Raw genomic sequence first — 72,089 nt, 5'->3', positions numbered from 1 at the left:
ACAAAGCCAATAGCTTGCACTTTCCTATTGCGAGTCCTATTGGCTATGGCAATGCTTGTTGGTAGCAAGCAAGGACAGTGCTGTTGTGGTGCTGAGTGATGCTGTTGTGGTGCTGAGTGATGATGTGGTTGGGCTGAGTGGTGTGGTGGTGTTCCTGAGTGATGTGGTGGTGTCCGTGAGTGATGTGGTGGTGTCCCTGAGTGATGTGGTGGTGCCCATGAGTGATGCCCCTGAGTGATGTGGTGGTGCCCCTGAGTGATGTGGTGGTGTCCCTGAGTGATGTGGTGGTGTTTCTGAGTGATGTGGTGGTGTCCCAGAGTGATGTGGTGGTGTCACTGAGTGATGTGGTGGTGTCCCTGAGTGATGTGGTGATGTCCCAGAGTGATGTGGTGGTGTCCCAGAGTGATGTGGTGGGGCCTCTGAGTGATGCCCCTGAGTGATGCCCCTGAGTGATGTGGTGGTGTCCCAGAGTGATGTGGTGGTGTTGTGAGGCGTGCAGCAGTGTGAGGCGTGCAGCAGTGTGAGGCGTGCAGCAGTGTGAGTAATGCAGCAGTGTGCAGCGTGCAGCAGTGTGATGCGTGCAGCAGTGTGAGGTGTGCAGCAGTGTGAGGCGTGCAGCAGTGTGAGGCGTGCAGCCGTGTGAGTAATGCATCAGTGTGCAGCGTGCAGCAGTGTGAGGCGTGCAGCAGTGTGAGGCGTGCAGCAATGTGAGGCGTGCAGCAGTGTGCGGCGTGCAGCAGTGTGTGGCGTGCAGCAGTGTGCGGCGTGCAGCAGTGTGAGTAATGCAGCAGTGTGCAGCGTGCAGTAGTGTGAGGCGTGCAGCAGTGTGCGCCGTGCAGCAGTGTGTGGCATGCAGCAGTGTGTGGCCTGCAGCAGTGTGAGTAATGCAGCAGTGTGAGGCGTGCAGCAGTGTGCCGTGCAGCAGTGTGCCGCATGCAGCAGTGCAACAGTGTGCAGCATGCAGCAGTGTGAGTAATGCAGCAGTGTGAGGCATGCAGCTGTGTGAGGCGTGCAGCAGTGTGAGTAATGCAGCAGTATGAGGCGTGCAGCAGTGTGGGGTGTAGCAGTGTGCGGCGTGCGGCGTGCAGCAGTGTGTGGCGTGCAAAAGTGTGAGGCATACAGCAGTGTGAGGCGTGCAGCAATGTGAGGTGTGCAGTAGTGTGTGGCGTGCAGCAGTGTGTGGTGTGCAGCAGTGTGTGGCATGCAGCAATGTGTGGCATGCAGCAGTGTGAGGCGTGCAGCAGTGTGTGGCGTGCAGCAGTGTGTGGCGTGCAGCAGTGTGAGGCGTGCAGCAGTGTGAGGCATGCAGCAATGTGAGGCTTGCAGCAGTGTGTGGCGTGCAGCAGTTATGGCGTGCAGCAGTGTGTGGCGTGCAGCAATGTGTGGCGTGCAGCAGTCTGAGGCGTGCAGCAGTGTGTGGCGTGCAGCGTGCATCAGTGTGAGGCGTGCAGCAGTGTGAGGCGTGCAGCAGTGTGTGGCATGCAGCAGTGTGTGGCGTGCAGCAATGTGTGGCGTGCAGCAGTGTGAGGCGTGCAGCAGTGTGTGGCGTGCAGCAGTGTGTGGCGTGCAGCAGTGTGAGGCGTGCAGCAGTGTGAGGCATGCAGCAATGTGAGGCGTACAGCAGTGTGTGGCGTGCAGGAGTGTGTGGCGTGCAGCAGTGTGTGGCGTGCAGCAATGTGTGGCGTGCAGCAGTCTGAGGCGTGCAGCAGTGTGTGGCGTGCAGCGTGCAGCAGTGTGAGGCGTGCAGCAGTGTGAGGCGTGCAGCAGTGTGTGGCGTGCAGCTGTGTGAGGCGTGCAGCAGTGTGTGGCGTGCAGCTGTGTGTGGTGTGGTCTGTGTGCGAAGGAGCCAGTGTGTGTGGTCTGTGTGAAAGGGGGCCAGTGTGAGTGGTCTGTTGGAGAGGGGTGTAAGCATGTAAAGACAGCCAGAGGCGAGACTGGATAAAAGTGCTGTTTGTGGAGAAAGTGTTTATGTTTTGCATACTAAATATAAGAAGGAAAGGATCGGTGGAGGTAGATACGGTGGAGGTAGTTACGAGTGAGAGGCGAAAACAGGGCTTTGGAAAAGGGAAAGTGCAGCTTATGACAGACAGAAAGAAAGAGGATAAAAGGACGGCGCGAATCAAGAGGAAGAGAGATAGGAAGAGACAGGGTGAGAGGATGAGGAATTTTAGAAACAGGAGAAGAAATGGGTACATAAAATGAAGAAAATGTAAGGTGATAATTGAAACAAGCTGCCAGCCAATGGTACAAAATGCAACCTTTTAGCCGAATCAAGCAATCATTTGCAATGATGAAAGTGTAGCGCATGCCTGGGGGTGGGACAGAAATGGGGAGCAAGCTGCAACGCTGGCTACAAAAAAACCAGAAGGGGTGGGGCCGCTAAAGTTATAGTGTGCTGTGCTTGTAAAACATAAATACATACAGTAAAAGGAGAAAGTTGCAAGGAAAATAAAGGCGTGTGAAGGCAACGAGGAGCAAGCTGCCACACTGCCTAAGAAAAAAAAAATACAGAAGGGACGCGGGCGCTAAAGTTAAAGCGTGCTGTGCTTCAAAAAAATAAATAAATAACACATTATAAAGAGCAAGGTGCAAGGAAAATAAAGGTGCCAGTCTCTAATACATCATGCCTCGCAGTGCTGCGCATGGGCTGCCCAGACTCGACCTAAACAGAACTCTGGTGGACACTCCTGAAGTAAATGGGTTTTTGAAGATCTACTGAACCAATATTAAGTACATTCCACTTCATTTCCGTCGCACTGACAATCCTCTAAATGTAGTTGGTATTTTTGTTTTCTGTAGATGTTCCTTTGTTTCCCTTAGATCAAACTAAAATCCATCAGAAAAGCCCCAAAATTGGAATTATGCTTACTGACTTGATTTGGTTTTATCTTGTTTGCTCCTTTTATGTTGTCTCCATGTCCTGAGCCTAAAAGCTGCACTTTGTGGTATTTGTTTTGCACATTATAAGTAAGTAAGCTAAATTAAACTGCTTGGAAAACGACTATCATACCCTGTGGGGTTTTAACCTCATAGCACTTGCCTTAAGCAAATCACGTGATAAAAAGTGCGTACTCCAAGTTTGTACACCTGCAGTTGTGTTCTGTCCACCATCTCGAGGCTCAAACCTTGGAATGTGTTGCATACCCGATAATACCATGACCGGTGGTACAGCTATTTACTGGGTGCGTAATTGCCACCTGGCTTTGGTCAAAAATTAAAATGAGGCCCAAAGGATACATAGCATACACTGATGCAATAACCACATCTGGGCAACCACCTCCTCGCATCTGTTACCACATTAGTCCCTTTGTTCTCAGAACCTTTTAAGTAAGAGTAATGCGTGTACTTGCTTTATTTTGTCTTTTTTTTTATAAAAGCCCTGCATGGAAGGTGCATATGATAGATAATGTACTCCCATCCTGCAAGATTTTACGTCATGTACATTTCCCGGGTTGTTATACAACTGGCATAAATAAAGCCCAACATCCAAATGCTACACCGAAAACCATATCCTACTGGCCAAAATAAACTTTACGTAATTAACTCTAATTCTGGCAAGAGGTTAGTTGACTATTATTTCCAGGAAAGACAGGATAATAGGACTCATTTGTGCGCGAGGCCTCTACAAACGTTTGGAAAACTTAAACGAAGGAAACGTGTGACCGACTCTCTGTGTGAGGTGCACGAGAACTCTGTACTCGTGCGCAGTCTGTGAGTCACACGTTTGGCGTGGGTGTTACGCCAGCAGTTGGTGAAGAGAAGCCGCTCTGGTTTATGAGCCATCAGGAGAGATTTCTTACTGCCCCTGTAGGTCCCAGTTTAATAGGGCTCCCTGGGTTGCGAGGCGAAAGCTGTTGGTCACGCATAACTGAGAAAAGACGGGTTTCCCTTGGGACTGCTATAACCCTTGTCCTTTTGGTTTTCCTCTTGTGTTCAGAAGCTTGTGGGGAATGCTGTGTTTGTTTGTTTTACAGCTTGTTTCTATTCATGGAAACCAAAACGTGTTAGGAAGTAGCTACCACACTTAGCCTTGGCACTTGAGTTTACAAAGACACCACAAGTCTTCGCGGCTCGATGCTGTTTGGGAGGTGGGAGGGGAAGTAGGAGAGAGGGGAGTGATAGGGATGAAAGCGCTAGCCGCCGCATGCTCGCAAATGGTGACCTGCAGAGCGCGTGAATGGGAAGAGCGGCCATGGGAGGTGGGAGGGGAAGTAGGAGAGTGGTGGTGTGCGATGTGCATGCGGGGGGCGGGGGAGCGGCAGCCTTTGAAGTGTGATTGGGGGGAACGGCAGCCTTTGAAGTCTGATGCGAAGCACATGGTGTGTGACGTGGCTGGCCTCGTGCACGCGCCTGTCTCACATGAACTGTGTATAATCCGCCGTTTTGGTACACTATTCTTTTGCCCTTACTATAATCTCGCCAGCAATGCGCAAGCGCATTGACAGGCGAGGCCTAATAAAGTCACTCCCCGCTGCAAAGCGGCTCTGGCGGGTGGTCTGTATGCACCAGTAACTTATTCCAGCAGAGGAACTCCTGGGCTGCTCGTTGCCTGACGGATGCAGCGGAGCTCCACGAGAAGGCTCCTACATGCGCGTCATGTTGGACACGCCCTTCCCCTACTGAAATTTAAACAAAAAAGCATTTTTACAAACAATAGAAGAGTATTTTTTTAATATTGCTTTATTGTTTGCCATATATTTTTTAAAAAGGTAGCACAGTACTTCCCTTATCTTTTTTAATAACATATAGAACATTATAAATAAGTTTCCCTAACTATTAGTAATTTTATAAAGTGCCTTATGTCATCCTATGTCTGCAAAACATAGTAATAACCTATATCACAGTTTCAAACTCAGAAAACAGCCAAAGTGTGCTCTAAACAATATGTCCAACTTTTACATTTTTAAGGGCAGTCATTAGCCAATCATATTGTGTTTCATCAGTTGCATGTACCGTGGTACACTGCAAAATTACAATAGTATACTGCGGCCCAATACATCAATAAGCTATTGTTCCTTATCACTACAAAACTACAGAACAAATTTTCATGAAATAGCAAAAATGTTTTTTTTTCAAGACGCTAATCTATATTCCTGACACAACTCATGAAAATCCATTAATCTGTTTTGCCACTTTGGGCCATATGTATAAAACCTTGGTTTTGCGATTCTCAAATAGCGATTTTTCGTGAATCGCTATTTGAGAATCGCAAAACGCTATCTATGTAGGATTTGCAAATAATTTTGCGAGTCCTGCATATTTCTTAATTACGAATTGCAAATTGCGATTCGCAATTAAGGAATACCTCCCCATTCATTCCTATGGGCCTAGAGGCCTAGAGGCCCATAGGAATGAATGGGAAGACATTCTCAATTTGCGATTCTCAATTAGAGAAACGCAAATTGAGAATGCAATTTCAAGGGTGCCAGGGTGTCAAAAGAACACCCTGTTGCATCCCTGAAATGTGCATGTGTACACATGTGGTACACATGCAAGCCCTAAGGGCATGTATGTGCACCACATGGCACTTTGAAAAATGCAAAAGAGTGCATTTTTCAAAGAAATCGCAAATTATCACCAACTTGAAGTTGGTGGTAATTTGCGATTTCTTGAATGCAATCACAAATTTAGGAATCGCAAATTTGGGATTCTTTATTTCGCGAGGCTGTTTTCCATTCATACATCCCACTTAGCTAAATTGCGATCGCAAATGCTAAAATTCAGCAAATTTCGAAGTTTGCGATCTCAATTTTGCATAATACATATGGCCCTATGTCTGTCTAAAAAGTCTATGGAAAATGCATTGGTGATAAAACATGTTTTGGAACCCCTCTTTTTTCTTTGCATCTCCTTAACTATTCATCACAAAACTTTGTATCATCGGCCTATGAAGAAAATGCAATAGATTTCTATCTCGAAATTCTAACTTTAAGTAAAGAGTGGCTAGCACCACTCTGCAATATATATAAAATATGTAAGGTCAAAGTAATGTTATAGTTAGGTTTGAATTACACTGACATCATTCTCATACTACCCACAGTGAAAATATCCAGTACTGTATTGTAACTCATGCCTCTATTGTAACTCATGCCTCTATAACTGCGATGTTAGACCTGACATCATTGGCGTGAGTCTCCCTTCCATTTTTGACGGATTGCCCCCTCTGTTTTGATATGTTTTTGCTGGATTTATGCTTTCAAACAACAAAATCTGTGCCTACACCCAACCACTTGTCTGAGAAAATTATTCTTAGAAAAAGGGGCAAACAGATTTTTCTGATTTGACCCGGTATTTTTATTTATACCTGTCTAATTATAAATGTTTATACACTATTTTTTTCAATTTTCACAAAAAAGGATAAACTATATATTCGCTATATTACAATTACATTACATGTATTTTACAAACATATATTTACAATTATCATACATTCCATAATGAAAACAATATACAAACAACAAAAAAATGCAATTTTTTCAATGAAATTAATCAAAATCTATAAAGAAAGAAAAGACAAAGTCAAAAAGGAGCACAATCTTAAGGTGAAGATAGCTTTGTGACCAGCTCGTGCCAGTTACAACACTTAATGGTATTGTTCACTCCCTCAGTTGTGCCGACGAGTTTCTAGTCCAGGTAAACCAGTTCCCGTACTGTCATCAGGGCTTTGCAAATTTTCTGTATAGAATGCAGAGAAAACATTAAGAATATATTAGCTGACTGCAACTTGCTCTTATACCTCCTATTCTTTCATAAAGAATTAATTAAGTACCTCACAGTATTTGATGTACCGGCCTTAAATGATGTTAAAGACCGGCTCAAGATGAGCTTATTTCAATGTTTATTGAAAAGATGGTGGCTGCTAGTATAACTCAGGGCATATCGATAGCCTGGAAAGGAAAAAAACATATACATATAGACACTAATTATTGTGCACAGTGAAGGAGAGAGAGGAGTTTGTAAAAGGCCTCTTTAAAAACGATTCAATCGTACCTCTCTTCGAATCAGATCGTTGTCTGGGGCCACTCGTTCGTGTGTTTTTCAAGCTTACTGGCTGATTCTAGTGAAGATAGATAGCAAAGTCTGTTCAAACCGTGTGCTAACATAAAATGCATTATTAATGAGTGGGAACGGGACTCAAAGTGCCACATACCTTTCGTGGCACGTTACTTGTCAAATGCTTTGTCAGGACCCTAACAGCTGCGCATGCTCATTGTAGCGTCAAATCAAGCAAAACATGTCAAGGAGACTTTAACACCTATTCTTGGTCCGACCTGGTGAGGCACAGGAGAACTAAGATGGCCGCCCACGTGCCCACGGCACGGTATGGGTTAGCAGTCAAGTCTCCTAAACACAGCTGTGGGAAGACTAGGTGATGCGCGAGCGCTCAATCAACTGCGCACTTCACCTTAGCCAGGAACCTGTAAGGACACTCGTAGTGCATTGCAGAGTGAAGTAAATTCCTAGTCATGTTTAATTAGAAAATACCCGTGTATAGTTCAGTGGAGGAGTACTTGTAAGCTGACTCGGCGCATACATCCAAGCGCGAGTCGGCCATTCGGCAGTGAAGTCAAATTTAAGTAGACTCGGCGCGTACATCCAAGCGCGAGTCGGCAATTCGGCAGTGAAGTCAAATTTAAGTAGACTCGGCGCGTACATCCAAGCGCGAGTCGGCAATTCGGCAGAGTAGTCTAATTCAAGTAGACTCGGCGCATTTAATCCTAGCGCGAGTCGGTAATTGTTCAGAGATTTATTTGATTCTGTGTAGAAGGCAGAAGAGGAAAAGCCCCGTTCGTTTTAAGAGAAGAGTATCAGCATTCCGGAAGGCGTCGTGAGAGGCTTTCATCGAAGTCTGAGCATCTTCAGAGGAGCAGCACCACAAACCAGAGCTAAGTGAAAACTCTAGTAATTAGCAGAGAAAGAATTTCGAACTTACCTGAGTAGAGTTTATAGTGGATGTAAAAAGCCTGAAAGTAAAAGTAAACACAGGAGAATTTAACATCCAGTGGGAATTTACTACAGAATGTTTCAGCCAATTTAAACTATATAAATATTAGAATATTCTTACCCAAGAGTGTTGAATTCAGCGGCTACGTTCGCTACCTGAAAAGATAAAGAACAGAGACTTAACAAGTGGTCGCTGATAGAGACAGCCCAAGAATGTACAGAAAGAGATAAACAGAACCCACATTAAAGGACCTCTCTTCCTGTTAGTGAAGTAAGTGCACTTACTTAAAATTAATCATTAGAGGTAGTGTAGATAAATGAGAATTAGGTACTAATATGTCATTTATTTTAAATTAGTAACAACTAATCTGAAGAGGAAGCTAGAACGCCAACTAAGAAGCAGAAGAGAAGCAAAAGTCCAGCATAGCCAGGGTGGGTGAGAATAATAAAAATATATCAGTTTGAAGAGTAGACCTAGGAGGGAGTAAGGTTAGTAGTTTCTAAATGATGTGTTAATTTACAGGTTCCATAGAACAAAACAGAACACGACTGCAAGTAGCTGACCGAAGGAACCAAGTCTGGACCAGTCTCTTCTTTGTTTGTTATTTTATCCAATTCCCCCGTCCCTTAAGGTAATGATTTGGAGATTCTGTTAAAAGATCTCCTGGCATTGCCGAGAGGGATTTGGGACCTAGCATCTCTGTTCCCGTGCAAGAACCGGTAAGCCAATATAATAACTAGCTTGAAGTTCTGACATGCTTGCTCTTGCCAATGGCTCCTACAGTCTGTCTATTTCCTGCTTCGGCAGCTGACAAGTGCACGCTGGAACGAAGGAGGCACCGATCATCAGGACGTGAGATGGAAACATGCAGATTTTACGAATTGCAGGACAAAAAACGTAGCACGTGATAGTTTGTCCTTGCAAGAAAATCTACATAGGTAAAACCAACCAACAAGTTAATCTAAGAATCAGCCAACATAGATCACGTATAAAAAAGAAAGTAATGTCAGCACCTATGGTTGAAAATTTTTTGGAGAAAGGACACAGTGAGAATGACTTCAAGTGGTCAATTTTATTTACTCTCAATCAGACAAAATTCCCTGCCGATGTCGACAGAATGTTATTACAAAAAGAGGCTTACCTCATCTTGAAATTTAACAGTACGTTAACAGGACTAAATAGCCTGACTGAATTATCAAGGCTGTGGACAAACACAACAAATGTCTTGCAATTACTAATAGACCTGATCGTGCTATGATGTGATGACCGTAGTTTGGCTAACATTGTCGGTAATGTAAATTGCCCCGTTCTTAATTTGCTTCAGGTGAATCTATTGGTGTGTCTATCAGTTAGAACTACGAATCCCGTAAACACTCAGCGTGGTACCATAGATTCCAATATTCGTTGCTTATTAAATTGACTAATTTCTGTATATTAAATAACATCCCAACTAGTGAGGTGAATATTTCTGCCCAGGTTGGTTGGTAACTAAACGGAATAGTCAGTTTTTCTGCTTGTGTAAGACTACATGTCCCATAATTCTTAGCGTGGTTAGGGAACAAGCAAATACAGGCTTCCCTAAATGGTGACTGCCATTATTGAGTAGGAAGAGCTGCTGCCTCGATCGCTGGGAGCAGTGTGCAAGTCTTGAACGTATCCGTTGAATTATGCTCCTTATTGAAGTATTCGCGGTGCGAATTTCTGCGCTCGCATTCACGTGCATGCCGCGTGGTTTAATCGAGTGCTCTCATGTTTGTAGGATACGTAGGAGCCGGTGACCATCACAAACTCAAAACAGGTACATCCTCCACCGTTGTACACAGAGAGTGTCTGAAATTACTATAAACATTTAGTGTGAGCCGAGGCTTAATATATCGGTGCCTCCTTCGTTCCAGCGTGCACTTGTCAGCTGCCGAAGCAGGAAATAGACAGACTGTAGGAGCCATTGGCAAGAGCAAGCATTTGACAAGTAACGTGCCACGAAAGGTATGTGGCACTTTGAGTCCCGTTCCCGCTCATTAATAATGCATTTTATGTTAGCACACGGTTTGAACAGACTTTGCTATCTATCTTCACTAGAATCAGCCAGTAAGCTTGAAAAACACACAAACGAGTGGCCCCAGACAACAGTCCGATTCGAAGAGAGGTACGATTGAATCGTTTTTAAAGAGGCCTTTTACAAACTCCTCTCTCTCCTTCACTGTGCACAATAATTAGTGTCTATATGTATATGTTTTTTCCTTTCCAGGCCATCGATATGCCCTGAGTTATACTAGCAGCCACCATCTTTTCAATAAACATTGAAATAAGCTCATCTTGAGCCGGTCTTTAACATCATTTAAGGCCGGTACATCAAATACTGTGAGGTACTTAATTAATTATTTACGAAAGAATAGGAGGTATAAGAGCAAGTTGCAGTCAGCTAATATATTCTTAATGTTTTCTCTGCATTCTATACAGAAAAATGACAAAGCCCTGATGACAATCCGGGAACTGGTTTCCCTGGACTAGAAACGCGTCGGCACAACTGAGGGAGCGAACAATACCATTAAGTGTTGTAACTGGCACGAGTTGGTCACAAAGCTATCTTCACCTTAAGATTGTGCTCCTTTTTGACTTTGTCTTTTCTTTCTTTATAGATTTTGATTAATTTCATTGAAAAAATTGCATTTTTTTGTTGTTTGTATATTGTTTTCATTATGGAATGTATGATAATTGTAAATATATGTTTGTAAAATACATGTAATGTAATTGTAATATAGCGAATATATAGTTTATCCTTTTTTGTGAAAATTGAAAAAAATAGTGTATAAACATTGATAATTAGACAGGTATAAATAAAAATACCGGGTCAAATCAGCAAAATCTGTTTGCCCCTTTTTCTAAGAATAATTTTCTCAGACAAGTGGCTGGGTGTAGGCACAGTTTTTGTTGTTTAATATAATAGGGTCCAGCCTATATGGACCTACCTCCTTAGCTTTACAAAGGATTTATGCTTTGGGCACTGTGCCACTGCTAATCAGTGCCACAGTGCAAGTGCTCCCTATGTTAAATTGATGTACTGATTGGTTATTCCACAATTGGGTTATTTGATTTACTGTCAGCCCCTAGTACAGTGCACCATGTTTGCCCAGGGCTTGTAGATCAAATACTGCTGGTGGGCTTGCAGCACTGGTTGTGCCACCCACAGAAGCAGCCTGTAAAGTGTCTCAGGCCTGCCATTGCAAGGCCTGTGTGCAGTCTAGCACTGGCATGTCGACTTGGCCAAGTGCACCCACTTGCCAGTACCTAAACCTTCGCTTTGCTTCATATTAGACACCCTTATGGTAGGCCCAAGGGCAGGGTGCATTGTAAGTATTAGGTAGGACATGCTCTGATGTGTGTAGCATGTTCTAATAGTGAATTACAGCCATTTTCGTTTTTCACTATTGAAGGCTACCTGTTCTCATAGGCCAGAATGGGCAGTGAAGATTATGACATTCTTGTAATCCTAACTGACTCAGGGAACATGGTAGAAATTCGAATTTAGTATGCCTGAACTCAGAATAATGGCCTGCAGTGTTTGCTTCATTGCCAAGGGAAAGGAGAAGGAACTTTGTAAGGACTTTCATCTACAGAATATTCTCCAAGGGCTTGAACTGTGCTTGCCTCCTGCTGAAGTCTCAGGGCCAAAAGACTTTACCTCCAGCTCCCTCCTGAATTTCCTTTCTGGGAATTCTGACTCCAGTCACTTGCGTGCCGCTGGGAGCTGGAAGCGCGACGCATCGAGAAGAAGCGTGTCGCCGCCGCAGCTGAAATCATCGCAACGCCGGAGAAGCGAGCCTTCATCGCATCTCCCTGGAAGCGTGTGTTCATCGAAGCTGCCTGCTGTCGCATCACTGGAGAAGCGTGAGCCATCGAGAGAGTCGCCATTGCATCGCCGGAGAAGCGCGTCGCAGGGCCTGTCTCGGCTCAAAGTACAGAGTCGCCGCAAGGCTGCCAGGGCGTCATCGCATCGTCATCGCATCGCCGCATCAAGGGCGCCATCTGACGCATCGCAACTGGATCATCGCATCGTCATCACATCGCATCAAGGTGCCATCTTGCGCACCGCAACAGGCCCGCAGGCCGAGAATCTGTGCATCACTTACGCACCAGTAACGCTCACGACGAGCCCCCTACTCTGCGCAAGCATTGAGGAAGGACGCAACCGTTCCCCCGGGTCACGGAACCGACGCATCTCCCCTTCTGCGAGTCCTTTTGTTTACTTTGCGTTACGCATCCAGGTACTTTGTTGAGAACTTTGTCGCATCTACCATCGACTTGTACAAAGAGACTTTAATCATCTTTTAAGTAATCTTAAGTGTAGTATTGTGGATTTTGTCGTTTGTGGTCTTGTGTTTAAGTCTGTATAAAGAATACGTATTTTTATGAAAACCTGTATTGTGTCCATCTCTAGTGTTATCACTGTATTACTGTGTATATTCACAAATGCTTAACACACTGCCTCTGAGATAAGCCTGTCTGCTCGTGCCAAGCTACCAAGGGGGTGAGCAGGGGTTATTAAGGAGTGTAATCCCCTTATCCTGACTTAAAAGTAAAGGTCCCTATTTGGAAAAAGGTGATAACCATTGCCAACTAGAGACCCCCAGATCTAACATGCGTAGTATGTAAATACTTAACACACTTGTGCTACATACTGCACTGTATACTCCCTTGAACTCCTGTGGTGAACTGTGCTGTCTCCTTAACCTCTACGTCTTCTACGAACTAGCTGCGAATATCTTGTCCACAGTGGGGGTAGGGTGAGGTTGACGTTCTTAGCCAGGGAAGCGGGTAGAGGGTCCGCAAAGTGGATGGAGGGTTTGGAATTGGCAATCACACTGGAAATGTCTTCTTCGGAGAGAGGTTTGAAGTCTTTCTAACTCTCGGGAGAAGAGGAGGGTCTTGGGTATAGACTCATTTTGGTGGTGGACAGACGAGGGGTCTCGGCTTTGGGGAGCATGTAATGAGCTGGGGTTTGGTTAGGTTTTGTTATGGGTGAAGACCTGCTGTGTTGGGATTGAGGGTGGTGGTCTAGGGAGAGCTCAATTTTGGTGATTTTGTCATTGAAGAATTTGGCCAGGTTGTTACACTGTAGTTTGGAGGCAGGGGGGTTTACATTGGTGGGCTTAGAGGTCTGTTTCTGGATGATGTTGAAAAGTTCTTTGGGGCGGTTTTTGGCTTTGTCTAATGCACTCCAGGAGAAGTAGGCTTTCTCCTTGATTATGTGTTTTTTGTAATTCCTGCATTCTCTTCTGAGCTGGAAGAGGTTAGTTGTGGATAGGTCTACTCTCCACGGTCTCTTAGCAGCTCTTACTTTTCTTCTTTCGTAGTTGAGATCTTTGTTGAACCAGGCTCTGGAGGGGATGTCTCTGATTCTTTTGAGTATCATGGGGGCTAGATGGTCAAGTGCAGTTGTCGTTGTTTTGTTGTACAGTGTAATGAGCTTGTCCATGTTAAGGTTGCCTGTGGAGGGGGTGAGAAGTGATGTTATTGTTTCTTCGAGGTCAGAGAAGGGGATGGCATTGAGCTTTTTGCTCCTTTGATGGGTAATGTGTGCTTTGACTGATGGAGCTGCAGTCTGGTTGATGTTGAATAGAATGATGGGTGGTCTGACCAGTCGATATGGAGAATTTTATTGATGGTTATTGTTTAGTTTTTGGCTATGATGACATCTAAGGTAGAGACTTTGTTGTGGGTTTGTCCCTTGCAGTTTTGGGTGAGCTCATATGTGAGAAGGAGTTAATTTAGTGCCTGCATAACAATGCCCTTTTCGTTATTCCAGTGGAGGTTTAAGTCACCTAGGATGATATTGTCGGATTTGCATAGGGAGTAATGTGTAAGTAGGTCAGATATTTGTTCTTCGAATGCAAGAGAATTTCCTGGGGGTGATAGATGAGATGGCATTTAGTTACTTTGTTGTCTTGACGTGTTAGATTGGTGTTGAGGTATTTGAAGGTAGAGAAGGAGTGGGTTTTGATTTCAACTATATTGATGTTGTTCTTATGGATGATGGCAATGCCGCCACCGCATTGGTCTATTCTGTCCTTTTTAATGATGGAGAAACCAGAGGGGGACTAGAAGGTCAAGGAGCGGATAGGATGTTTCATTGAGCCAGGTTTCGGTGAGGAATGCGATGTCAATGTCGTAATTCAGCATGACATCAGCCAGCTCTGTTGTGTGTTTGACAGCGGATCTGCAGTTTACAAGCATGCAGTTGACCATAACGCTGTTGGAATGGTTTGGGGAGGAGGGGGAGCCTGGAGAATAATGGTGCATTGAGAGGGAAGTCTTGTAGACCTAGGTTGGTTGTTGGATCTGCCTATTCCGGTGATTACCTGTATCTTTCGGGGGGTTAGGTTGTTCTGAAGCCATAGGTTTTAGAGAAAATCATTGCCTCTCTCAGGGACATCTCAAGTTTCGCTCGTTTTGGTCGGTGATATTGGGTTTGAGAGGGGTGGAGTGCCAGCTGGTCATCTGGTTATTCGGCAGTTAAGGGGGCTTACTGGGAGGCTTTGGTGTTTAGAAGAATTTTGTTAATGCCCTGCGTGATTGTGTTGATTTGGCTATGGAGATGGGATAGGTTTTCAGTTATGGATATAATGTGCATAAGGGTCTTTGGTATGAGCGTGTTGAGTTGTTTTTCTATACGTGTGAAGCGTTCAGTTAGTTCTGCCATCGACTCTAGGTTAGGGGTTGGAGGACAGATTTGATTGAGGGTGTAGGTTGGGGCAGGGGGATCGAGGGGGGTCGAGGGATGGTAGGATTAGGGGAAGTGGAGACATAAGCGGCTTGAAATGGGCAGCGGTGGGGGGATTGGGGAGAGTGCTTCTCGAGTGTACTGGTGTTGTTTTGTCTGAGGGTTGGGTGTTGGTTAGGCAAGGGTTGGTGTTTCCGCATGTAGGGAGATTAGGGCAGATGTATTGGGTGGTGTGTGTGGTTGAGATAGGGCGTGGTGTCTTGAGGTGGGCGCTGTGGTCAAGGGGGATGGGAGTGGGGGAGAAGAGGGATATGGCGTGGGGGTGGAGTGTAGGTCTGAGGAGTTCAGTAGTTGAGAGTTAGTGTCAGGTTTCATGACCGTTCTTTCTTGGGTCAGGTTCTGGGGGGTGGGTTGGGAAGGGGTAGGATAGTTGGACTGGGTTGAAATGGAGTTTTGCAGCTTAGGGAAGGCAAGTTCAAATTGGAGAAGTCATTGGCTTGGACCACGTCTTTGCCATTTATTTATACTGTTATGGTGGCGTTGATTTGTAAGGGAGATGACTTGGAGATAAGCAGTGTTTGGCTGTGAGGGATGTTGGTGGGTTTGGGGACTCGTAGGTGGTTAGCTAGGTTATTTCTCCATTTGGCCTGGTGTGTGGTGTAGAAAATGAGATCCGTTTTTGTCTTACCTTTGGAAGAGTTATGGTAGAGGTCAGCAATGGGTGTTTCAGGGTGTTGCTTGTGTAGTCTGTGCTTAAAGATTTTGGCAGCGTTAGCTGAAAGGTTGGGTGGTGGGTGATGGAGAAGGAGTGAGGGCTGTGAGGTTTAGGGTTGGTAAGATGTAGGTGGGTGGGGGTTTCTGGGGTGTTCTGGTGGCTTTTTCTTATGTTGGTTGACATCTTCCTGATTATGGGGGTAGAGAGGAAGGAGAAAACAGGTGGAGTTTCTAGATTGATGGGTATTCACAGGGATGAGGGCCACAGAGAAGTTGGGTATGGGAAAAACCTAAAGCAGAGGGTCATTCCGGAGGGAGGAGAGGTGAGGGATTCCGGTGGCTCTTGGGTTTAAGCAGGATGAGAAATTGAAGTTTGGTCATAGGGTGGCGCTTTAGGGTAGAGGATATGGGATGTGGTAGGTTAGAGCTGATCTGATAGGGGAGAGTAGGGCAGGGATGGGCATGGTCTTTTTTTTTTAAGTTTGCCCATTTGGGATAGGTGGTGGGGGATATTGAGGTGAGAGATGGAGGGCAGTTTCAGGTCTGGGCCTAAGCTCATTGGGGGGGTTGAAAGTGTAGGGGTGTAGTTACATAGCTCATTTCCGGATGGCTGTCCCTTAAGGGAATCTAGCGAGAGGTTGAGTCCTACTATAGTTTTAGTGGGAATAGTAGCATAGTCTTTTGTCAGCTTCTCCCGGTGGGGGTGACAGCCTGTGAGTGGTTGTTGGTGGGAGGGCTTAAGGTCACCTGGGGGAGGGGCATGCAAGGTTAAAGTTGAGGATGGAATAGTATGGCAGGAGGGGGTAGAGGTGTTAGAGGTATGAGAGAGACCAGTCCAAGATGAGTGCCATAGCAGGAACCTCTCAGTCCTCTTTCTATTTTGAGTGGACTGTAGGGAGAGGGCAGTGAGAAAATAGGGTGACGGGGAGGAAAAGTGAAAGATGCTATATTGCTATGTGCTATATTGCAACACTGTTTTTTTATTAGTGCTCCCCACCATCATAGACATCAAGAACACACTGAGCAAAATTGTACTGTATCTGCCATCTTAAAACAGTCACCCTTTTAGTCATTCACTACTACATGTTCTAGTTCCATAGAATCAAATGCATGGGTGGCAGTACACATTTAATTGAATAAATACATCTGTTACGGCACTAACAAATCCAGCCCTTCCTACATCATGATATGAATACATGTTCATTCATAATGCAACATGATGTCCCAAAAATCATTTGAATTTGCATGACAATGTTAAACAATTACACCAGTTCATGCGGTACAGTGATCAATTGATTGTTAACTGATTCACAATCCTGCCCCAGTACACCTTGCCTGAGGATGAATCACAAAATAGCTTCAGTCGTTCTGTTGAAAATACAGATATGTACAATTAAAATCATAATTTTTCAACATTAGGCATTTTATGACAACTAATTTAGGTGCTTCTTTCCTCCCACTGGAACAGGCAGATTCTCTTAATAGAGGTGCACATGCATTTCTTCTTCCATATTCAAACCCTGAGGTTCTTTACTGTACATCTCCAAAATGTTACAGGACTCCAGTCTCGTAAGTTCGCTCTGTCTATATCACCCTCTGAATTTCATGGGAACAGAGTCCACTACACTGTATCTCAGAGTGGTTTCATCACCTTCATGGAATCTCTTAAAATGCCAAGCCACAATGGTAGTTCATATCATTATTTGTTATTGCTCTTAAATGCTGTAAGATCATTTTATGGGCTGGTAAGGTGGCACTGCCTATGTATACTTTCTGGCATGGCCAGGTCAAAATATATATGACATGATCACTTTTACAAGTGAGTCTCTGTCCAATTTTAATGATTTTATTGAAGGGAGTAATAATGTTGGGAATGTTAACTCTCTGACTGCATGCCTTACATTTGACAAAGCCATCTCGTGTTTAAACCATGTCCCTTCCTCTTAAACATTTCCAATATCACTTTTCACTAGCAGGATTCCTTATCGACCTTGATCTTCTAAACTTAATCTGTGGTATTCTTGTTACCAACTTTTCTATGGCCGGATTCTATCTAATGATGCACCAGGGTTTGTTCAGTGCTGTCCAAATCTGTACATGTTCACTTTTGTATGCCATGATGAATCTCCAATCGTTCTCTTTACCCTTCCTCCTTCTACGACACAACAGGCCTCTTTCTTTTCTGCTTTTTGACTCTATTCATGGTGCTTTTCAAGATCTTCTCTGAATATCCTCTCTCCTTAAATCTCCTAACCATCTCCCTTTCCATCTTCTCATACGCCTCCTTTGTGCTGCATATCATTTTTGCCCTTAGGAGCTAAGCATACCGAATACTGTTGATGAGCTATGGCTATGTAGGACGGAAGCTGCTTGTGTGTAGCGTGCTGTTACCCTCTGTAGCTTTCCTATACAGTGCACTAACTATCCTTTGGTTCTTGACCTTCAACTTCACATCCACACAAAAATTCCACTTCTGTTCAATCTAAACTGCTTGGGAATGACAGATTCAAAGTAGTTTTGTTCAATTCAGACACAAATGTCTCTGCCTCCATCTGACTCCTGTTCCAATTTATATAAAGGTTGTCTATATAGCAGACTCGTAGGGTAATGTTATCAGCCCATTTACCCATCTCTGAACCATGGGCACCTGCTCCACCTACTGACCTACATGCATATGCAGATTTACATAGCTCAGGTTGAAGCAGGTGCCCATCACAGTTCCTCTCTGCTGTTCATATAACACCATTGAACGTGAAGATGTTCCTTGTGAGGCATCATTCAATCATCTTTAATCATACATGGTTATGTTCGCAATACCGTACGGGCCAATCTCTTAAGAAGCATTCCACTGCTTTCAAGCCATCTACATGCCTTATGCTTGTATATAAATATGACACATTCAATGACATCGTTTTCATGTCTTTTCCCAACTCACATCAAATGACCTTCTGAGAAAATCAAAAGCCCTGATCTTTCCATTGGTTCAGATCATGCAAGAAATCTCTCTTAACCTGTATGTAGACTTCCTTAGTAATTTTCTTAGAACATTCTAGATCACTAAGCTATTGAGGTATACTCCTTGACTTAAGTTTAACGGTGGAAATGATGACCCCCATACTCTGCTGTAGGCGAGTTTTTTCAAATTTGCTCAAATCATTGGAATCAATAACAATATTTTTCAGAAGGCTTATGATTTTAGTGAACAGATGCCAGTTTAAATTAGTTTTGTGATGCTTCAATGACTTGAGCATCAAGTGCTAAAGGGGTGTACTTGGTGCTCAGTTTTTGGTGCAAAACTAAGGTGGCTCCTAGACACCATAGGTGAAAGACTCCAATCTACAAAATTGGAGCCCAGTTACCTGTAATTGCTCTGGGACCCACCTGTCCAAATTCAACACCTTCTTTATATGGACTCCCCATTTGTTTCCAGGCAGCGGTGGGGGCCCATCGCCAGACACAGCCTACCCACACTTCTACCCAATTTCATGTTATGTTATGTTATGCATTATGGTATTTATAGTGTGCACGGCTACTCCCAGGAGTGTCCCGACGCTGAAGCGCAAAGACCACACAACAGCTAACAGACAGAAACACCCCAATGCAGAAGGCTGGCCGGACCCTACGGTTGGAATAACCAGGTCTTTAATTTCCTCCTAAAGGTGAGGAGATCCTGTACCTGTCTAAGAGAAAGGGGTAGAGTGTTCCATAAGTGAGAGGCTACCACTTGAAAGGATCTTCCCCCAATCTGAGACAGCAGGACCTTAGGCGTGGAGGTCAGAAGCTGAGCAGATGATCTCAAGGTGCATTGGAGTGTATAATGTTGGAATCTTTCCCTGAGGTAGGGGGGCCCTATCTTGTGAAAGGCTTTGAAAACCAAAACCAATGCCTTGAAATGGAGTTGTTTCTGAACCGGAAGCCAGTGTAAGGAAGATAGTAGATGGGTCGTGTGTGTCCTAGGGCCTGCCAAAAAAATGGCTCTGGCCGCCGTATTCTGAATCATCTGCAGACGGCTAAGCAGGTACGCCGGGAGGCCCAGGTACAGAGAGTTTACGTAGTCCAGTCTTGAGACCACAAACGCCTGAACAGCAATCTTTCTGTGAGAGACTGGGAGCAGGGGGAGAAAGTTTCACAGCATTCTCAAAACCCCAAAACCTCAATCAATAAGGAACATGTGAACTTGTATAAAGTACTATCAAAAGTGATCATGCTTTAGAAAAATAAATGTCAAATTCGTTCCTGAATAGGGTTGTTTTTAATTAATTCCTAAAGGCCAATAGAGTAAGTTTTTACCTTAGACTTACAGGCAGTGAGACAAAATCTAAAGGTCTACAACGTCAAATATTTGGTCTCCCTCTGATCAAAGTTTGAACCTGGCGGTGGGTAGGAGGCCTAAGCTGCTTGATTGGAGATGTAAATAAGAAAACAACTGGCAATTTTACTCTACAAATAGACTGGGGAAAGTGCTTTGATAAATGTGAATATCAGTCAGGCTATCATAAAGGATATGCACTTGTTTAGCGGTAGCCAGGGTAGTAAATAAGGTCCTGCTGAGATATGACTGTACTCTACTATCTTGTGGACCAATCTTACTGTCATATTTTGTGCATGCAGAAATTGCTGAATCTGGTGCTTTGAAGGCATCAAGGTAATCCAGTTTTGTACTAATGAACCAGTAATGTTTTTTATGGCATTTCCATTCAATGAATAGTAGTGTTTGTTTTAGCTGTTGAAGGTTTAAAATTCTGATTGATCTTTAGAGTTAAACAGAAAATTCTGTTGTGATGCACACTGACAATGTCTTAATTCACAAAGTACATCGTTTTTAGCGAGCTGTTATGAGAGGATTCATTATCAACCCAACTACTTAGGGTTCACAAATTATAGCTAACTATAATGGATGCATTTCTCTGGTTTTGTACGAGTGAAATGTCAGCCTAACTATAACATCCCTGTAACCTTTGGTTTTTTCCATGAATTTCTAAGGGTTTTTAAATGCTAATTTCTAAATATATCGTCCCTGAAACCTGTAGATTTTTCAGTGAATTTCAAAAGTTTTTTTCAATACTCATTTCTAACTATAACGTCTCCGAAACCTGAGGTTTTATCAGTAAATTTCTAAGGTTTTTTAACTAGCAGTCACGTTTGCAAAGTGGTGGAGAAAGGGGTCCGGGCCTCCAACCAGCTCTCAGGAATTCTGTTGCGTAGGACTTACAGGAGGTACCAGGAGGGTGTCGTGGCACCCAAGGTTCCTCTGGAGTAAAGTGGACTTCATCCCCCAACCAGCAGTGCACCAGGAGGCATGTTTGCAGAGTGGTGGAGAAAGGGGGCAGGGCCTCCAAATACCTCCTAGCAATCCCACAGTGTGGGAGTTACTGGAGATAACAGATGGGGTAGTTGACCCCCAAGGATGTCTTTGAGGGCCTACTACCCCTCCTATTACGTAAGTCCCACACAGCAGAATTGCTGAGCTCTGATAGCAGGCCACGCCCCCTTTGTCCACCACTCTGCAAATGTGCCTTGTGGCATGCTCTTGGTAGGGGGATGAAGTCCCCTTCACTGCTGGGGGTCCTTAGGGGCCAACTAGCCTACCTGTTACCTCCAGTAATCCCCACACAGTGAGATTGCTGAGTGGTGGTTGCAGGCAATGCCCCCTTTCTCCACCACTCTTCAACAATGGCTCCTGGCATGCTCTTGGTTGGGGATGAGTTCCCCTTGCCTCTTGAGGGTCCCTATGGGCCACCTGCCCCCCTGTTAGTTCCAGAAGCCCCACACAGCTGGATTGATGAGAGGTGGTCAGAGTCCACGCCCCCTTTCTCCACCACTCTGCAAATGCGCCTCCTGGTGCACTGCTGCTTGGGGGATGAAGTCTACTTTGTCCTGAGGTCCTCGGGACACAATAAGACCTCATCAGCCCACCAGCAGTGTGCCAAGATGTGAGTTTACAGAGTGGTGTAAAAAGGGGCGTGGCCTTCAACCACCTCTCAGCACTCCCATTGTGTGGGGCTTACTGGAGGTAACAGGTGGCCTAGTTGGCCCCTAAAGACCCCAAGCATCGAAGGAGACTTCATCCCCAACCAAGACTGTGCCAGGAGGCGCGTTTGCAGGGTAGTGGAGAAAAGGAGCGGGACCTCCGGCGAGTTGTGGGTTTCGATTTTCTAGTATTTTAGGAAGGGGGATGTGTGGCCCCCCTTCCATTTCACCATTGTCGGCCCCGAGGACCCCGTACCCTGGGCCTGACCCATTTAAAAAATGTTTTTTAATTAAATAGGGAGGGGGCCGTGCAGCCCCCCTCCTGAAACTCATTTTGTCCCCGGGGACCCCATCCCCAGGGCCCGGCCAATTTTTTAAAAGATTCTATTTTAAGGGGGAGGTGCCGAGTGGCCCTCCCAGGCCATTTTCCGCCCGGGGACCCTTTCTCCCGGGCTTGACCATTTCATTTTTCAATATTCTACATTACTTTAAGAGAGGGGGCCATGTGGCCCCCCTTCCCAGGCTGATTTCGGCCCCGGGGACCCCATCCCCCGGGGCTTGGCTATTTCTTTTTTCAATATTGTACATTATGTTAACGAAGGGGGCCACGCAGCCCCCTTCCCCAGGCCATTTTTTGCCCCAGGACCCCATTCCCCGGGGCTTGGCCATTTCTTTTTTCAATATTGTACATTATTTTAAGGGAGGAGGCCACACGACACCCCTCCCCAGGCCGATTCCGGCCCCACAGACCCCATCCCCCAGGGCTTGGACAGTTCTTTTTTCAATATTGTACATTGTTTTAAGGGGGGCATGCGCCCCCCTCCCCTGGCCAATTTTGGCCCCGGGGACCCCTTCCCCCAGGGCTTGGGCAACTCATTGGGGACTGCGGGGAGCCTCAAGGCCCCCGCGGTCCCTGCTGGATCCCCAACTCCTGTGGGCGCCGGCAGTGCGCAAACATGAAACAGAGTTTGCTATGGCATGGCAGGAGCAGTGCTCTCACCATGCCATAGCAAACTGCAATTTCCCGGGGTGGGCACTCCGGGACATCGCTGGAGCCAGCCCGGCGGGGGTTGTGGTCCCCAAGGCCATTTACGGCTTCAGGAAGGGGGCAGTTTAGACCACCTCCACTTTTTAAAGTAGCCTTAGCCTCAGGGAGGTGGTGGTCCCCAGGGCTGTGTGGGGGCGATTGAGCCCCCTCACACATTATTTTGAATTTAGCCTTGGAGAGGTGGTGGTCCCCTGGGCTGCATGGGGGCAGGAGCCCCCCATGCACAATTACCTAATAGTCCAAGGGAGGTGCCGGTCCCCGGGGCTGCAGGGGGGCCGCGTGGTGGCCCCCGCATTTAACATACATAGCCCCGAGGAGGTAGTGGTCCCCCGGGCTGCTTGGGGGAGAGGAGCCCCCTACACATTGTTTTTTCACTATAGCCCCGAGGAGGTGGCTGTCCCTGGGGCTGCAGGAGGGCCACGTGCCTATCTGCATTTCTAAAAATTAACCCTGGGGAGGTGGCGGTACCCAGGGCTGCGGGGGCCCACGCAGGCCCCCGCCTCATTATTCTTGTTTGCCCCGAGACCAGACCCACCTGCGGCCTTTAAGGAAACAAAGCGCGGAAGCCTGTGCTTTGTTTTTTTTTAACATTTTCGGCCGGATTCCCAGATCCAGCGCGAATCCCGCCGTAATTTTCTTTTTATGCCTTTTTGGCCCTGGAGGTCCCTGTGGGGCCCCTGGAGCAGGCCTAGTGGTTCAGGGTGATTCTACCCTGACCCCATTTCTTGATTTGTAACATTTTTTTACCTTTTTTCTTGTCACAAGATGGCTGTCGACACTTCCTGGTTTGAAGTGTTGGCAGCCAATTAGATCACAGGCTCGAGATCGGGAGGGTTTGCGGATCCTCCACGGCCACAGTTGTATATCTGAGAATTGTTTAAATTTCTCAGGAACTACTAAACAGACCCCCCAGATTATTGCGGCATAAATTTGGAAATTTAGCGGCACAAAAATGGAAATTTAGCGGCACAAAAATGGAAATTTAGCGGCATTATTGTGGCACTTTATTTTACTCATAATCATTCTTTTTCAGCCTCAAACCAATGGAAACTATTGTAGCAGAGTATTCCACTTTGAAGTTGGCATGTTTAAGGTGCTTGCAGGTCTACTGAAGCACAGCTCTAATCCTAACCTCGTAAGAGGGGGCCCTATTTCACCCTGGAATGTTTTAGTGCCCATGTATGCATCCCTGCAGGGACATTGCTACCTCCTGGACCCATGAGGCGTGAAACCTCTTCACCAGGCACCCTAGTGCTCAGGATGGTAGTTGGTGGAGATGCATTGCCTGCTGCAAATAATGTGTGCCATGGAGATGGCAGAACTAATAGTGAGTGAACTATGAGTAGGGATATAAAAATGAAATGTATGTCAGAGAGGGGCTATGGAGATGGGAACGGCACTGTTGGAGGGTAGTAGCATGGCTTAATTTGAGCCAGTGGTTTCCAGTGCTCTGCACCGGCACCTAATTGTCAACATCTGCACTGATGACAGTCTGCCACATACTGGTGATGTATTTCTGCTTTCAAGAGGAACAGAGCATTATTCTTTATTCATTCAATATTCTTTAAAATGGACTAATACCAGCAGCCCAAGTGAATCCTATAGATTTGGGGGTCTATAATAATCTGAACAGTGTCACTTTTAGGGTATGATGTTCGGTAGTGTGTTGGTTCTGACATTGGAGGCGCTGACAGGGGTACGGGATCTTGCAAGCTGCAGTGGACATCTGACGAGGGCCCTGGAACTTCTCTTTTTTTTTTTTTTACAAATTAAGCACTGTTTGGTAGTGAAGGAATTCGTGCAGAAGGAGGTCAATGAGGGGGCGCCCAAAAAACTGTGGCATCAGGGCGCCCACCAGCGCTAAAGCCAGACCTGGGAGTAGTTTCTGCTAGGTAAAATACTGCTGCGAGAAAACACCCAGTACCAAGATCGTTGTGCAGACCAGGTTCAGTCCTGGCAGTGCCGACACATACTTCCACATACATTTTTGAGGTGGGTAAATTGAGCACCATACGGCTGGGTAATAACATAAAGGTTCGGGTGAGATGACATTGTACATTGACCTTCACAATTTGAACGGTTTTTATTTGCCTCCTTTAAATTACCTGGTCTCGGTCATGATTAATGCATAATTTGGTAGCACAGTGAACTCCGAATTGGAATTAGTGTATTCCCTGGTCAGATTGCATCCTTCCTTTAATAGCTATTTTTTTAGCATTTGAGGGTGTTGTGTCAGTGGCTTCGATTTTTTACAGTAATTATTAAGGGGTTTATGGAGAATGTCAGATGCGGTAGGAAGAAATCAGAAAGATGGATGTGGAAGAGACGGTTGCGTTCTGTGATGCTGCATGCTGTCATAGCTAAAAAGATGTTTGATGTGTTACCCGCTTGAAATCAAACCCCCAGTTGTATCCATGTTGGATAAAGAGGGGCAAAAAAAGTGAAGTTGCATGTGAGTAAGATGAGGAAGGACCAGAAAGTTGTCAGGGTGTAAAACAAACTGAAGTACAATTTTAGAAGAACTATGAAAGTAACCTGTGTTCGGGACAGTATGATGTTGAGGTTTAAGTTCCTTTAGGGTTGTATCCAAGGAGAAGTGCCTGTGTCTTTTTGAAACCTGTTACAGTTAGGAATGGCTTGATATGCTGTCCCTGTATCTGAGTGTGGATTCCTAATTATGTTTCCAAGTATGCTATTAGCTAGGATAATATTGGAGTTAAATGAAGGGGATAATAAGAGAGCTCGAGACCGCAAATGCTTTCCCACATGTATCACATATGTAAGGCTTTTCCCCCGTGTGTCTTCGAACATGATATGTCAGGGTGCTAGCTTGAGCAAATCGCTGTCCACATCTATCACAAACGTATGGTTTCTCACCACTGTGTTTTCTGGCATGGATCTTTAGATTACTTGATGTTGCAAATTGCAAATGGCATGCATCACACTTGTATGGCTTTTCCTCACCGTGGTGCATACGACTATGGAAAACAAGCTGGCATTTTTGGGCAAAGCCTTTATCACACAAGTCGCACTGGTATGGTTTCTCGCCTGTATGAGTTCGGACATGGGTTTTCAGTTGGTTACACTGAGTGAAAGCCTTCCCACAGAGGTGGCATACATATGGTTTCACTCCCTTATGAATTCGCATGCGCCGTCGTAGGCGGCTGGCTTCAGAAAACACCTTGCCACAAGTGTTGCATATGGGCCTTGTCTTTGAGTACTTTCCTTCTATGTCCTTCTCTGAGCCCTCCAGGTTAAAGACGCTTTCTGCATAGTCTGTGTTTGAAAAGCAGTGTTCTTTCAGAGCACAGCTCTGTGGCTTTGCGTGTTCGTGTTTCATTGCGGTAGGGTGACCTGCAATGTCTGGTGTTAAAAAAGTTTCACTTTCAAACGCAGATGCGAACTGTAACTCCAAGTCGTCATTCACTTGTGTAGCTTGTTCAGTTATCTCGGAGGATAGTTTGTTGGCATCCATTAGCATTTCTATCGAAGAGTTTTTATGGGTTTCCCTCTGGTTTTGCTGTGCAATTTTGTTTTGTAGCTTTTTGTGAACACTGAAGAGTCTTTTTCGTTTCCGGGCTAGGGACGATTTTTTCTTCCAAATTAGCCTCTTTGTTTGTAAGCGAAGGACATCTGTGCAAGCACCGTCCAACTTCTTGTTATTTTGATCTCCAAAATGGAGAAAGCAGGGCTGCTGCGGCAAGTCGGCGCTAGCTCCAAGCTCAGGCATCTCAGGGGTGGCATGGATGGGAATCCCAGCACTGGCTTCCATCTTCATTTTACATTTAGAGATGACTTCTTCCACTTTTAGATACTCAGCGGCTTGGTGGATTTCTTTGACATTACGAACGGACCTCCTGTGATTTCAGCCTAATGTTCGTCATCCGTATGATTTTCAAAACTCTATTTGTACAAGTAAAGAGCACTTTCTGAAGGTGAAAGGCAAGCACTGCTCGACATTTTCGGAGACTCGCATCTTCTTCTAAAGCACACTGACACAGCTCCCTTAATGCCGCAGGAATAAGCAGACGGCTATTGCAGCTGAACGGCTCCACGTAGTGAAGTAGACGCGTACAGCCAGTAAGATGTCACCATCTTTTTTTGATGCCTGCAAGAGACCTTTTTCGCGGCCAAAAAGGCAAATATCGCGGTCATCGCGGTCATTAGCCGATTTCGCGATTATTTTGCAAATCGCGAAATCGCGATAAGCTGGAGGGTCTGACTAAACAGATTTACACCATTTAGCGAACAGAGTGCACTCTAGACTAAGAGCTACCTTTCTGCCAAATTTGGTGTAACTCCTTTCAGCAGTTCGGGCTGTAGCTGCGTCAACAGTTTGCTATGGCAATTAACATGGAGAAAAGGCATTTTGGGACACCCCCCCCCTTTCTCTCAGCCCTTGCTTGACGGATCACCCCAAAATTTTCAAGGCAGCAGCTAAAGTGAGTGGGCCATTAGTTTTGAAACTTTTGCGAAGATTCGTCAAACTGTGCCAAAGATATTGGCAATAGAAAAAACACTCTTTGAATAGAAACAAGGTCCTAACTATAACTACTTACTGCCAACCTTCAGTAGGTAATGTATATATTATAACCCTATAGAACAAAGCTCACTCTATACAACTATCTTTCCTGTGAAGTACACCTTTATTCCATCTAAAGGGCAATCTCAAAGCAAAAGATAAAACATTTAAACATTCACTTTGCATCCGTTTTCTTAACATATAACTTCTATTTTCAATTAACTATCATTTACTCTATTTATTATGGTTTATAACTGGAAACATATATTCCTGTATTCATGTGAGATTTCTTATTAAGCCCATTCAAACATGGACTTGTAGCCCATGAATGCATTTCACAGTTTAGGTCCTTCTAGGTGAATATACCTGCATGGACAACACTTTGGAGTCAACATGAACTCCTAAATTGAGTTCAGTGTCCTTGCATTGTTGGCAAAGATGTTGAGATCCAAACAACTTTGGGGACTGAGGGAGTTTGTCTTTGTCAGCTTTTTGCTTGATTCTATTAGTAACACCTTGGTTTTAACTCCTCAAAACTTTATATTACTATGTTTCTTTTTAAAAAAAGGCAGCGTAGCACCAGGAAGTCATATTTTAAACTATTTCGATGCAGATAAGTATGTGTACAGTCTTGGTATGAATGTTATCTCAGGCCTCTGACCCAATTGATTTAAAACAAACTCTTGATATATGCATTGAATAGCAGTGTTGACAGCATAACCTCTGAGGAACCCCACATTCAACTTTTGCCTCAGCTAATTGGTAGGGACTGAGCCTGACGACCCACTGCATCTCCCTAATGAAAGTGTACTATCAAAACTGGAGTAGTGGAGGTTAGGCAACCTGGCACCAGAGAAGACCATCACTTATCATAGAAGTAATTCATTAAACATATGATGTACCCTAGTGGTGTGACTATTCCAGATGTATCACACATTTACATAGCTAAACAATCTTACTTATGATCCTTGCCAGCAGGAATCAGCAGTGATAATTGTTGATGAATGTATTGAATTTTTGTTCACTACACTGAGAAAGGGTATGTGACAAAATTGTTCCTTTTAGTGACGTAATGTAGGAGGCTGTCTCCCCATGGTGTAGTGTAGTTCCTATTATCCCAATAGGCTCTGCGCATTGGAATAATACCTTCAATAGTATAGGCCTAGACCAGACGTTAACTAGGTCTACTACTGTCGATATTAGACTTAAAGTTTTGGGTTTGCCAGCTAGCTCAGAGTTCACTAGAAACTTTCTCGAATAGGCAAGGAGGAGTTGAACCTCCCTGGATAGACAAGAAGGGATTTAGTTTCTGACAACCATAGAACATGACAACTTTGCTCTCCCCTAATCAAGAGTGTATCTCTAGAGTCGTGTGAAAACAAAAGGCAATTTATTTTACTCAGTCAGTACGTGCATTCTTAGTCTCACCAGTTTGTAGAGAAAAGGAAGAGACGGGCGTGTTCAATAAAAGATGTTATTTATTGATCAGTCTCTTTTCTCATACAAGAGAAATGGATCGATATTATTGCAATACTTATGGTTAAGTAAAGTGCATACATTAAAAGCAGAAGTATAAAATAATACTGTAAACACATTTATATGGTTTCTAAGCCATATGAAGGTTTAAAATGAATAAAATAGATACATACACATATACATTTGACTAATCGTACTCAACTGGTGTTTCTAACTACGCCTACCCCGTGTACCTGACCTAAGCCTAATACGTGGGCGGGAATAGAAAGTTACAGTTTAAGTTAAGTTTGTTTTGCCAAGTGACTGACTAAAGAATTCTCTGCGAGGGGTTATTCAGTTCTGTACCTGGAATCTAGGATGAATGAGGGATGGTATCTCTCGTCTCTGGTCTCGATATTCCAGGCTGCCTGCGAGGGCTACCCGGAAGCGCCGGTGCTGGATTTCTCGGCAGGAGAAAAGGCAGCGTGTCGTTCTCAGCGCATCAGGAAGGCGGGGCTGCGCCAGCGGGGTCTGCTCTGCTCTGGGCTTCGGCAAGTCTGGCTGCTCCGATCTCGTCACCACCGCGTGTGTTTGCATAGGGCAATATCGGTAATATTTATACCTTTAAGGTGCCGAGATTGACGTGAGGATGGACATAGATACGTCAATAAGGATGTCATACGACTTGGTCGTTAGCACATTCTTTTGCTGAAGTTCTCGATGAAATCAAAACAATGGCCGCAGGGTTTTTCCCAGGTTGTCATAGGTTTGATTTGTTTTGAGAACTCCGTATGCCTTATCAGGGGCTGGAGGAATATAGCTTGTCTAATTAGATGGCAAGCGTTATGACCTAATCAGATAACACGTTCCTGTGCCGTAGTGTGGCTTTATCAGATAACGGTTCCTGCATCATGGGGGTTTTCTGCATCATGGGATGGCTGCTAGTTAACTTGTTAACCAGAATAGGGTCAGGAATAGGGGGATCGATACAGAACCTATAGGAATACATCACACCCACTCCACGCTAACTATGGCCATATTTACTAATCTAGGCATAGTAAAACATACTGTAGAGTATAGTGTATACCTTACCACCCCAAAATACATAAATGCATTTTGAAATTATCAAATATACGGAAAAAGGCAGTCACATGTATTATATGCACTCAAGCTGTAGAATAATGCTAAAGTAATCACGCATATGTATACATTATTGCTAAATGGTATATGAGAATTTACACATGAAATGGCTCTTAATACAGAAAAAAGGTTCGAGACCATTTCATCACAGAATAAAATATTTATGAACATACCAGCGGGCAGCTAATGTCTATAAAGTATCTAAAATTAGAAATTTTAGTTCTCTAAGAATAGTTCTTACTTTAAGCAGAAGATAAGTGTCCCGAAAAATTGTAAAAATATTTTGGGGCTGCTGAAAAAAATTGCTGTCCGTGAACTGGAGGGAAAATTGTTCATGTGACTTTATTATTAAAGTTGAAGGCCAAATTCAGGGAACGCCGTGTGCGAGCTCGCTCAAAAGTCTCTATTTCTGCTCTGGTGAGAACATCATATCATTTAGACTGTCGAAAAAGCTGTCAACAGCTTCCTGGGAGAGTTCCACTAACTCGGAAAAAGGTGTAACCATGCATTCGTGCGCATGATTGTCTCCATTGACGTTCTGATTTGGATTGCTGACAGAAGGTCGTACCTGATCGATGCTGCTTTCATCTTGAACTTCACTACCCCTTAATCGTAGTGGTGAAGCTTCCACGAATGCCGTCATCAGGATTGGTAGCCATTTGAGGGCAGCACAAAGCATGAGCCTTTAATGGACTCAACAATGTTTCTGCATCCATTGGCGCATCCGATTGTAGCGTCAGACAGGTGTCTAACACGCATTCTTCTCCGCATAGCAGGCACCTTAATACAGGTAAAACACATCGATGCCACATTGGTCGAAATGATAGAAACCAAGTCATGTTCAGGTCTCTAAGCCGGGATAGTCCCAGGATTTTTGATATCCGGTCCCGGTATCCAATGGCTCGGATTGTTTCTTCCCTTGTCGCAGGTGTTTTGTCTGTGACACGGTTTGCCATAACGAAATATTAGGACCAAGAATAGGATTCCTGCAATTAGTCCCAAAATGAGGGGAAGTCCGCCAAAAATCGAATGGACGAAATCTGGAAAAATACCCAGTATGGCTTTGAATGGTGTTAATGCCATCGAAAATACTGTCTTAAATACCTTTGAGACTCCACTGGTATCAGAAATATTTAAGATTTCATTCAGGATTTCTGCGAAATGTATGGGGGAATTAGTTGATAGCAAAGAGTGAATCTCTGCAGTCGTCCTTGCGACTAGGAGATCATACGTTTCTTTTGATGACGTGAGTCTGGTTGGCGTCTGAAGAAGCACTGTTTTCATTCTGCTTAAAGTATCTATTCGAATAGAAGTAATTTTCAAGTTGGGCCATGCCCTTGCTTCCCTGTCTGGAAAGGAGCTGGGGAACAATGAGTGTTCACAGCACTTGACCTTCGCAGTCGTAGTTACGAGATAAGGAGTCCCGGGCATAAGACTACAACATCTGCGATCTACAATTAGAATGTAACTCCCATTATAGAGTCTTTGAAAGAATGGTTCTATCTCTGTTGCAGGTGCGCCTTGCTGGTGACATGAAAGGTTATTTGAATTCCCTTCACAGGCTCCATGCAAACTAATTCCATTACACAGAAGTGTACCGCTTAGTGACATTGCACAATTATTGCCACTAAGAAACACTTTCTGTCCTTTATTACTGACACATGCATGTGAATAGGGCAAGTTCCATGTTGTTTTAATGTACCCCTTTCCCAGCTTTTCGTACATGCCAGCCTGTATATATTTTTGGCAGTATTGAAACCTGAAGGTTGATATTGGAATATTAATTATCCCATGTATTATCCATTCACTGACAGGTCGTTCTGACATTGTCACTGGTAATCTCTCGAGTTTCTCAATGCTCAGGATTGTATAATCAGCACCCTTCTGTGCCAAACTGATTTGTTTATCAGTAAGGTTAAAGATATTGAATAGTGACGTTGTGTTGATTAAACGCCAAGGCACATAGCCTGAACGCAGATTTTGTAACGTCCAGCCAAGCTGTACAATAGAACGCAATTGAGACTGACCGTGTTGTAACAACAGTAAGTCTTGCGATATTATGTCGATTGCTGAAGACACAATGCTGTCCAGAGAAAAAATTCTGGAGGACAGAGTCATTAACCCATTGTCCACTACAGAAAGTGAATTTTCCAAATTAATACGGTCAATTTCCCGTATTCTTTCTGCTGTTTCAATTTGAGTCACCTTCCAGGCCTCGTTGTATGCTGCATATACAGAGGCTGCTATGAAACGCTTTTGACGCTGTTTGCGTGGTCCCATAATGAAATCACGCAAGTCAGCACCATCAGTAAGTAAAGTTAGGTGTTGCTTAATTTCTGCCAGTGTGGAAGTTTGTAGCCATTGAAGGCATAATTTGCCCACACTGTAGGTGGTTATTATCCCTGGGTGTTGTCTTTGGTAATATCTAGGGTCTGGCCTGGTCAGTTTGAACCCCTGTGTTTTGTTCAGGAATCTGTCTTGACAGTTATTAGTATCTGTGGGCCAGATCAACCACTGTTTCCAATCAGGATGTGTTCTGTTTTGGTTTAATACATAATTTACGTCTATCTCTTCATCTGTCGAGCTATTGCTGTACATTGTTGGCTTTGGAATAGACGGTTTATTTAAGTCTTTGATTTTGGCTAGGCCAAGACAGGTAGTTTGTTGGACAGTGTCATTTAAAAATATAATTTGTTCTGGGATCATGCAGGCTCTAAACAAAGATTCTATACCCTGTACTTGCCATTCTTTTGTACCCCAAACACTCTTCAATTCACAATTTTTGTCCCAATAATCAAAACCAAAAGTATTCATTTGTTCAAAGAATGAGTCTGAATATATCAATTTCGTGTTTGTTATCATGGTCTTTGTCCCTGTCTTATTTGACAATTTGAAATAAAATGTTTCAGCATTACTTGTGTTAAAACCTGAAAAGTATGAATATTTGTCATAAAAGGTTCTTGAGCTTCATTTTGGAGGGGTTGCACAATGTTCCCATTGATTATAATTTAAAACATTTCTAGGTTGTGCAGATTTATGTAGAAAATGGTTACCATAGTGGTTATAACAGTACATACTATCATAATTTGTTGAACCTTGCAAATAATCATGTTTGGTAAATTTAGCAGACATCACTAAGTCAGACATCATATTATTTATACTTTCAAAGTCCCAATCATCAGCAAATGAGCTTGGTTTTACGAAGTCACTCAATGAGATCTTAATTTGGTGTGGATATTTCAGGATTTCAACCGGACCATAGATTTCGTAGTCAGTGTTGTCCCATGCTACCCCACCCGGTATAGGATTGGCTGTGAAGTTGACTGAAGAAAGTTCTCTTTTCTCGACGTGTGAAGATGTGTGTGGTTTGAGGATCAAGTTGATTTTCTGACTTGCTGTGTCCATTTTAGCATATTTTCCCTCAATGAAGCGTCCCAAAGTTAGTACCATGATGAGCCAAAGTATGAGGATAAATGCACCAAAACCCACCCAAAATTCGATCCATGGAGAAATCAGATATGTTTCTTTCAGTTGTTTCAAAAGTTCTTTAGCTTTATCTTTAAAGGTTTTTGTTGATGGCTGTGCTTTTGATTCACTGAAGCCTTCAGAGGAATCATCGAAGTTTATGAAGTAGCCGGATGCAGTTCTGTCAATTGTTCCAATTGCTTCAGGATTACTGTTTCTTGCATTTTCGTTTGTTACTTCATTGTAGATTGGTGTGTCTCTGTTAAATGTTTTTATTTGGGTTTTCAGAGGTTTAAGTTCCATTGCATTGTTGCATAGTCCTTGTTGTTGTTCTGTAGGCGTTTCGAATGTGATTAGCCTCTTAGTTAGGACCTCTGTGTTGGTAGCAAACCTTGGTGTTCTGCTACTTATGGGGAGTCCACTTGGCCTACTATTTGTTATCGGCCACATGATTGTGGTTTTACCAGGTCGATTGATACAACTCGGTTCTCCTTTTTACCAGCAAGCGGCGGTAGTACAACTGATCTTGTCCCGTTGATAGACAAGACAGGAACTGCTTTTCTGTAAGAAGGCCCAAATTCCTTCTTTACCGCGATCTTTTCTCTGACTAGATCCCCGACTTTCGGAATCCAGACAGGTCTTGCTGGGACAGGTGGTGGTTCTTCAGTGGTTGTTGGCTGTTGTTTCAACTTTATGTTGCTCAGGTCTTTTCTTGTTTCGTTTAAGTCCTGCAAAATAGCCAAACGGTCTTTGATATCAAAGCTTTTTTCCTTCACCACTGAAGTCTGACTGTCGAGGTCAAAGATTAACATCCTAGTTCCAAATAATAATTCGTACAGACTGAATCCCTTCAGAGAATTTCTTGGCAGGTTATTTAGACTACGTTGGACACTTATTAGATGTTTGACCCACCCAGCTCCCGAACCTAATATCCTTTCCGTTATAGATTGCTTTCTGCCTTGGTTTTTTCTTTACACCATCCCGTATCCCTCAGGAAGGAAGTGAGAAGAATCCCGCTGTGCTATGCTCATTTGGCCATGTTTCCCCACAGGCTCGAGGGCTAATGTGGAAACATTGGTCAAACGTAGCATGTTCCTAGCGTATATGCCATTTAGACTCGCTAATCTTGTATAACAGTCCAGACGTCAGCCGAGTGCTGAGGATCTACATTATAAGTGGAAACTAGCCTGTATATGTTAATCGGACGCTTTGCTTTTTACTGTTGATCTTTTCTGGAGTGAAACGCAATGGTAGTATACCGTTTCTCTCGCCACTGCGATCTCTGTTGCAGTTTGGGCATTTATTTACAAAAAGCTGATGCTGCAGGCTCATGCCTGGCCACCAGTACCTTGATTGTAATTCTTCCAGAGAATCTTTTAGTTTGAGGTGTCCGAGACCCTCGCCCATATGTGCGTCTGCAATTAACAAAGTTCTCCTGTCCATGTTTGGAATTACTCTATCCCCCACTCCAGGGATTCGAGCAAAAGGGACGGCGTTTGCATCGATTATGTATGTATAATTGAGTGGATAGTTGATCGGTAGCGCTGAGCAGTCGCCTTTTGATGACGTTTTCACTGCCAGCACTGTTTCACCGTCAATGTATTTTAATGTACGCTTTTTTCTGACTACGGAAGCCGATTTAGTTGCTGCCGCTGTGGCTGTCTCAGCCAATGAATTCCCTGCAACGTGAACGCCATCACGCTGATGACTCAGTGAGTGTGTCACGTGAGTCTTTGGTAGTTCTTTTTGTAACAGAACTATTTGTTCCCAAAGCAGTTTTTGCTTTATTGTTGCACCTGTGTCATCTTTGTAACCGTTTTGAATCCATGTCTGCAAATCCTTGTTATATGATTTGACGCAGTAATATGAATCGGACACTATAAGTGTCGGGAATTCGCGATCCGCATTATCTAGCGCCATTTTCAATGCTAATATTTCAGTCTGTTGTTCTGAATTAGTTTCTACTGAGTGTGTTTTTGTTAATAGAGGTCTTAGTTTACCTCCGCGCCACACTTCTTTTGTAATCTCACATGTGGGGTTGTATGCTTGTTCTCCCCAAACGGAGGGTTGAGCATGTCCGTCTGTATAGATTACACAAGCGTATTGTCGTAAGGGCAGAATGTCGATTGGCAGAGGGAATGTTCTTTCATATTCTAGATTTTTTAATTCTTCTAGTTCTGGATCAAAGTAGTAGTATACTTTGTCCGTTGTAATTGAATTCACCCATTGTATCCATTCCGGATTCAATGTTGTTGTTGGTAAATTACACGGTGTTGTTAGTGTCTCAAAGGCTGATTCTGCTGTTCTGACTGTGATATGTCTACCGTCAGCTTTATCTTTTTCTCTAGCTATTGCGGTTTGAACTGCATGAACAATGTTTTCTTTAATACTGAACTTCTTTTCTGCCTCTGTGTACAAGTGTGATTTGAATGCAATTGGTACCTTTTCTCCCTCATTAGAGGTCAGGTATGTGAATCCGCATCTTCCTGGGATGACTCGAATCACAAGATTGCGTGTGTTATCACGTGTTTCTAATTTTGTTTTAATTAACATGTCTGTTTGTAAGGATCTCAGAATTTCTGTGTGTATTTGAGTCCAATTGGTTCTTTTAAAATCTGGTTTTATTAGATCATAAAGGGGTTTGACCCTTTCTGCGTAATTTGCAATGTGTGTTCTTCCGAAATTTAGGAAGCCTAGAATTGACTGTAGGTTTTTTAGTGTTCTAGGTGCTTGGAGTACGGCACATTTCTCTAGGAAATTGTCAGCCAGGCTTTTGCCTTCACTTGATAATTCATATCCTAAGAACAGGACTGTCAGATGGGCAATTCTGGATTTTTTAAAGTTGAATTTGTAACCCTCTGCTGCGAACCCAAGTATTATGGTGTTCACTCTCTTCAAGTGAGTATCCAAGTCATCATCTGTTAAGTAAATGTCGTCGACATAAGATAATGCTTCGTCATCATATGTTTGTAGTAATTCTGTTACTCTCGCTGAGAATACCCCTGGGCTGTTCTTGTACCCCTGGGCTAACCGACAGAATTGTTTTTGAGTGCCATTTATTGAGAACGCAGACAAATATCTGCTCTCTGGTGCTATGTTTTGACAAAAGAATCCATTAGAGATGTCTAATGTTGTTTTGTATTTTTTGCGCACTATGTTATTCATTAGTGCAGCACTATGCGAGTTTTGCACTGCAAAAGTTTTGCAACATGAGTTAAGGTGTCGGTAATCCAAAACTAGACGATATGAATTGTCTGGTTTGGAGACCGGAAACAAAGGGTTGTTCATTTGTGAGGTGCAAGTTTCAATCACCCCCTGGTATTCTAGTTGATCTAGGATTTCTTTTACCTGTTTTTTAGCTTCTTGCTTAATTGGGTACTGCCTTTGTGCAGTCGGTTGTGATTTTAACTGGATTTTGTGAGGAGGAGAGTCCTCATCCCATCCTACGTGATTTTTATATAAAGCAGGAGCTTGAGCTACTGCCCACTTTCTAGCAAGTGTGTATTTTTTATGAATTGGGATATGATTTGAGAAGGCAGGCATAATTATTTCTTCGCCATGAGGGCAATCCCTGACAAACTCTGGTGGCCAGTCTTTTTCAGCTAGAAGGATGTCATAGCCCTTGGAGAGATTATGCCAAAATAGTCCCCTTATTTTTCTAGTCTTATCCCCTTCTATACGTAAAGTTATTTCATATATTTTGTGGGGTTTGCTAACTCTGGTGTCTGCAGTTACCACTTGAAGATATTCATTCGTGTCCACTGTCTCCAGATGATTCATAAGGACTTTGCGAGCTATGCTCACTTCTGCTGCGCTGTCTAGCATTGTCTGAGCCCATTCTCCGTTTTTCAGTTGTGTCCTCAGTATTCTCGGCATTGTTAACTATTTTAATGCTGGCTACCTTCTTTTTTGGAAATTGTAATTTCTTTTTTAGATGAGCAGGTTCCTTGTCTTTGGACTTGGCGTGCTCTTCTCTTTGTTCTGATCGTCCTCTTCTTTCCGATTTCTGCGAGGAAGTCTGAAAAGATTGAGAGGGACGTGTATCAATGTCTTGATATCTATCAGGCTTCTTTATATTATCCCTATTTCTAAGGTTATATCTTTTCCCAGAGGGGTCACTTTGGGGTGACCTGTGTCTTTGGTTCGGAGATTTTTCTCTCCGCCGAGGAGACCTTCCTCTGGACTGGAATTTCTTTTCTTTAGGATTGGATTGTTTGTTTCCATCCCAGCTCTTTTTTTGTGATGTTGAATTATTATTAAAAAATATTTTTTCAGGACTTTCAATCAGTTGTGGTTTTACTGGTATTCCACCTAAACTATCTCTACCTAGTTCCTCATAGGATTTTTCTATGATTCTGGCAATTTCAGCTGGTTGGTCTGCTATATCTGTCTCTTTTAACCTCTGGCGGATCGCCACGTTTGCTGCTTCTCCCTTTATTTTGGCTAATAATATAGCTGAGACCTGCTTGAAGTCTTTTAGTAATTTCATACCAAGAGTTAAAGCGGGTTCTGGACCGTATTCGTCTTGAATTTGTTTTAGCACATCTGGTATTACCGAGATGGATGGAACACCATGTGTTTTTGTATAAATGGAAGCAAAGACTGTACCCCAAGTGTCACAGTCCTCCACGTGTGGTGCGATTCCCATTGGAAGACAGATAGTCAGAATCCTGTGTTTTTCTAACGGGGTGGTGTCTGGAAACACCGCCTCTATTTGGGTGATTTTTTGTGCTAGCCAGAATGGTATTTGTTCCCGTTTAGCCGGTACTTTACCTAGGCAGGACTGTATGTTCTGTGGTGTAATTTTATTTGTGTTCCCCTGGTGAGGGGTCAGCTGTGGAATTTTAATTGCTGGTTGAATTGTTGAAGTCCGCACCACATATTGGACTAATTGTCTATGTATTTTTATTAATTGTTTTAGTTGTACTAAAAGATCTGCTGCAGACATTCTTTCGAAGTCTGGATGTGGTGTGTATCCGGCTAGGACCGGCCACGTTGCTCCTGGTCTACCTAAAGGACCGAGCCTGGTGATGTGATTATTGTGTTTTAGGGCGCCATTAAATAAGAGCAGGTGCTCTTGAAATTTAAGTGGTACTTCCACCTCCTCGAAAGGAGTGTACTCATTAGGAGGTTCCTCTGTTTTGTAATAGTGGAAGTACTTTGTTACAGCATTTGCTGCTGGAAAATGTATCCATAAATAGTATACCTCTGTCTGCCGATATTCGTGTGCCTCAATTACGAATATGACTGTGCCACCTCTAGGTGTCAGTCCATTTTCTATAAGTTTTAAGGTTATAGATTTTCTTTTGATGACCGGGATGAGTATTATATCCGGGTCTGTGTCTTGCATAGCAGTATCAGCTGCTGCGAGTTCAGTTGCTATTCTAACTGTCTCTCTTTCATCATCACTGTCTACCATTTTACCGACAGGAAGGTTATTCTGTTTGTTTGCAGATCAGATTTCTTATGGAAACAAAGATTAGATTCACAATATTTTGGAACAGTGTATCCTTCAACGTTGACTAAACCAAGAACCATACATAGGAGTTTCCTCCTGCGAGGTCTGGCGGATATGACCTTTCACCCACTCCAGACGTCTTTGGAGTATTATGGGAAAAAAGGGGTCTGAGTGAGAAAGCACGACTGAGTTACTCTAAATGTCTTACGTTAGTTTTATCGCCTATCCAAACGAGTTGGGCGCCATGTAGTGTAGTTCCTATTATCCCAATAGGCTCTGCGCATTGGAATAATACCTTCAATAGTATAGGCCTAGACCAGACGTTAACTAGGTCTACTACTGTCGATATTAGACTTAAAGTTTTGGGTTTGCCAGCTAGCTCAGAGTTCACTAGAAACTTTCTCGAATAGGCAAGGAGGAGTTGAACCTCCCTGGATAGACAAGAAGGGATTTAGTTTCTGACAACCATAGAACATGACAACTTTGCTCTCCCCTAATCAAGAGTGTATCTCTAGAGTCGTGTGAAAACAAAAGGCAATTTATTTTACTCAGTCAGTACGTGCATTCTTAGTCTCACCAGTTTGTAGAGAAAAGGCAGAGACGGGCGTGTTCAATAAAAGATGTTATTTATTGATCAGTCTCTTTTCTCATACAAGAGAAATGGATCGATATTATTGCAAAACTTATGGTTAAGTAAAGTGCATACATTAAAAGCAGAAGTATAAAATAATACTGTAAAAACATTTATATGGTTTCTAAGCCATATGAAGGTTTAAAATGAATAAAATAGATACATACACATATACATTTGACTAATCGTACTCAACTGGTGTTTCTAACTACGCCTACCCAGTGTACCTGACCTAAGCCTAATACGTGGGCGGGAATAGAAAGTTACAGTTTAAGTTAAGTTTGTTTTGCCAAGTGACTGACTAAAGAATTCTCTGCGAGGGGTTATTCAGTTCTGTACCTGGAATCTAGGATGAATGAGGGATGGTATCTCTCGTCTCTGGTCTCGATATTCCAGGCTGCCTGCGAGGGCTACCCGGAAGCGCCGGTGCTGGATTTCTCGGCAGGAGAAAAGGCAGCGTGTCGTTCTCAGCGCGTCAGGAAGGCGGGGCTGCGCCAGCGGGGTCTGCTCTGCTCTGGGCTTCGGCAAGTCTGGCTGCTCCGATCTCGTCACCACCGCGTGTGTTTGCATAGGGCAATATCGGTAATATTTATACCTTTAAGGTGCCGAGATTGACGTAAGGATGGACATAGATACGTCAATAAGGATGTCATACGACTTGGTCGTTAGCACATTCTTTTGCTGAAGTTCTCGATGAAATCAAAACAATGGCCGCAGGGTTTTTCCCAGGTTGTCATAGGTTTGATTTGTTTTGAGAACTCCGTATGCCTTATCAGGGGCTGGAGGAATATCGCTTGTCTAATTAGATGGCAAGCGTTATGACCTAATCAGATAACACGTTCCTGTGCCGTAGTGTGGCTTTATCAGATAACGGTTCCTGCATCATGGGGGTTTTCTGCATCATGGGATGTCTGCTAGTTAACTTGTTAACCAGAATAGGGTCAGGAATAGGGGGATCGATACAGAACCTATAGGAATACATCACAATGGTGTATCATTGGTCCACAGCTTCTTTAGTAATGGTGTAATGTGCAGGCCACCACAATTACTGGATCTTGTTTGGCAACAGTAATGCCTGTTTAAGGGCTGTTATGTGGGTGGGGGAGTACAATTAGTCAGTGGGGCCCTTCCCCTAATGCCGAGTTCTTTTTATAATCATTGTTAACCGCATCGCTGCGGCGGCATTTCCCGCTGTGCACGGCGGTTTTAAAAAACCCGCGGTTCATGACGAGCTGAGCTCGTCATGAGCGCACAGCAGGTAACGCTCATGACGAGCTGAGCTCGTCATCAGCCTGGAAGGGGTTAAATAGACACAATCTGGTGTGAAAGGCCGCTGTTTGTGTCTGTCCCAAAAGCACTCCCCCCACCTGCTTCACCCTTCCCATGCAGACAAAGGGGCTGCATAGTTTTAGTGTTCCCAAACAATATGCTTCAGGGATGAAAAATGAGCCACCGCCTTGGCACTGCGAAACTGGACATGTCCAACAAATATCTGACTTGTTCTGGTGGCCTACTCTCCATTGTTGCTTCTCTACTGCTTCATAAAACTTTAGTGGCACTCTGCTCACTGGTAGATAAGCTAAATGTCCAGGTAGGAGTCATTCACAAAAACCACTTTATATTTATCAATGTCACATGAGTGATCCCACAAATCAATAGAGTGACCAGAGGGTTTATATCAAAAATATATTCACTTTATTTTTGATTATGCAATTTAGATTTTTTCTATGCACGGAAAAAGTATCAAAAACTGGCAACAGACAGACTAACATAACATGTAAACTAAATGCTAGTCTACATACACCTACAGCAAAATGTGTGGCTACGTACTCTAAACCACAACAAAGTAAATAATTACACATAGAAATTCACAAATCAATTTGCACAGTGAATTATACAGTGTATTGCATGTCAGGTGTTAAGCGTCGACGTTTCGGTCCATGCTGGTCAAGTAGATCCGTCGGACCATCTTCAGGACAAAGACGTTGCACAGCAATGTCTAGTATAAACACAACAATAACAATAATAAACCCTGAGGCACATGGAGACCAATATCCAGCTTAGCACAGACCAACACAAAAAACCAACAAAGTGAAGCCCAATAGCATGTTAACTACTAAAAAACTACTAAAAACCACACCAACTAGAACATTCAACCCATGCAGCCAGTGAGCATGCGGGTTCAGTACTACAAGAGGTGGTATAATTGTGTGACTAATATTCCACATCTCGCCAAATGCGTGTAATCTTCAGTGAAAAACACACCAGGTGAAAGAATAAAAGGGGAAGAAACCTAAGGGATCACTTGGTTAGAGCCTACACTGAGGCTAAACCAAATACCCTCCCAAACATTTGGGGATTGGCCCCCATTGTGGGACACTTCCCTTGTGGTAGCTGCACTGCTTGTGCCACCACTCAGGCCAAAAAAAAAAAGTTGCTGTATTAACGAAAAAACATTTGTATTCAAACATCATTCTAACTGCCTGACCAAAAATGTGGTTTACTGCATTCAATGTCCGTGTGACCTCTATTACATAGGCAAAACATCGCAGGAAATAAGAAAACGGATTACCCAGCATCAATCTCGTATCAGATGTAAAGTTATGACAGCACCACTAGTTGAGCACTTTACTAAACTGTCGCATGCTCCTACTGATATGAAATGGTATGTAATAGAATGTGTAAGAGGCACAAGGAGAAGACCCAATGTCGAAAAACTACTGACACAAAGGGAAAACAAACTGATTTGGTTGTGTGACACAGTCGAAAATGGGCTTAACAGTTTTATTGAATGGCACAATTTGGCCACTTTGACCTGACTGCTTGTGCGCCTGTTTATATTGTTTATATGGATGTAAATGCTATCTGATTATTTATACCTTACTGCTCACTCATGGATATTTCTGCCCTCCTCTCCATCCATCTGTGTAGGAATTACTAGCCCGTGTTGGCTGATCTTTCTAAATTTTCCGATATGTACACGTTTTTTATGTAATTTTTTTATGTAATGTTACACGATGATGGCTATAGCCGGTTGTTCTGCACTTTACTGTTGTTATATGTTTAAGAACTACACTTTATCCCATGGCCTGTGATTAGGCTAAGATGGCCGCCGCCTTAACGGGCCGCGTTGGCGTCACCAGTTTATTTAACCACGTGATGGTTCTGATGTCTGGGCGTCCCGAGTAGTTACCGGTGAACGAGCACGGACTTCGAAGAGCCGGCGCATAGCTGCTGATTAAGTAAGTTTTACACGTCTGCTCCGTTTTGGAGCCCGTTCCGTGTTTCGTATCTTGATATGCCTGATTATGCAGGCGCACACGCTAACGCTTCCCCATGTCATTTGTTTATAGATTACGTGGCGACATTTTGACATGTAAGTTGACTTCTGTTACTTGGCGTACTGGTACATGATTACAGTGGCAGTTGATTACGCTATTACAGGCACTATTTGGGATTAATGTTTTATGTTATATTTTGTTTTTAATTCATATATAGAACGACCTGAGTGGCGTTTTATTTCTCGTGAGTATTACTCAGACCTCGGGATACTAAGTTTACAGTTATAGATACCCCCCTTTTATTCTTTTATTCTTTCACCTGGTGTGTTTTTCACTGAAGATTACACGCATTTGGCGAGATGTGGAATATTAGTCACACAATTATACCACCTCTTGTAGTACTGAACCCGCATGCTCACTGGCTGCATGGGTTGAATGTTCTAGTTGGTGTGGTTTTTAGTAGTTTTTTAGTAGTTAACATGCTATTGGGCTTCACTTTGTTGGTTTTTTGTGTTGGTCTGTGCTAAGCTGGATATTGGTCTCCATGTGCCTCAGGGTTTATTATTGTTATTGTTGTGTTTATACTAGACATTGCTGTGCAACGTCTTTGTCCTGAAGATGGTCCGACGGATCTACTTGACCAGCATGGACCGAAACGTCGACGCTTAACACCTGACATGCAATACACTGTATAATTCACTGTGCAAATTGATTTGTGAATTTCTATGTGTAATTATTTACTTTGTTGTGGTTTAGAGTACGTAGCCACACATTTTGCTGTAGGTGTATGTAGACTAGCATTTAGTTTACATGTTATGTTAGTCTGTCTGTTGCCAGTTTTTGATACTTTTTCCGTGCATAGAAAAAATCTAAATTGCATAATCAAAAATAAAGTGAATATATTTTTGATATAAACCCTCTGGTCACTCTATTGATTTGTGGGATCACTCATGTGACATTGATAAATATAAAGTGGTTTTTGTGAATGACTCCTACCTGGACATTTAGCTTATCTATCTGATATTACCCAGTCCCGGTGGGATTATTGGGTGGCTCTATTCTATATATTGTTACTCTGCTCACTGGCCATTCTGTGAGTGGCCTTGCAGGCTATTTGTTCTGATGGAGGTTTTATGATACTCCTTTCCTTTTGAAGATATGTAGCTACAGAGTTTAGGTGTTATTGTTTAATAGACTCGTCACTGGTGAAACAATAGCGCCTACATTCTCATATAAATTTTACTGAGCTGGGTTGTTGTTGGGGTCAGAAGGACCCCCTTCATGGTAAACAGGTGTATTTATCTGCCCTGAGTGCCAGACTGTGTGTATCTGATATCCTGACTTTCTATTTTTGCCCTGGAGTCTTGCTAATATAGTATCAGTGCAGAGGTCTAGGTCTGATACTCACAGTGAGAGGCCCTAGATGTCTCCTGTGACTTGGAGAGGCACATCAAGAGTTCCCTCATTGGAGACAGAGGGCTATTTCCCCTGTCATAGGGTTTAGCATACAGAGGGGTAGGGGCAGTATAACGTGTCTTAAATATCATTAGTGTGACCAGGCCTTTCTATCTGGATCGCTGGAAGGGATGTCTACTGGGCCAGTTGTGTAAAGCTCTGCTTCTGTGTGCTTACCCAGTGTCTTGAGCTAACATCCAAAGTATGTGTTTTAGTGTTTTGGTGTGTGTGGCGTTTGTGGTACATGCATGGTATGTGAGCAAACCAGAATATTAGAGGAGAGCGGAATCCATTTTGGATGCCCCTGGCCTGGCCTGGCCTTTTCATAAGATGGAACGTGAGGACAGTGCCCCCAAACAGCAGACATGTATACTCAGAGGGCTGCTGTGCAACACGGGCTGGTGTCAGCCTGATGGCAAGTCTTCCAGAGGTGAACAGACATTACCTGAAGTTTGGACCTCTTGCTGGTGTAGTTAGGTGTAGTGCACCTCCCTAAAGCATATAGAACCCTCTCTACCTGCTTGGAGAGAGTGAAGGAGCGTAGACTGGCCAGGAAATAGTTCGGTCCAGTTCATCCCAGGTGGCTGTGGGCATAGATGAGGCAGACTGTTGGAGAATGATTTGAGAGGACTCGGGTGGTTGCAGCTCTCCCAAAGGTCCCAGGAAACAACCGTGATAGCGTCATTGCAAAAGTCAGGTAGGTCTGTGATTTCATGTTGCAAATCAGCCTTGTGGGCTTCATCTGCTATATCCATAATTGGCCATGCAAGGTTGCATCTGCTAAATTCCTGATTGACCCCTGCATGGCTGCATTTGCAGAATCTGTGACATGTCTGTGCAGGGCAAAAACTACCCTAAAGTTGAAGACCTGTTGTGGGCTACACCTGTGGTGCAACTGGCCTCGGCGTGGCGTGATAGCAACAACGAGGGCCCCAAAGAACTATACTACCAATGGGCGAAGCAAGACTGTGACATCTCAGGACTGCTGATCTTAATGCGACTGTGAAGAAGCCAAGGGGGCTCACTAGTATTTGGGACTGCATCCCGGTCGAATGAACTTCATAAAAGCCTGCCGGTTGACTGCTGCTGTCACAAGTCTATGGGTGCACCATCCCAGCAACGGGCGGCATGAGATTGACCCTGCTGAGACTGACTAATCCAAAGAAAGGAGTCGGAGACTTAAGATTGAATACATGAGTGCATTGGGGTGGCTTAACAGCAATTGTGCTATATTCATGTTACTTGTGTTTACCCCTAGAGAGAGAGAGGGGGGAACCCAAAACCAGGGAAGAGAACCTGGGGCAGTGAGTAAAGAGGGAGCAGGATAAGTGCATGCCCTGGCAAAGTAGCATCTAGAGATACTAAATTCATTTGATTATTGCAGTGTGTAGTATTGAGTGCCACTGTGTGATCAGAGTACTTTCTTTCTTGCAAAGATAAGCACTGGGCTGGAAATCTGCTTTATTGGGTCTCTTCATTGTCAAGCTTTGAACTGTTAATGTTAATGTTAAGTTGCATTTATAAAGCGCTAATCACCAAAGGTCTCTAAGCGCTGCATCATGGATCAGACAGACCCTAGTTCTTTCACGCGGCTGAACTCAACATGGAACCGTGTAAGCATGGCCAAACGCCTCCGTGTAAAGCATCGTCTTGAGTCTCCTCCGGAACAGAAGCAATCTTGGCTTCCTTACGCATACCATCCAGTAGCTTGTTCCAAATCTGGGGGATGGAGACTGAAAAGGACCGGCCTCCAAAAGTGGCCCTATTGAAGCGAGGGCAAGCAAGAAGGCTAGCCTATGATGAACGAAGGTGATGTCCAGGCTCATTGGGCTGCAAGCGATCTTTAATGTATTTGGGTGATTCACTAAACAGGGATTTATGTGCAATGCACAGACCCTTGAAGCTTACCCTTTGTTTAATAGGTAACCAGTGCAACTGATGCAACAGGGGGGTGGCATGCGCTCTTCGAGGCAATTTATAGATCAGCCTCGCTGCATCATTCATGACCACTTGGAGTTTCCCCAGAAGTTTACCTTAGTTTTTGATATGGTATTATTACCCTGGTTCTCATGGTTATTGGGTCGACCCGGTATATTGTTCCAGCTCTGAACTTGAGCCTCCCCACATTCACTTCCTGAGAAGCATGTGACTTCTCAGCCTTGCTACCTTGAGAGTCAAATGCATAAAGGGTTGTACTTGGCCCTGTTTGCAGTGCCATCGTATGGCGGACCCCACGATGCAAACAATCTCAGACCCCATGGTTTTGCCCCAATAGCCCTTGCTTGCCTCGTGGTCACCGAAATGGGTTCTGACAGTTGCCTTTTAGGGTTTGACTCGAGTTAGTTGATGGGGGTGGGGCGTGGGGTGGAGTTAACGGGTAGGCCTAGGGTGAGGCACGACGGTTTGGAGTTCTGGACTTTTTGGTTCCGTCCAGAGGTGTCAGGGACAACACCCGAAGACCCCGGAGTTCAACCTGTCTTGGTACACAAACAAACAGAAACACGGGCTTCTCGATGGTGGCGTCAAAGACCAAAGGTTTATTACTGCAGGGACACAGAAGTCACAGAAACTACACATGGGCAGTATCTAGGAGCCTGTTCGATTTGTACAAAGAGGATTGCTCCTTATATACTAAATATTGGGCTTCAGGCAAATTCTTTACATGTTACCACAGTTCTAAACATTCGTGTCTTAAACAATAAATATTTGGCGTTGCACAGGAATCGTCAACAGTATCTGATGTCAAAACATTACGAATGAGGGGTTCCCACTAGTCCATCATACTCCCATGTCAATTCTTCATTCAAGACCCGGACCGCCTCATCGTAAATTTCGTTACCTCCCCCTAATAAAGGCCCAGAAGGAAAGGAGCAGAGCCAGGTGTGGAAGATAGAAAGACAGGATAAGAAATGTTTGTGGGTCGTAAATGGGCACGGTTACCAGCTTCGGCCGCCTAATCATGATCAGGCCAACGAACACAGGAACCAGTATAGCAGGACTGGCCTCAGGCTGGGGAGGCAGTTCTTGCCGGGTCATGCTGCTACAGTGTTGCTGGCCTAAGGTGCACGTGTCACTAGCAAGGTGAATCGCCGGTTAAAGCCTACGTGTCCTTTAATAAGAAAGAGATCATTGCGTGTCCATTGACTATGTAAGGGCAAGGAAAACAAAATGGCTTCCGTGATCTAAGATGGATGCCATGGGTAAATCACAAATGTGTTGGTAACAGGAGTGCTCTTGCTCGTAGCATAGCGAAAACACCAGGATATACTAAATGGATCATTTGCGGTTCACTGCTACCAAAATTATGTATTTACGACACGGTTATGAACACGAGTAAAATCGCCACGGAACCTCAGACCCTCCTTTTGCCCTTACGTAGGCAATTACTTAGTCTATATCAGAGTCAGAGTCTAATTCTATGCTCATTAGGTCAGTGACATGTTGTTGCGTCATCATCCTGTCTCGTGCTTTTTCTCCAAATGCAGGTGGTTTTCTGAAACAGGTTGCAGCACAGAGGCTACACAGAGCGGGACCGCATTGGATAATAAGACAGCATGAGAACAGAAATACTAGGATGACACCAATGACCATCAGAACCTTCCATCCCCACGCTGATACCAGAGTCCAAAACCACTCCATGAAGGACCAGTTTCCCTTGTCTACGTGTATGGAGTCGGAAATCTTATGTAGCTTAGAGATTGCTTCATAGACTGTTGGAGCATTATTTGGAATAAAGACACAGCAGCTCGATTGGATCATTCTGCATACCCCACCTCGATCTGCAAGTATTACGTCTAGAACCATACGGTTCTGCAACGTCATGAGACGATCCGCCTGAAGCTCAGCTGTTAAGTTACTAAGGGCACCAGCAGTTTCTGTAATAGTAGATTCAACTACTCGTGTTAGTTGACGTAGATTTCTACTATTGGCCATAGGCCCCCAAAACGGAAGAAAACCTTTGAAGAAGTCTCCAGCTTCTTGACCAGCGGTATCTTCCTTGCTGAAGACACCTCTTGCTACTCTGGTTTTGTGATAATCTGAAGAAGCAGTGTATGTCGGAGGTAACAATCGAGCAATATAACATGAACCTGAAAAGTCAGCAGGCAGCCATGTATATGCTCTGTCCTGACAAATGAAGTAGGTACCCCTAGCAGTCAGAAAGGCAGGGGAGGAGTCAGACGGAAATACGTAAGTCTCAACGCACTCACTGCTCCCTAGCTGAGCTCTCGGATTTCTCCCATTTCCTTGCAAACAGACCTGACCTCGGTGAGGCACGACCCAAACTGAAGTGGAGCTTTTACGCTTGCTTTCTCCCAAACCAAGGCGGTACTCTGTAGAGTTCCAAGTCAAATACACCAGCAATTCATCTCTAGGATAAGACGGAGTATTATTGACGTCTTTAATCATATCAATAATTCCCTGGACTAAAGCTTTGTTGGCTGAGTTGTATTTAGTGGACCGTGGTGGACGCGGAGGATAGGTCTCAAGGGCATATGAAAAAATGGTCTGAAAGGCCTGAAATGATCCATTATAGCTAAAAGGCAAGACTAGATAGGGAATGCCTTTATCCATAGTGTGAGGTATCAAACCACACACCCAGCAGTCTGTAGTATTAACTATCAGTTGGTGTTGATGCAAGAGCTGTACAAATGTATTGTTCATAAATTCTGAGCGTCGAGCTTGTTCGTGTTCAGGAAATGAGTGAAAAGAATGCATAGAAGAAACCGTAGAAGTAGCAGGATCAAGGGAAGGTACTGTAGTTACTGGCATAGAAATCAAATGTACACCAAAGACGATTCCACCCACCAGCGTTATTAAAACAATTAAAAATGTAACTGCACATTGCATTAGAAAGCATTTGCTGTGTAGTATTCTGTTCAGTCTATTTCTGCGAGCATAAATTACATTTTCTCGTTGTAGCTCAGGAAGCTCCATCTTCTACGACCGTTCGCGACCACTGATGATGTGTACGTAGATGAAAATGCCTCTATCAGCCCTGGGAGTTCCCAGAACTAACAGAAAGATCGACCTTGTGTCAGACCCCTGCAGATTCAACTAGGCACACAGCCACGACCCTACGGCTACCCAGACGGCAAGGCAATTTTTAAAACAAAAAGAAACAATACATGGTATTAGCAAACTTCCTGGCTGGAGGCAATGTATAGCAAATTCAAATCTGAAAATAGGCAGTTTCCTGCTTTATTTGTCCATATTGCGGGAACGTAAGTTGTATCTCAGTTTTGCAGGAGCTGTCTGATCTGGGAACAATGTATTTTCAGCTGACGTTGCAATGTTGACGTTCGCAGATGACAAATGTTCTTTTGGTGCAGAAAGCAAATGTTCAGGGTTCAAAAGAGCAGTTTCAGGAGGAGAGTCAGAATTTGGTGAATCCGTGATCAGTTCTGCATCGCTGAAAGGTATGAACCTGGGGACTTGTTCCGTTTCAGAGGCACCGATTCCTTTCTTTACCCAGTTGTCGTAAGGAAGTGGCAGAGGCACACGTTTAGCGTGTGTTGTATGGATCCAATTTCTTCTTCCGGCCACACGAATAGCAGTTCTCGTTGCTAGCAGGACTTGGAACGGGCCAATAAATCTGGGCTGAAGATTTTTCGTTCTTGCAAAATTTCGGATGACCACCTGATCACCCGGTTTCAGTTGATGGCCTGGACTCTCCGGTGGCTTTGGCAATGCATCGAAAACCTGTTGGTGAATAAGACTCAATTTAGCAGTCAAGTCGAAAAGGTAATCAATTAACATTGGGTATTCCAGCTGTTTAAATTCTTTCGGTCTAGGTACCCCGCAAACATTTGCAGGACGACCGAAAACTATTTCGTAGGGACTAAGCCCTACTCTAGAATGTACAGTTGCTCTTGTTGATAGCAAAGCCAAAGGCAATGCGTCTGGCCAGGACAAACCCGTGGATGCTTGTATCTTAGCGAGTTTCAGTTTAAGGGTGCCATTGTAACCCTCGACTAAACCCGCGGACTGGGGATGATTCGCACTATGAAATTTCTGTCTAATCCCTAGGCCGGCACACACACTCTGCATAACTTTCCCTACGAACTCACTTCCGTTGTCTGACCATACAATCCGTGGCATTCCGTATCTGGGGAAGTATTCTTTAAGAAGAATTTTGGCAGTGGATAAGGCAGTATTGTCCTTCAGTGGGTATGCTTCGATCCATCTGGAGAAAGCACAAACTACCACTAGGACGTATTTCAGGTTATTACAACGATCCATGTGAATGAAGTCTAGCTGGATCACTTCAAAGGGGCAGGAAGGAGGAGCGAAATGACCTGCAGGTGTGGGGATTCCCTTGCCAGGATTATGCATCAAGCATACCATACAATTTCTCACCACTCTCTCTGCACACTTACTAATCCCGTCATTCTTCCAGACCGGAGCCAACATCTTACAAATCCCTTTTGAACTGATGTGCGCTGTTCCATGTGCCATCGTCACTACTGCAAGCACATACGCATCAGGCAACATCCAACGCTGTTGTTCCGACAAGTCAATCCAACACCCACTCGAGTCCAATTTACCCGTGCTCTCTTTCCATGCAAGTTTTTCCTCCTCAGTCGCCTCTTTCTGAATTTCCTTCACGCTTTCCACTGTGTCTTCACACATTCCAGACTCAGAAATCCATCTTGCAGACGTTGCAACATACATTCTACTCATCATATTTCTAGCTGTCTGTTTTGCGATCTCATCAGCAAAAGCATTTCCACGACCAACATTATCCGTGATTGCTTTATGAGCACTGCATTTCACAATCGCAACTTCAGTCGGTAAGGTTAGAGATTCCAACAAGTCATTAACTAGCTGACCATGTTGAATCTTAGTCCCATGGGACGTAATGAAACCTCTTTCTTTCCACAAACGACCAAAACTATGGGCCACGCCGAACGCGTACTGACTATCTGTGAACACATTCACTCTCTTTCCCTTAGCTAAAACGCACGCTCTTGTTAGCGCGATCAATTCTGCAGCCTGGGCAGAATTCTGACTCACTCTTGCAGTCTCCACAATCGTACTCAAAGTTGTTACTGCATAAGCAGCAGTCACATCACCATTCTCCAATTTGAAGCAAGACCCGTCAACATACAACGTGCCATCTGGTTCTGTTAATGGAGTGTCCTTCAGATCGATTCGTCCTTTTGTTTCTTCCTCAGTTTTGAAACAACAGTCGTGTGGTTCGGAATCACTCGACTCTTGACTAGTCGGCAACAATGTTGCTGGATTCAATACATTGCATCTTTTGATCTGAATATGACTAGCTAACAGTGTCAGTTCATAACCTGATAATCTAGCACTGGTAAGGTGTTGCGTCTTGGTTCGGTTCATGAGTGTATCCACAGCATGCGGAACCATAACTACTAACATGTTGTTCATTACTAAACCAGCAGATTGTCGAATGGAGGCTGCAGCTGCGACTGTAGCTCTCAAGCAGCTAGGCAATGCTCTGGCTACCGGATCTAACGTTGATGAAAAATACGCACAAGGGCGTTGTTTATCACCGAATTTCTGCGTCAAAACACTCAATGCACAACCTTCTCTCTCGTGGACATAGAGCGTAAATGGCTTACTGTAGTCGGGTGTACCCAATACAGGTGCTGAACACAGTGCATTCCGTAACTCAGAAAAACTCTGCTGACATTCAGCAGACCATGGTACCGGACTCGGGACACCTTTCCCAGTCAAGGCTACCAATGGTTTTGCTAGAAGAGAAAAATTTGGGATCCATTGCCTACAATATGAGGTAATACCTAAAAAGGCACGTACTTCTCTCTGCGTGCTAGGAACATTCATCTGTGTAATTGCTTTTATTCTCTCTGGGGTCAACTTCCTTCCCTCCTTTGACAAGAGATGACCTAGGTAGGTCACTTCTTGGCAGCAGTATTGCATTTTTGAAGGTGACACCTTGTGATTCAAATCTGACAAGTGATGCAATAAAGAAATCGTAGCTGTTTTGCAAGTTTCCTTGTCATCGGCAGCCACTAGAAGATCATCGACATACTGTACTAAAGCAGAACCACGAGGAAGTACGAAGGAATCTAACTGGCTTTTTAATGCTTGACTGTAAATGGATGGGCTTTCACAATAACCTTGTGGAGCGCGTTTAAATCTAAAACTTCGTCCTCCTAGAGAGAAACCGAAGATATCTCTGCTTTCCTCGGCTATCGGAATGCTGAAAAAGGCATTTTTCAAGTCGACAACCGAAAACCATGCTGCTGTAGCAGGAATCAACGTTAACAATGCAGTAATGTCTGGAACCACAGGAAACTGTGGGATCACAATTTTATTAACCTCTCTAAGATCAATTACGAACCTATATACTGGAGGCTTTGTAGGGTCAGTTCGTTTCAAAATAGGCAGTACAGGACTATTACAGACATTACCTCTAGTCTCTTCTACAACATCTTTCTTGATCAGGTCTTGTACTATCAGTAGGAGCGCACGCTCACCTTCACTAGAGATTCTGTATTGTGGAATTCGTGGAAGTTTGACATTTGCTTTCAAAGTTACTACATAGGGTGGAATTTCCAATAGGCCTACATCATTAGGACCAGTCGCCCAAAGAGTATCAGGGAGTGAACGCAGCTCTGGTGGGAGCGCATCCATCGACAAGTACATCGGAGAGATTATTCTTTTACCCAACGTAAGCTGTACTCCTGTTGGAGAACAGTACAATGTCGCGTACAGGCGTTTTAACAAGTCTAAACCAAGCAGATTTTCATTACAACCTGTTGTCAAAATCAGGGGTGCTTTCAATTGACGGGGTCCAACTGAAATAGACAAAGGACCAGAAACAGGGTTGTGAACAGGGGCGCCCGAAAAACCTACTGAAACGTTTGTTGAGCCAGACAAAGGTGCGCCAGGGAGTTTCGCATGTATGATAGAACTTTTTGCTGCACCAGTATCCAACAGAAACGGTTCGACTATACCTGATGTTGCTACTGCGACATAAGGCCCACTCTGATCTACTGGAACTGATACTACTCCCTCTCTTTGTCCATGGCTGTCCTAGTATTCACTTTGCTGAACTTCCTCACTAGTTTCATAATAGTCTTCAACATGATACTGTGGAGACCTATTCTGTTGGGCAGATTGTCCATTACGCTGGTCGAAATAATTAGAGGGGCGATCACTTGTCTGTGGAGGCATAGCACCTCGTCCTCGACCTCTAGAGTTTTGCATAGAACTACCACGACCTCTCTGAGCGGCCGCATCATTATTTTGCGCCCGAACTGGACAATCACTTTTGTAATGACCTTCCTTTTTGCAATAAGCACATTGATTCCATTGGTATTGTGGCCTTTGAAAATTATAATCCGTTCTTTGATATGACCCTTGCTGCATATTAGTTTGATTCATGCGAGGCGGATAAGCTTGCTGTAAAAGTACTTTAGTTTTTAAATCTTTCGTCTTTTTATCTGATTTTTCCTTCTCTTCTTTATCCCTATTTTCGTAGTACTGAGCAGTCGCAAGTATTTGCGCAGTCGTAGAGACAGCCCACGCACTTTCAGAATTCTTTAATTTACCACTAAGTTCTGGCAACAGATTGTGCACAAATTTATCAACAAATAATCTCTGGCCCCCTTCTGTGCTCATATCCTGACCACTATGATCTACGAAAGTCTCTTCGAATCTTGTGAAAAAGTCGGAGACGCTTTCGTCTTTCTTTTGTTTGCATGCGGACAATTTATCCCAGTTAACGCGTAATGCAGGCATTAAGGTTTTCATTAAATCGATTATTCTACCAGGCAGGTTAGCAATTAAAGGTTCAGGTTTGGAACCACCTATTTGTTGACCATCCTCTGCAGTTATAGCTGCCCAGTCACCACCTAGGGCAACTGGATGATTCTCTTTACGAATTTTAGCCCAAATTGGTTGCGGTACTACGTTACCAAATAGCAGATCTATGTCAGCAAGATTCAATACACAAGCGTCAACTGTTTGAGCCAACTCTTTGTAGTACCCTGCAGGATTTTTACGCGGATCTGGCAAGGCCTGTTTTACTGCTAACACTTCAGCTCGTTTCCATGGAATATGTATCCATACTCTCTGGAATTGGGCCGGAGCGGCTGCAATACCAAGGTTTGCATTAGCTTGCACAGCTTCACGCCAAATTGGTGGAACCTCTCTCATTGGATATTGACGATTTCGTTTCGTACTACGTTTCTCTAATTCTCTTGGTGAACGAAGGGATGAGTCGGATCTATAACTTAAAATTAGTTCCATCGCTTCTTTTATATTTTGACCAACTATCATACCTGTAGCAAACTCTTTCTGAACATTAATTAATTCTCCTAAATTTGGTTCAGGGTCATCCTCTTCCAATTCCTCACGTAGAAGGAAACACATTTCATCGAACACATATCGTTGTGTCGGTTCGTTCCATTGCATAAATGTATCTAATACATTTTGTACATTATATCTTCCAACTTTCGAAACCCATCTAAGGGCAGTGGAATCTAGTATTCCTCTTTCTTCAGTACTGGGAAGCTGACTACGTCTCTGCACAGAGTCAGAGGTAGGAGTCTTAATCAGAGTTTTATAGAAGGGAGATAGAATATTAGAGACAGAATCAGTGATTCTTCGACGAACAGAAAGCGGAGTCATAATATTAACAGAGGCAGTGAATAGAGTAGCAGTTGGAACAGATAGATCAGGAACAGTAGGAGTAGCAGGCAAAATAGCTTGTGAAGTGGCAGGTGTGAGTGACACAGGCATAGGAAAAGAAGCCGGCAACCCTAGAAGAGGGGTTGTCGAAGGAACATTAATATTGACCACAGGAGGTACAGGAACTAGATTCAGGGGAGCGGGAACAGGGACACCAGGTTGTCCAGCAACCGGTAATTGAACATTCGGTATAGGTGGAGCCGTAGCACCCTGTGCATACGGTGGGGGTGATCGTAACAAGTAAGACAACAGGGGATCCTTTTCAGGGTCCTCTACTGTCTTAGCCGTACTCGATGGCAAAGCAGGATAGCACTTGTCTATCGCTAAATTACGCTCTCTATCGGCCACCTCCATCGCTTTCTCAGACTCGTTGAGTTGCAGCTGCCTAGCAGACTGTTCTAAAGTCAACTCTTGCTCTTTCTGTTCTTTCTTCAACTTTTTAATTTCTCTCTGTTTAGATTCTTTTCGCCAATAACGGAAAGAATCAAACATTGCCGGCCGGGCTTTCTTCTTAAACAACCTTCTTTCTAGATTATCGAGAACTTCAGGTTCAAAACTACCATGTAGTGGCCAACTAAGGACACCGTCTTTCTCTGTGTAGCGGATCCATACCTCATTATAAGAGATAGGGCCCACACCAAATTTGCAATATAGATCATAAAGGGGAGTTCCAATCGGAGGAACCAAACACGAGTCCTCCAACCGGGAATCACTGTTGCAACTAAAACAAGACAACATACAATTTTTCCGACTTACCATTTTATAATCCGGAACACAAGACAAACAAGACACAAACAGAAAAGATGCGCACTCGAACCACGAACTTAGGCCTACCAGAACTGACAAATGTATCGATACCTGAACTGAACAGAATGATTATCGTAACCAGAATAACCAGTGATAATCTTACAGAACTGAACTGAACTGAGAACTAAAAGGATTATCCAAACAGGAGCAATCCTCACAAAATATTTAACTAGCAACCACTGAATACTTAACTGAGGCACTGAAGACGTCACCAAGGAGAAACCCGTCACGTTTCGCCGTACTGAGGACTGCACCTCGGGTCCAAGACAGGGCGACGGTCAAGGCAACGGAGCACTGCAGCCGTCTGAACGGGAACCCTCGTGGAAGAGGACGTCGGGGCCACTTTTGCGATATGCCGGGATCGATGAAGTGGGGCGCCTCCCTCTGAAATCTTCACACGAAGCTCCTCGAACTCTTCAGGCTTTTGGACCGGTACCGAATGACGTCGCCCCACGTTGGGCGCCAATTGGAGTTCTGGACTTTTTGGTTCCGTCCAGAGGTGTCAGGGACAACACCCGAAGACCCCGGAGTTCAACCTGTCTTGGTACACAAACAAACAGAAACACGGGCTTCTCGATGGTGGCGTCAAAGACCAAAGGTTTATTACTGCAGGGACACAGAAGTCACAGAAACTACACATGGGCAGTATCTAGGAGCCTGTTCGATTTGTACAAAGAGGATTGCTCCTTATATACTAAATATTGGGCTTCAGGCAAATTCTTTACATGTTACCACAGTTCTAAACATTCGTGTCTTAAACAATAAATATTTGGCGTTGCACAGGAATCGTCAACAGTATCTGATGTCAAAACATTACGAATGAGGGGTTCCCACTAGTCCATCATACTCCCATGTCAATTCTTCATTCAAGACCCGGACCGCCTCATCGTAAATTTCGTTACCTCCCCCTAATAAAGGCCCAGAAGGAAAGGAGCAGAGCCAGGTGTGGAAGATAGAAAGACAGGATAAGAAATGTTTGTGGGTCGTAAATGGGCACGGTTACCAGCTTCGGCCGCCTAATCATGATCAGGCCAACGAACACAGGAACCAGTATAGCAGGACTGGCCTCAGGCTGGGGAGGCAGTTCTTGCCGGGTCATGCTGCTACAGTGTTGCTGGCCTAAGGTGCACGTGTCACTAGCAAGGTGAATCGCCGGTTAAAGCCTACGTGTCCTTTAATAAGAAAGAGATCATTGCGTGTCCATTGACTATGTAAGGGCAAGGAAAACAAAATGGCTTCCGTGATCTAAGATGGATGCCATGGGTAAATCACAAATGTGTTGGTAACAGGAGTGCTCTTGCTCGTAGCATAGCGAAAACACCAGGATATACTAAATGGATCATTTGCGGTTCACTGCTACCAAAATTATGTATTTACGACACGGTTATGAACACGAGTAAAATCGCCACGGAACCTCAGGTTTTCAATTCCAAGGATCGCACTCCAACAGGTGTGAATTGCTGCATATCTTTACGGATTACGCATGCGTATTTTATCTATATTTAGAGATTATACCCAATTACTCTAATATGGTCCAAAAATAATCAATTGTTGAGTACAGTAATTCCATACTTTTGTTTTCGAATATTGTGATATTATCTGCCGATAATGCAGATAATAAGGAAATCCTGAAAATAATTACCTTTATCGCACGCAGTAATCAAATGCCAAAGAATGCATACATGTTACCCACTCTTAAATGCACACATCATCAACAGTCATGTCGGTGCCTCAGACAAAACAATGCACACCTCCCGTCATTTCGCACCCCTCATACTTGCGCTGCGAGGCACGCGCACTGTCACACAGTGGTGCACAACCAAAAACACAAAAACCCAGCTTAAACTAGTAATATATATTCAACGTTCACAATAACGTCCACACTGTGCACAGCGATAAATCATCTCCCACAATACTGTATGCACTCTTTAGGATAAACCCAACTCACACAACTTTATTCGAAAAGCAGGTATGACTTACTCCTAAAAATTCAGGAGTAAATCAGAGGTAGGCTGCAACTTCTCACAGAAAAAAAAGCGCAGTGAATCAGGCCGCTGTGTACAATAATAATGCATACTGACTTTGCACCATCATGCCATGGTGCATGCAATCAACACACCGTGCCCAATTATATACAGTCTTTTCATACCACCAACACCGTATAAACAGACCATAAATAATAAAGCACAACCCAATAGAAATGCACAAAGCGTGTACAATAATGCACACATTTTCCTTCGGTCATAGATCATATTATATAGAATAAACACGCCGTGTACAATAATGCCTCTCCATTTTCAATCGACCGTGTTATAATGGAAACAATCTGCACACCATGTACAACAATGTACACATGTTTCACACAATCCCTTAATACCCTATGCAAGTGACACAGCATATACAATAACGCCCACCTGTTACCTTTATGGCAACACGTCGCTATGCCCGCAATTACTAAAATAAATACACTCACACAAGAACGCACATATCTTTCACACTAATAGAGCATCTTCTATAACGGCGCACATATTACATATCTGGAGCCTTAAACAGTCATTATTGCACCCACTTTAGGGAGACCCCACACCTGTAATTCTCTGCTAATTGGAAAGTGAAGCTGTCAACAAGGCTTAATCCTCCTGATACAATATCCTTAAATATTAAGGTGTTTTATTGCACCCATTTCCTAACAGTAATTTATTGCAATAAAACAGACACCCAAGGTCCCCTTAAATTGTCTTTTTATAATGAATACATTTAAACTGACTAATTAATATATAAACTAGCCCAATTTGTCAAGGTGATTTGTATTTTAGTTAATTGTGAAAGTAATTACCACGCGGGCAAATTAACAGCTTTCTGGAAATGAGAGCGGCCCAGGGTTTTATTTCCTTCCTGGGTGAGGAAAATTCATTTTTCCCCAGCTCTTGATGTGATGAAGAAAAGTCATAAATCTCGGTGATTGGTGCAGCCAGAGCCTAAATGGCTTCATATTTCATTTTAGGTTGAATAGAAATATTCATGGGCCGTTTTAATGAAATTAAACGGGGAGGGGGCTGGGCTGCAAGGTGAAGCCGTGCGCTTAAAGGGCCAGCGCTCTTTGTTTCTGGCGCTCTGGGAACGGGGAGGGGCAGCGGAAGCGGGTTGTTGTTAGTCGAGCGGGGCGGAGGGATTTCGGCCAGCCGGTGTTTGCATTTCTTCGGGGATAGGTAAAGGTGGGAGAGGAGTAACCACCTCCTCGAATTCAGCCGCCTCTACGTGTTATCTCGGGCTTAATTTGTACACGGCGTTTAAAGGTTCACACATCCTTGGAATGTGTTTGTGCTCATTTATATTTGAAAGCGAATTATCCTTGAACCGGTCTCTGAATTGAGTTTATCAAAGGTCTTACTTTTTTCGCTAGGAGGTTCAATTAAAACGCAGGCATTGTTGCCTTATTTTATTGTATTCTTGACACCTCTGAAGGAAATGGTCCCTTCTTTTTTGGTTATTTAAACACAGCCCTCATGTTTTTCGTTTAATAATTGTTATTGACGTTTAAGAGACCCCAAATCTAAAATCGCGCTAGTTTCGTTTACACTAAATATGAAGCTCCGATGGTAAGCCTTTCCTGTTTTAAAATAATAAACTCTTATTGAACTACTGAAAAAATCGGCAATGCAGGCCACTTGGTCACTTTTGAGGGGTGGGCTACGGATCTTTGCCGAGGACGGGTATTAACGCGGGATATTTGCGTGTTCTGTGGCATTCTTCTTAAAAATGTTGGTTTGGACGTTTATTTGTTCCACAAGGTACAGGAGTCGCCTCTGTCGTGGCCTATCACCCGAAGCATGTGTTAGAGAAAGTACTTCACAGGTATCGATGTTTGAGAACGACGGGGCTTATTTACAAGCTCCTTGCGCCACCCCTACGTCACTTTACCCATGTTAAAAATGACGGGAAAGTGGCGCAAGGAGCTTGTAAATAAGCCCCTACGTGGTTTGAGACCACCGCTGTGGTGCGAATGCAGTAGCCAAACTTGAAAAAAAGGCACCGAATATAAATCTGCGGCCCACTGTTTGCTGAAAAACTCGCGTCTACTGGCAGCCGTGCGTTCTCAAACTCAATGCTTTCAATAGGCAGGTACTGTTTGGTACTGTGTACCTGTACTGCTTACATTTTAAAGGGAGAGTACCTGCACTTCTCAGCACTGCTTCAATACATTTAATGACAGAATACTGGCATTTCTTATGAGCAAACAGGTACTTTGGATAGTGAGTGCCAGCACTTTTATATTTCCATTACCTCCTCAACCAATTTCCTTGTACCATTACTTACTCTGTGGCGTCTAACCTCTGCCAAGGAACCACGTGGCCTAGCAATATATATAAAACAAAACTTCCCCTCTGTCCCTCTCTCAAGCCCCCTCCTACCATACTGGTAATAAAGAAGGCCAGAGCCCATAACACTTCCAGTACATCCCAAAGTTGAAGGGGATTTAGGTTGGAAGGGAGAAGGATTTGGCACTACCTTTACATGATACTGAATAGTACAGAGCCATGGAGTCCTCCCCAGATTGTACCACAAAATGCGTGTTTTAAAAAGATTCAATATATGGTGTTGCACAGGGCATATCTCATGCCCTCCTGACTAAACTGTATGTTCCCCAGGGCCGGTCTCACCTGCCCTATATGCCGGGCTCTCATAGCTGACCTTCAGCATATGCTCTGGTCCTGTCCCAGTATAGCTAGCTACTGACACGCAATCAGGGCACAAGTTCTAAAAAAATAAGTGGGGGGCTAACCTAATCAATCAGTATGCAAGTGGCATCAAGGCGTGTGACATCACAGCGCGTGACATCACAGGAAGTGGCATCACAAGAAGTGACATCAGATCTTAAGCCCTCACATATATGTTTAGCAGGTCTATCATGAGTACATTTGAGCACATTTCGAGTATACTTGCAAACCCTCCTGATTTAGGCAGATGATTCCCACTTTTGTAAGCTTCACATAAACCAATGTTGTCCCTCGTAAGTTTCCACTACCCATAGTGCTTTAAAAGAAAAAATGGTGATATTTACATTATTACAAAGTTTCCTCAGGGGTAGTATGCGCTATGTAAATGCTATTTATTTTGTGCAAATACTGGGAAAGATCAACACATCTGATGTTCTTACAGTGCATGCATATCTCCTAAACATAGCCTAAACAAAGTGAAAAGCTTCCTCTCTTAAGTATGTGTGAAGTGCCAACAAGGTGTGAGCCTTTGTTTCCCCTCTGCTGCATTTGCTTCCAGGTGTGAGGCTCCTGACTGCTGCCAGCCAGGAGACTCTAACAAAAGGAGGCCTGATGACCCCTCAAATTCAGCCTTTGTTATGGGCCCAGCAGGTGTCTTAAATAAGTGAGCCCGTCCCCGCCTGAATGTTGTTGCAGATCGAAAGCAGATAACAACGTGCAGGCGCTGCTGGAAGTGTCCCGGTGTTTGGAAATTACACCGGGACGACTTCAGCATTGTTTTCAGTGGGGCCCAACTTCTTGGCAGGGTGGACGGCGTCCACCCTGTGAAAAAAGTGGGTGGACGCCGTCCACTCGCGTGTACCCCCTACTCGTGCCCTGCATGCGATACATGCCACACTGATCACAAATTGGCGAGAACTGCCATCCAATTGAGCAGCACAAAAGATCACACATGCTCCTTGTTTCCAGTTGTCGATTGTACCATCCATGGGGAACCAGTGTGAACTTAGATGAAACTGAGATCTAGGAGATGCTGTGCATTTGCACAGGGACTACCTCCGGCCAGTGGCCCCAACGCTGGGTTGTATACAAGCCACATACCCAAGAAGCAGTTCTGGTTATGGGCCACTAAGGGACCCATTAACAGTTCAAAATCCAGGGCAGCCTGAGATGGGGTGGCCTGGCAGACATCCAGGGCCCACTGAAAGGGGCAACGGATACAACGAACCACCTGTTGCACACAGGTTAAGAAACATATTGGAAGGCTTAACAAAATTTGGCATTCAGAGCATCTAGAGGCACCATTCCAAAAAATTGTAGCATTCATTAACGGTACAGCTGCAGGGATGCCTGTCCGGGTAGGATCACAGACGAAGCAGCCATTGCGTAACAAAAGGAACAGCACAACAATGCCGCAGATCAAGAAGAGCAGCAGCGGGAAACCCACCAAATACGCTGGAAAAAATGGAGTGTATAAAAGCTGGAATTACTCCGAAAATAGTTTGAAAAGAAGTCACAAGACCAGAGCCCACAAGTTTAAAAAAGTGTGCTAGGCCCGTGGTATCAGACATATTAAATATTTGATAAATCAATTCCCTAAAATGAAGGAGGAGATTTGTGTTTAGTAATGATTGAATTGCACTGTACGTTCCAGCCTCCTGCAATTCAAAGTTCTCACGAGCGGAATTGAGAGCCACTTCTTGTTGAAACAATAGCGCTTTGAGTTTGCTTAGCTTACTGAAATCTGTTTTCAGGGTTGGAATGGAAGGCCACAACAAACTATCTACACTCCCATGTGGAGGGGGAAACAGGACGTTGTTGCAATAAGTAACTAAGTGGGAAACAGACACCAAATACAGTATTCCTGAACATAAGACGTTACAACGCAAACAATTACGACGCATGCATTTACAACATGGTTTTTAAATAATAACTACCATTACAACGCATGATTTTACAAGTCATGCCATTACAACACATTTTTAGAAACTACCACTACAACGTATACCATTACAACGCATACTATTATAACGCATACAATTACAATGCATAATACTTTTGGGGCAACAGTGGGGTAAGTGTTGTATAGTGTAGGGGTAAAAATTACTATTCCCACTCCAGTGAGTGCAACCGTAGGGTAAGTGTTGGATAGTGTAGGGGTAAACATTACTATTCCCACTCCAGTGAGTGCAACAGTAGGGTAAGTGTTGGATAGTGTAGGGGTAAAAATACTATCCCCATGTACCCCAAAACCCATACCCACCCTTATACTAAAAAATCCCCATTACTTACCTTATAATGCATTGTAATGGAATGCGTTGTAATGGCATACGATGTAATGGCATACGATGTAAAAGCAGTGCCATTGTAAAAGCTGCTTTGTAAAGGTAGTGCGTTGTAATGACTGCGTTGTAATGGTTGTTTCCCATATTCCTGCCCACAGACCGCAGCAGGCATGATTATTAAGAACAAGATAACTGCTATTTGAAAGCAAGGTGAAGGTGGGAATAATATCGGGAAGCGGAGTTCCTTTCAAATAACAAGTCAAATTAGGGGCAGACACTTTAAAGGTGCAGTGGATTTTTATTTGCTGGCCAACAAGAGAATGACCAGCAGTAGAATCGCTCACTTCCCCTGTTAGAAAAACGTCTCTCTCAGCCCGTTGACACCGATATGTAAAAAGCAGGGACCTTAATTCATGAATGTAACTGCTTCCAAGGGGTTCATATCTACCTATAGGGTAGTGTTTCATACAGGCAGTAAATTGAAAAATTGAGTAGGCAACAAAATAATCCTGTGTAACAACAAAACCGCTGAGTTAGTTTCCGCTATAGTGAAGGGAAGATGTTCAAGTTTTTGTATATGTAGCTTGGTATAACTCGCATCTTTCATAGCCATCAACTGTTATTTATGGGTTAAATTGAAGGGTAGGAACAACGCACTACAATTCAGGTAATGCCAAAGTATACACTCATTTTTAACTGTCTGTAGTGTCCAACCAAATTGCATAATTGATCTAAGTTGATGTTGACCACGATACAAGGTAGACACTGTACAATATTGATTACAGACAATACAATGTTATCTAACGTGTAAATATTAGATGACATATTAATGCTGTTGTCAACAACAGCAAGCACTTTGTTCAAATTGTCTTGATCTATTTGACGTAAACGCACAGCAGCTTTGATTTGTGACAATTTCCAAAATTCATTTCATGCAGCATATACAAATCGTTTGCTATGAGGGGATTTGGGACCTAAATGGAAATCAGAGAGATTTATGTCATCCAATAGGAGAGAAAGATGCTGTGTCACGGCAAACAATGTGGATTGTTCAAACCATTGTTGACACAATTTACCCATAGAATTAGTTGGAACAGTGTTGGAATGTGGGTAACGTGCATCAGGTCAATTTAATGTAAACCCTGAGGTAGTGTTCATGAAGCTAGAATGACAAACATTCTTGTTTAGAGCTCAAAATGACCATCCAAACAGGGATATAGCAGTGGAGTTAAAAGTACCATTTTGTATCACACTATTTAGTTGGTCTGGAGTATAATTGGTATAATATTGCCAATTGTCACACAGGGCCAAGGAAGAAATAGCAGGAGTATTCAATTCCTTAATCTAAGCCAATCCCAGACAAGTTGACTGTTGTACTGTGTCATTTAGAAAAACAATTTGAGCAGGTATCCAACATGCATGGAATAAAGATTCAATACCTTGGACCTGCCAGGACTCAGTGCCCCATACCAATTTCAAATCGATGTTTTTTGCCCAATAATCCATTTAATGCTACGTTTTCAATAAAATGAGATGCATAAACAAACTTAGTTTGAGTGAGCATATACTTTTTCGAAACATTGGAAATCAATAAAAATAGTATGATATGGGATCCGAAAGATTATGACTGGAAAAATAGGTGTACTTCATTTTTTAGTGTTAGAACTACCTTGAGACCTAGTTGGGCAATGTTGCCATTGAGTATAGTTAAAGTGTGAATGCTGACCATTTGATCTATTCAGAAAGTGAAGACCATAATGCTGATAAAAGAATAATTTGGCATAGTTAGCAGAATTCAAATATAAGTCCTCCGTATCAAAAACAGTGTAATATTGCTATTCGGAAAACATGGAATTAACAGCCTTTTCATCCCAATCTTTTGATTGTACCCCAGGTATTATGACATCACCCACAGAATACATAAGGAATCTGTAAGGTCTCCGTAGAACCAAAGACATTGAATGGTTCTTTACCCCAGACAATTCCATCAGTGACAGGAACTGCTGAAATGTTCTCAAGGGACTGGTCTCTTTTCATTTTATGCGAGGATGAATATGGGGCCAGCAAACTGTCAACAAGTCCTGCTAGAGAATGTTCCGGTGGATAGTGACTGTTAATCAAAAGAAAAAAACGGTCACAAATTGAATCCACATGAACAGAAATACCATGGAAAACACAATCCAGACATCCATCCATTGCAGAACCTGATAAGTACATTTAAACCAGGATATGGGCACACAGATCCTTGCTGGTGGTGTAGATAAAACAGAAGACTGCGAAGAATTATCCGAGGAAAAATTGTCTTGATCGATATAGTAACCAGATGAACTCAGCTGAAACAACGGAGGCAGTGAAGCCGGATTTGAATTTGAGGCTGGTATTCCCATAGAGGACTTAAGAAGTGGATCAGAATAAACGATATCCAGTGTGGAGAGTGTGGAAGGTAAAACAGACACCAGGTGAACTGAAGGCTCAACATCTCCCTCCAGCAGCCTGGGAGAATCAGAAAAACTGGATAGCACAGGCAGTAAAGGAATATCCCGTACTGGTACACCGCTAGGCATACTATTCAGTATCGGCCATATGGTGTAACTTGACATGGTCAAAGGAAATTAAGCGATTATCTTTGCAACCAGGTAGAGTAGGCAGAATCACAGTTCGGGTAGCCCGGAGGCCAAGAACCAGTACAGAAGCATGGAAAGAAGGGCTGAATTCTTTCTTGATGGCTACTCTTTCACAAACCAGATCACCTACTTTAGGGAGCCAGCTGGTAACAGGAATCAGAACTGCAGCTTCATCGGGGTTAGCCGATGGCAAATGTGATCTTCCTAGTGGATCACAATACTTTTGTTGATCCTGTAAGACAGCACAGTGGTTATCTACGTCTAATGTTGCGGCCACCGCCACAACGTATAGACCATCAAGGACTGGAACAAACATCTTGATACTAAACAATATTTCGTACCGGGTCCGCCCACCTAGAGATCTTCTCAGGAGATTATTAAGAGCACGTTGAACCCCATAGAGATTAGTTAACCAACTACGGCCTGAACCTAGTACCTTTGCTATTAAACATTGATTTAAGTCATGGTTCCTCCGCTCCACAACAGAATTGCCCTCAGGCCGATATGGAGACGAGAAATGCACCTGCACTCCCATAGACTTCATTGAAACATAGTAAGCCTTAGAGGCAAGTGCCAGACCTTGGTCAGAATGGAAAGTGCCAGAGGCATAAATCCTGACAAAGACATGCAAATCCTTTATAACAGTGCGAGCGTCAGCAGACTGCTGCGGCCGAACCCAGAGGAACCTAGTGCAAGAATCCACTGCAACCAAGACATACTTAAAGGCAGTGTCAGATGGCAAAGGACCACAATGATTGAGGTAAATACAGTCAAGAGGATGATTAGAAATAAAGAGATGAGTTTGTGGTGGATGAGACACAGTGGAAGTTTTAATTTGTTGACGTAAATTACAACAAAGAACATATTTAAGAGTCATCTGGTATAAACCGCCCCACCAATAGTGTTGTAAAAGAGAAACAGTAGCCATAACACCAGTGTGAGCAGAGTCCATGCCTTTATGAGCGTCCAGAATTACAGAATGTCTGCGGTTTAGGTTGGGTATGACACAATCACCAACCGTAGGAATGAATGAATGAATGAAATGAAATTTTTAACGCGCAACTTAGCCCAAGGGCATCAAGGCACCTGACAAATCAGAGATAGAAATCATAGGTCTCAAACAGCCGGGTACATGATTTAGGAATAAGCCTCTCGGAAGAGCCAGGTTTTTAGCTCTTTACGAAAAAGTGTCAGCGAAGGTTGACCAACCAGATGGGGCGGAAGGGCATTCCAAAGCTTCGGAGCCAGAGCGGAGAAGGCCTTCCCCCCCATCTGGCCTTGGCAAATCTTGGCACTTGAAGAAGATTTTTAGTGGAGGACCTAAGAGCTCTACTGGGGAGATAGGGAACAAGAAGAGACCTAATGCCCTCTGACCCCGAGCCATAAATGGCCCCATGGGCTAGGCAGAGAAGCTTAAACGAAATCCTGGCCTGAATAGGCAACCAGTGCAGATCTTTCCTGGCCAAGGAAGCTGAGGAGAGTCTGGGAAGTTTGAGCACCAACCTGGCCGCCGCATTCTGGACCATCTGTAGTCGATGGACAGCGCTCTTATTCATGCCCACGTATAACGCATTACAGTAGTCCAGTCTCGATGAGACCAGTGCTACTGTCGCCTGCTTCCTCGTCTCAAAGGAAAGATAGGAACCTATCTTTTTGAGGATCCTAATGATCCCACAGGAAGTGGACACTGTCCTACTAACCTGGAGATCAAATGAAAGGGAAGTATCAATCAGCACCCCCCAGGTTTCTTGCCGAATGGGAGGGAAGCGGACAGTCCCAGAGGGAGTCCGACCACCAATCCTTGGACCAAATATCCTGTCCGTCCCCAAAAATCAAAACTTCGGTCTTTTCACCGTTAAGTTTTAGGAAGTTTTGTACCATCCAGCGGGAAACTGCCTCCATACAGGTTTTAAAATTGAGGGCAGAGTCTTTTACCGACTGGGTGAGGGAGACCATCATTTGGGTGTCATCGGCATAAGATAGAACCTCGAACCCGTAGGATCTCACCACCCCGGCAAGTGGGGCCAAGAAGATATTAAAAAGGGTCGGGCTTAAAGAAGACCCTTGGGGGACCCTACACTGCACAGGGGTGGGAGGCGACAGGAAATCACCCAGTTTAACTCTCTGCTCCCTTTGATGGAGAAAGGAGGCTAAGAGTTTGAGGGCAGTACCCCCGATACCCATCTCCCCAAGCCTGGAAACCAGGATTGAGGGGGAAAGGGTGTCGAAGGCCGCCGTCAGGTCTAGTAACACCAGCAAGGTGATCTGGACCATGTTCACCTTCCCACGGATGTTGTTAACAACCACAGTCAAAGCTGATTCGGTACTGTGGGCTCTTCGAAAACCGTGCTGTGAGGTATCCAAAAGGTTCGAGTCGTCCAGAAAGGTGGTAAGATGTTGGTTAAGGTGGACTTCCAGAATTTTAGCATGGGCCGGAAGCAAGGAAATGGGTCGGAAGTTTTTCAAGACCCCAAAGTCCAGGGAGGCTGTTTTCAAAAGCTGCTTAACCACCGCCATCTTCCAGGGAAGAGGGAAAACCGCTTCAGTAATAGCAAGGTTGATCACCTCTAGAAGAGGGGGCAAGATCACCTCCCTGCAGCTTTTTAGAATTTTCAGCGGGCAGGGGTCCAAAGGAGAACCCGATTTGATCCTGTCAAGGAGATGATTTGACTCATCAAGGGTAAGGAGAGGAAAAGTGAGCAGACTCGGGCTGGGGCAACACGGTCCGACACTGCATTAACCGGTACCAAAGGGAAGGAGGAGTCTGACCCCTGAGTGAGTCCTTGATTGAGGAGCTCCAGGGAGCTGTGGATATCCGCGATTTTCATATAGAAAAAAGTAGAGATCTTATTACAGAGCTCCTGAGATTCTACTATAGCGTTCACCTTCTGAGGAGTCCAGAGGGAATCAATGATCTTGAAAAGCTCCCTGGAGGAACACAAGGAAGTGGTCAAGTTAAGAAAATAGGACTTTTTTTCTTCGATGATAGCCAATTTATATTCTTTCAGAAGGAGTTTATGATGACATTTATTCTCAGCAGAGCTCAGATTGGCGCGCCAGAGCCTCTCCTGCTTTCTGCAACCCTGTCTCAGTCCTCTAAGTCTGTCGGAGTACCAAGGTGCAGAGGGACTCTTCCTGGCAGAATAGTGAGGCTTGACGGGGGCTAAGATGTCTACAGCCCCCGAAATTATGTTAAAAAGGCCTGCAGCAGCAGAGTCAGTGTCCTTGTTAATAAGGGGGCTGAAGCTGTTCAAAAGCGGCGCAAGCGCATCGTTGTTATGTATTTAAAGCTCCTTCTGAGTTGCCATTTCTTTGAGTCAGAGGAAGGGAAAGAATTAGTGTAACACTTAAGCTCAAGAGGAACTGCCAGGTGATCTGACCATGCTAAAGGGAATGGGGTACTGACCGTTAGTCTATGATCGTTAGAAAAAACCCAATCAAGTGTATGACCGGCCAGGTGAGTGGGACCCTCCGCAAGTTGTATAAGACCACAAGCCTGCAGGGACTCAATCAGGGACAGAGTGTCCCTAGAAGTCGAGTTCTCTAAGTGAAAATCTCCCAGGATGGTGAGGTTGGGTCTGTCAATAAGGGGTTCTAAAATCCTTATTAGGTCCTAACAGAAGGATGTTCTGGGGCCTGGGGGTCTGTAGACCAAGATGCCGGAGAAAGAGGCCGTAGGAGTGGAGTTGATGGAAAAATTCCAGGCCTCAAAGGCATCTACGGGAGTGGAAAGATGCTCAATTCGACAGATGGAAGAGCCTTTATGCAAAATACCCAGTCCCCCTCCTCTGAATCCAGATCTATCCATCCTGGTCAGAACATAACCCCCAGGGATAGCCTCAACAAGGTCCGGGCCAGATGATTCCGAGATCCAAGTCTCGGTGATGAACACCCAAGAGGGTTTCCTTAATGACACAAAGTCCCTGAAAGCAATGTTGTTCTTAATCAGGGATCTAGCGTTTATCAGAAAACCTATTTCGTTCTCCGGGATAGTAGATCTCAGCACCCCGACATTGAAGGAGCCCCTCTGAGCCTTCCGTAGCCTGCAGGGGGCGGGATGACATATGCCACAGTGCAGATAGGAGAGGGCGTCGGGTAGAACAGAGTGGTGGCAGGCTTTTTTAGACGGTTTCAAGGAAAGCAGAAAGTCAGTAGAATAGAGGCTACTTCCCTGGTGGATGGAAAACCGGGGACCAGCCCGCATGGCCCCTGGCACTGACTCAGCGCGGACGGGCGCAGACGGGCTGGACTTTGGCACGAGTCCGCTGGGCGCGGAGAGAGCCATAGAGACCTAAATAGTGCTGGGCTTGAGTGTCGCGGCCCACGTGACCCGCAGAGGCCAATGGGGGCAGAGATAGCAGCTGTTCGCCGGCGCCCTCCACAGCAATCGGGAACACCCGTGTTGGACTGGGGCGCTGGCGTGATGAACAGGCAGCAGGTAAGCGCAAGGAGAACACAGCTTAAAATAAACAACAAAGTGATTTTACAAGCAAATTATAACCGAGGCATCTAATCATGCACACGGCCACGAGGCGAACACAGTTTTAGAAATAAGCAGCAAAATGATTTTAAAACAGGTTGGTAGTGAGGCATATAAGACAAACAAAAGGAACGTTGTTAGCAGTTAACTGATAAATATAGTGTGAAGGGAATCCTTGAGGAAAAGGTGTGCCCTCCCTAGTGGTGGCAACAGCCACCAAGATGTTATCATCAATTTTAGTCATAGAATGAGTATACATATCAGATTGGAGGCTGGCTAGCCCCTAGGCCCGTGCAACTACCCAGCAAGGTCTGAGGTTAGTGTGTGTGGATTATTGTACAGCTTTCAGCTGTGGGAACTCTGAGGGGCTTTATTGAGGTCATAAACTGACCAAGGCACTGGTTAAACTTCACCAGCCCAAATTAGGAAACGCTAGAACGTAAGGGTGCTGACATTTACTCCACCCTGGTACGCATTAACCTAATACTATAAACATGAAGACCGAACTGGCATTTGACAAAAGCACTTATGCAAACATACTGAGACCCCATCCATCTTAGCTGAAGCAGTAGTGTCACAAACCATCAAGAATTCTGACGAGTGGGAGTCTTTATCAGCAAAAAAGAAGGAACAAATCATACTGCTCTGCACGGGGCATTCATGACGGAGTACCTGAGAAACAACACAGCACCACGAGGACTCGTGGTAACAAATGAGCCTAGACTGTTCTTAAATAAGAAAGAGTTCAGGATCAACTGGTCCAGCATAGCCTGGAAATGCACCAAAGACTGGCTAGTGTTGATTATAAATACGACCAGACAGCTAGCAGATGCTCTGCTGGTGGAAATACAACAGAGCAAAAGCAAACTTAAGACCTCAGTTCATGTGACCGCTTCCAAGAAGAAACTTGAGGAAATAAATAACAATCATTCAGCATACAGGGCGTACCTTACACAATCAAAGATTACTAAACTACAGAAGGACGTCCAGAAATTCAAGCGGGAGACAGTGTACCCCAACACAACTGATGAATACTACGTTAAACCCCAGCAACAACCAACACCAAAACGCCATTCACGCTTCAGACCTACACCCAGAATTGGACCTAAAGCTCAGGGGAGGAAAGGAGCGACAGCAGTAGTGATGAAAGCACTGGGGGACAGCAGACCCGGAAATATCAGAAACCTAACCAACCAATGTTCGGACTACCGATGCAGCCATTTGAGTACTGGCCTCAGCAATTCTTCCCACCTGGTTTTGGGCTCCAGCAAGGACAACAGCCTTTTTTATTCAGGGGCCTTGGAAGAGGAAGGGGCAGATAGAAACCAAGAAGAACAACCAGGGTTCAATGGGAGGACGAGGCAACCACCAGTGGGTCAGTGACACGGAGCAGGGGCAGGGGCACCCCCCTAACAATGAGCAAAGAATGACAAATATCGTGAACCTGAGCAATCATATACTCAACACGGAAGTAGAGGCCGTTCTCACAAAAGGATTAGGCTTTGTCCCTACCCCATATATTGAGGCTTTCTTCCTTAACACAGAACTAGCTCAGTTCTTTAGGAAAAGAAAGTTGAAAGACTTCTTCGCTGAGGCAGAAGGTCAGGACAACAACCGAACCAACACTGGCCTACGGAAAAAGTCTACTTTCTCCTTGCCAACCCAAAACATCTCCTGTAATGTTCTGGCTTTTGAACATGCGGTCCGCACTGAGGTTGGGAAAATCGATTACAAGAACACAAGGGCTTTCCAAAATATGACCAGAGGCGAGAGAACGGCCCTCGAACAACTCAAAAACAACCATAAGTTGGTCATGAAACCAGCGGACAAGGGAGGGGCGATAGTCCTGATGAATTACACCATGTATAGGGAAGAGTGCCTACGCCGCCTGTCGGACACAACGAGTTATGAGGTACACCGTGAAGACCCCACACCCCGGATCATGAACAAAATCAAGATTATGGTCAGTGAAGCTAAGACCAATGACTGGATCACCAAACATGAGGCAGAGTTTCTCATCAACACCAAACCCAGGACACCCAGGTTCTACACCTTTCCCAAAATCGACAAAACAGGATGCCACCGGGAAGACCGTTAGTGTTGGGAATAGGTTTGGCACTAGAACCCCTCTCTCAATTTTGTGATTGGTTCTTAAAACCAATTCTGCAGAAATCCTGATCTTATTTGAGGGACACACTTTGCCATCTAAGGGACCTGGAGACCGACATAAATGAAGATATATTCATAACTATGGACATCGAAGCGCTCTACACGAGCATCCCCCAGTGGTGGAACGAATCCTTCAGGACCAAGAATGGACATACATGACACCTACTCATTTCATCATGGAGTGTGCAGAACTAGCCCTAACTGAGAACTTGTTTGAATTTGAGGACACACTATACCACCAGATGAAGGACACGTCCATGGGCAGCACTTTTGCGCCGAGCATGGCGTGCCTGTATGTCCATCAGTTTGAAGAGGACTACATTTTCAATCCCGCCAATCCTTTTACAACTCAGATGAGAACATGGAAGCAGTATATAGATGATGTCCTGATCATCTGGAAGGGCACAATAGATGAAGCCACGCAGTTTGTGGAGTGGGTCAACAGTAAAGACCCCCACCTAAGGTTTACCCACACCATTGAAGAAAACCATGCGGTGTTCCTGGATCTGGACATA

General features: G+C 44.1%; 1 protein-coding gene across 1 annotated transcript; it reads right to left on the bottom strand.

Annotated features, from left to right (window-relative positions):
• Window positions 1–25,114: 25,114 nt before the first annotated feature.
• LOC144784090 (uncharacterized) lies at window positions 25,115–67,442 on the bottom strand. Its single transcript, XM_078662773.1, has 3 exons — window positions 67,097–67,442; window positions 45,839–45,971; window positions 25,115–26,255 (listed from the first exon to the last, which is right to left on the bottom strand). Exons 1-3 carry the CDS (start codon window positions 67,440–67,442, stop codon window positions 25,115–25,117), a joined length of 1,620 nt encoding a protein of 539 aa, XP_078518899.1.
• Between the last annotated feature and the right edge of the window lie 4,647 nt (window positions 67,443–72,089).

The sequence above is a fragment of the Lissotriton helveticus genome, chromosome 10 (assembly GCF_964261635.1).
Source record: "Lissotriton helveticus chromosome 10, aLisHel1.1, whole genome shotgun sequence".
Classification (NCBI taxonomy): domain Eukaryota; kingdom Metazoa; phylum Chordata; class Amphibia; order Caudata; family Salamandridae; genus Lissotriton; species Lissotriton helveticus.
Note: the sequence above shows the minus strand (reverse complement) of the source record. Positions and strands in the feature narration are given on the sequence as shown.

Bases quoted from the DNA above. Each gene is read 5' to 3' on its own strand.
- LOC144784090 (XM_078662773.1), bottom strand. From the start codon at position 67,442: ATGGCGGTGGTTAAGCAGCTTTTGAAAACAGCCTCCCTGGACTTTGGG. The intron at 45,972-67,096 runs GTACTGCCCTCA...TTGACTCTCAAG, and splicing joins TGGGGAGATGGGTATCGGGG to GTAGCAAGGCTGAGAAGTCA. The intron at 26,256-45,838 runs GTAAACTTCTGG...CTGAAATCACAG, and splicing joins ATACCATATCAAAAACTAAG to GAGGTCCGTTCGTAATGTCA.